The sequence below is a fragment of the Mus musculus genome, chromosome 8, assembly GCF_000001635.26.
Source record: "Mus musculus strain C57BL/6J chromosome 8, GRCm38.p6 C57BL/6J".
In the NCBI taxonomy this organism is placed as follows: Eukaryota; Metazoa; Chordata; class Mammalia; order Rodentia; family Muridae; genus Mus; species Mus musculus.
This window is the reverse complement of record NC_000074.6, coordinates 58,978,270-59,050,358: the sequence shown is the minus strand read 5'-3', so window position 1 is coordinate 59,050,358 and position 72,089 is coordinate 58,978,270.

The window sequence follows — 72,089 nt, the reverse complement described above, 5'->3', positions numbered from 1 at the left end:
ATTCGGTTAGCGAGAATTTTATTGAGGATTTTTGCATCGATATTCATAAGAGAAATTGGTCTGAAGTTCTCTATCTTTGTTGGATCTTTCTGTGGTTTAGGTATCAGAGTAATAGTGGCTTCATAAAATGAGTTGGGTAGAGTACCTTCTACTTCTATTTTGTGAAATAGTTTGTGCAGAATTGGAATTAGATCTTCTTTGAAGGTCTGATAGAACTCTGCACTAAACCCATCTGGTCCTGGGCTTTTTTTGGTTGGGAGACTATTAATAACTGCTTCTATTTCTTTAGGTGATATGGGACTGTTTAGATGGTCAACTTGATCCTGATTCAACTTTGGTACCTGGTATCTGTCCAGAAATTTGTCCATTTCGTCCAGGTTTTCCAGTTTTGTTGAGTATAGCCTTTTGTAGAAGGATCTGATGGTGTTTTGGATTTCTTCAGGATCTGTTGTTATGTCTCCCTTTTCATTTCTGATTTTGTTAATTAGGATTTTGTCCCTGTGCCCTTTAGTGAGTCTAGCTAAGGGTTTATCTATCTTGTTGATTTTCTCAAAGAACCAACTCCTCGTTTGGTTAATTCTTTGAATAGTTCTTCTTGTTTCCACTTGGTTGATTTCACCCCTGAGTTTGATTATTTCCTGCCGTCTACTCCTCTTGGGTGAATTTGCTTCCTTTTTTTCTAGGGCTTTTAGATGTGTTGTCAAGCTGCTAGTATGTGCTGTCTCCCGTTTCTTCTTGGAGGCACTCAGAGCTATGAGTTTCCCTCTTAGAAATGCTTTCATTGTGTCCCATAGGTTTGGGTACGTTGTGGCTTCATTTTCATTAAACTCTAAAAAGTCTTTAATTTCTTTCTTTATTCCTTCCTTGACCAAGGTATCATTGAGAAGAGTGTTATTCAGTTTCCACGTGAATGTTGGCTTTCCATTATTTATGTTGTTATTGAAGATCAGTCTTAGGCCATGGTGGTCTGATAGGATACATGGGACAATTTCAATATTTTTGTATCTATTGAGGCCTGTTTTGTGACCAATTATATGGTCAATTTTGGAGAAGGTCCCGTGAGGTGCTGAGAAGAAGGTATATCCTTTTGTTTTAGGATAAAATGTTCTGTAGATATCTGTCAGGTCCATTTGTTTCATAACTTCTGTTAGTTTCATTGTGTCCCTGTTTAGTTTCTGTTTCCACGATCTGTCCTTTGAAGAAAGTGGTGTGTTGAAGTCTCCCACTATTATTGTGTGAGGTGCAATGTATGCTTTGAGCTTTACTAAAGTGTCTCTAATGAATGTGGCTGCCCTTGCATTTGGTGCGTAGATATTCAGAATTGAGAGTTCCTCTTGGAGGATTTTACCTTTGATGAGTATGAAGTGTCCCTCCTTGTCTTTTTTGATAACTTTGGGTTGGAAGTCGATTTTATCCGATATTAAAATGGCTACTCCAGCTTGTTTCTTCAGTCCATTTGCTTGGAAAATTGTTTTCCAGCCTTTCACTCTGAGGTATTGTCTGTCTTTTTCCCTGAGATGGGTTTCCTGTAAGCAGCAGAATGTTGGGTCCTGTTTGTGTAGCCAGTCTGTTAGTCTATGTCTTTTTATTGGGGAATTGAGTCCATTGATATTAAGAGATATTAAGGAAAAGTAATTGTTGCTCCCTTTTATTTTTGTTGTTAGAGTTGGCATTCTGTTCTTGTGGCTGTCTTCTTTTTGGTTTGTTGAATGATTACTTTCTTGGTTGTTCTAGGGCGTGATTTCCGTCCTTGTATTGCTTCTTTTCTGTTATTATCCTTTGAAGGGCTTGATTCGTGGAAAGATATTGTGTGAATTTGGTTTTGTCATGGAATACTTTGATTTCTCCATCTATGGTAATTGAGAGTTTGGCCGGGTATAGTAGCCTGGGCTGGCATTTGTGTTCTCTTTGTGTCTGTATAACATCTGTCCAGGCTCTTCTGGCTTTCATAGTCTCTGGTGAAAAGTCTGGTGTAATTCTGATAGGCCTTCCTTTATATGTTACTTGACCTTTCTCCCTTACTGCTTTTAATATTCTATCTTTATTTAGTGCATTTGTTGTTCTGATTATTATGTGTCGGGAGGAATTTCTTTTCTGGTCCAGTCTATTTGGAGTTCTGTAGGCTTCTTGTATGATCATGGGCATCTCTTTTTTTATGTTTGGGAAGTTTTCTTCTATTATTTTGTTGAAGATATTAGCTGGCCCTTTAAGTTGAAAATCTTCATTCTCATCAATTCCTATTATCCGTAGGTTTGGTCTTCTCATTGTGTCCTGGATTATCTGGATGTTTTGAGTTAGGATCCTTTTGCATTTTGTATTTTCTTTGACTGTTGTGTCGATGTTCTCTATGGAATCTTCTGCACCTGAGATTCTCTCTTCCATTTCTTGTATTCTGTTGCTGATGCTCGCATCTATGGTTCCAGATCTCTTTCCTAGGGTTTCTATCTCCAGCGTTGCCTCGCTTTGGGTTTTCTTTATTGTGTCTACTTCCCCTTTTAGTTCTAGTATGGTTTTGTTCATTTCCATCACCTGTTTGGATGTGTTTTCCTGTTTTTCTTTAATGATTTCTACCTGTTTGGCTGTGTTTTCCTGCTTTTCTTTAAGGGCCTGTAACTCTTTAGCAGTGCTCTCCTGTAATTCTTTAAGTGACTTATGAAAGTCCTTCTTGATGTCCTCTATCATCATCATGAGAAATGTTTTTAAATCTGGGTCTAGATTTTCGGTTGTGTTGGGGTGCCCAGGACTAGGTGGGGTGGGAGTGCTGCGTTCTGATGATGGTGAGTGGTCTTGATTTCTGTTAGTAGGATTCTTACGTTTGCCTTTCGCCATCTGGTAATCTCTGAAGCTAGCTGTTATAGTTGTCACTGTTAAGAGCTTGTTCTTCAGGTGACTCTGTTAGCCTCTATAAGCAGACCTGGAGGGTAGCACTCTCCTTAGTTTCAGTGGGCAGAGTATTCTCTGCAGGCAAGCTCTCTTCTTGCAAGGCAGGTACCCAGATATCTGGTGTTCGAACCAGACTCCTGGCAGAAGTTGTGTTCCACTCACTAGAGGTCTTAGGATCTCCTGTGGAATCCTGTGTGGGCCCTTGTGGGTGTCAGGCGACTCAGCTGGCAAGGTAGCCCGGGGCTCGAGTGGAGTGGAAGGGGTTTGTGCCCCAGATCAAGCCCGGGTAGCCTGCTTCCCTATGTACCGCAGTCTCAAGTTCCACGCATTGGATTGGGGCAGGTGCTGTGTTCCACTCACCAGAGGTCTTAGGGTCCCGTGGGGAAGACACGATCTCTTATCTCAAAAAATATATAATCCAGTTAAAGACAAGATTTAACTTACTGTGATGGCTGTTCCTGGTTGTCAACTTGTCTACACCTGGAATGAGCTACAATGCAGAAATGGAGGCCACATCTCTCATCCAGATCTTGACATGGAGTTCTTGAGGCGTATGACAATCTTAAGTTTTTTTCTTAAACATGATTATGAGAATTATAAGGACTCTTAATAATGTGAGTAAGAAATGATGGTCTGTTATCTCAGTACTTGAGAGCCAAAACAGGATGATCAGGCATGCAAGGCCCTCACCTACCTCAAGAATTTAAGGCTAGAGGCTAGAGAGGGCTCAGTGTTTAAGACAGCTTGTTATTCATCTAGGAGACTCAAGTTCTGTTTTTTCGAGTGAATGTTGAGCAGTTCACAACATTCTGGAACTTAGTTCCAAGAGATCTGGTTCTCTTTTCTGAACTCTGGGTGCCAAATTATATTTGCTATGTGCTCCGATACATACATACACACACACACACACACACACACACACACACACACACACACACACAAAGAGAGAGAGAGAGAGAGAGAGAGAGAGAGAGAGAGAGAGAGAGAGAGAAGGGGATACAGATACAGATACCTAAAAATTAGTTTAAATCCAGATTACATGTGGCTCTGTCACAAAGCTAGTAAAGCAAATAAATGAAAATGATTATAAATGCTCATTTTGCTAATATGAGTAATTTTGTCCTCCTTCATAGTATATGGTATGCTCGTGCATCTACTAATTTCAGTTTTGAGTATTAATCTATAGAAAGAGTGAATATTGATTTATACTCGGCAGTTGTACACATCAATATATGTTTTACACAGAACACATATGTGAACATACTATTTAGGTAAAATTTGTGTATATATGTATAGCTAAAGCACATACATACTAAAAAATAAATACATGTATGTATAGCTATAGCATCAAACTATGTTCCAGGCATGATAGTGTGCTTATAATCCCAGCATTTGTGAGACAGGGACAAAAAGTTTTGAAATTCAAGTCTGATCTGGCCCTACTAACATACTTCCAAACTTGCTTTAACTCTTTAGCAAAAGCCTCTCAATGCGAAGCAATGAGGAGCAAAAAAATGTTAACACAATGTACGGAACATGTAGCTCAGAGACAGAGTGTATGCCTTCTATACATGAGCCCTAGCTTTGATCTTCAGAATTGCAAATAAATTTTAATTAATTAAATAAAATAAAGCAAAGAAAATCTATAAAGAAGCATCTCAACTCTAATGAACTTTTCACAATTTAGCTATTTATTCTGTGCTATCTCATCAGTTATTTATCATTTTCAAATGCATTTTAAGTATGCTTTAAGAAAGTTCCTTTGTGCATTTCCAATGTTTATGTCCTATCCTAGGCATAATTATAATGTGCAATTATGTATTTTCTTTCTCTTTCATAAAGTGTTTAAATCACAAACAGTAGCATACTAAGTAGATTCATCTCTGTTTATCCTATTAAATATTCATTCTAGTGTTTCCCAGTGTTAGCCTGGAGAACCAGAGAGAGGCACAGAAAACTGACTACTGCTACCTTGCTTGAAATGAGAAAAAAAATCATGCCACACAATTCTCTGCATTCTACCGAAAGAATAGCTTGCATGAGACATAGAAGTACATTGCTGGAGGAGGAAATAAGCTGGAGGAAGATGAAGACGATCCAGATTCCGCATGGCTTTAAATAGCTACAGGTAACCATGAATATCATAAAAGGATAGAATAATTGGGGAAACTTGTCTAATCTAGCAGGGCAGGTTGTATCATTATCAATTGGCTCTGAAATTATTGTGTGGGCATATTGTGAATTGAGAACTTATTGATATAAATATGACTGATTAATTGTAAGCATCTAGAGTTTTAATTTACTGGGTTAAGAAGATTTGTGACAACTGACTGTAAGGGGTAGATGTCTGAGAAGGTAGAGATGGCTCTGAGGCAGGCAAACTGGAGCTGGGAAGACCGCACAACTGGGGCTAGTCTACAGGCCGGGAGACATGGGCAGAGAGTAGCTGAGTTTAGCATGGAATGGTGCCAATTTTTTAATATGTCTCACAACAGGTGGCAAACCAGCCTGTTGGGCAAGAATTCACTAGAAATTTATGATTATTAGCCTCAGAGCTAGAGTTTTATTTTCTAGGTGAGAGAAGGTGGCACTGGGAGAGGGCTCTGAGGTACCCTGCTCTGGAAAGAGACAAGATGGCTGCTCTGAGTCAGAGAGCAGGTTAATGGAAGCTGCTACATCTTGGGGCAGATATTGATTTAACTGTGAATTTATAAAAATGGCATCATTTACTTTTAGGATGAATTTATATAGCAATTTTGGCTAAATCAAGTAGGAAATTTTGCCTGTGGTTCTGAACTAAAATAGGGAAAATTAGTAACTGATTTCAAGTAGAGAGGGCAGTGAGAATTATCTGCTATGAACAGGCATTAATTAATAAATGTCTGTGGCTCCAGGTAGAGAGCTCAACAGATAGATGGGATATCAAGATGGCTGCTCTATATAGAGAGCTTAACAAGTAAAAACTACCTATTCCTATAGGCATACATTAGTGAAAGTTTGAATGAATTGGTTTAAATATGATATAAAGATACATTGCTCTACTAAGTTTTATAGGATACTCAAATTCTGTCTGTGGGCTCCACAGGAGTCTTGTGTTTAAATCGTGGTTTAACTAACTGCCTCCTTATAAGCAGGTATAGATAGAAGTGTGAATCAATTGTTTATAAAGGTGGTATAATAAGGTCTGCAAGATAACTAACTCATATTCTCTAAAGTGGGCTTCATGGAAATTTTGGTTATTATCCTACATGGCAAATAGAAAAACCCTAAGAATATGCACAATCAGTACTTTAGTTTACTTCATTTGTTTTAATTTTTAAAATGGGTGTGATTTTGAATTCTGTGGTTATATTACTCCTCTGGGAGAGAGGTCAAAATAAAGTTTTCTCCAGTTACTAGCTCAGGGATATGCTGATTTGGGAGAAAGTTTTTGTCTTTGTGCTTTTTTAGAAAAGGTGATTAATGCCTTTACACTTCCAGAGTAATATGGGTTGGATATGACGAAGGGAGAGCCCCTGAAGAATGAGATTACAGTGAATCAAACAAAAATGATTATTTTGGTGATAATAAAGTTTTGTTTTGAGATTTGTAAATTACAGAATATGCAGTCTTGGTGAGTCTCATCGTCAGACATGCTGAACTAACCTGCTTGAACTGATGTCTTGGACTTTCAGCAGGATCCAGTCAAGACATAGACATCAGAGACTATAACAATCATTGGTGTGGCCTTCTTAAGATCAAACAACTCCCATATTTTTCCTACTCCCCTCTTGAAGTTACCTCAATGGCCATATTCAGCTTGAAGTTATGAAGAGTCATTGTCTCAGTTCCCTGAGTTTCTTTTCCTTTTTTCTTTTTCTTTTTTACAATTTTTCTATTAGATATTTTTTATTTACATTTCAAATGTTATCCCCTTTCCTAGTTTCTCCTCTGAAAACCTTCTATCCCTTCCCCTCTATCCCTGCTTACCAACCCACCCACTCCCAATTCCTGCCCCTGGCAGTCCCCTATACTAGGGCATATAACCTTCACAGCAAGGTTGCCTTTCTGGGGAATTTGGAAATGGTCATAATTGGAACAGGAAGGAAATAGCTAGAATTGAGTGTATAGCCATAATCTCATTTGGTAGAAATCTTTATAATTGTTACTATGTTAAAGTCATAATTTCTTATTTTTATACAGAATTTATTTTGATGCAAAATCAAGGTTTTCATTGGTATAAATTTCTTCTATTGATACAAAAATTTTAAAAGTACAAGGTTTAGACCCAGTCCTTCTTTAATTGTTCTTATAAACTGACCTGAGATGTTTAAGCCTGTGAGTTGAGGGTCAAATAGCAAATTCTTGGCTCTAAGCTTTAGGGTATTTTCAGATAATTTAATTATAAATAGCTGAGAGTAGATAACGGTCAACAACAAACAGTCCAGATTATATAGATAATTGATTTTCAAAAACCATCAGAAACCCACAGAACGTGACATTTAATGTTATTTATTTACTAGTTGAGACAAATCTGCTCCTAACAGCTTCCCATCCATGGATTTAAAGAAGCAGCTGAACATCTATACCTCCAGGTGAGGAGCTACATTGTGGCTGAGTAGCCACTGAGCAGAAATTGCCTATCTTTCCTGCAGACCTTACAGTCCTTGAAAGGACACAAGTTACAGGCTAGGACAGCTTAGTTCTGTCAAGATAGAATAAGCTAGTCCTTAATAATTCCTGTTTTTCAAGGTCTGTCAGATTATCCTGGGCCAGAAGGCTGAAGATTGATGCTCCAACTTCCTGACTCACTATGGCTGTATAGGTAGGCAGTTGTCTCTACAATTTGTCTCCCTTCTAGAAGCTGTGTTAGGCTTCCTGTATTTTCAGATAATGTTGGTCCTTCTTGGATTTCTGATGGGGTTGAAAGACTACTTATAGTCTCAGCAGCCAACCCAGGCTATTTAACATTGAGAAAATATATTTGAGAACACAGTTTTCAGATAGCATGCAAGCTAAACCAGAACATAACATATGGATTTATAAGTCTTTTAAGTTAGGGTAGTTGACAGAGTGTTCTATTTAATTGACAAAATGATGGACTGGGTATTAGGTCTATCTTGTATTTTGTAAATTGCAGAAAGGTAATAGTTGTGCTCAATTTATATTTGAGAGTTAAGGGTTTTTTTTTTTTTTTTTTTTTTTGAACAGAAAGGGTGAAATGTAGCAGAATCTCCCCCCAATTAATTTAAATATTAATACAACAAGAAGTCTATGATTGGACATGGAAAAGGGAAGCAGAGCTGAGACTTTCAGAGATAGAACAGGGAGAGGAGAGAGGAGGAAGGAAGATGGAGAAAGAGGAAGACAATCCAGATTCTGCATGGCTTTAAATAGCCACAGGAAGCTATGAATACCATAAAAGGATAGAGTAATTAGGATAACTTGTCTAATCTACGTGAGCAGCTTGTGTCATTATCAATTGGCTCTGAAATTATTGTGTGGGCATCTTGTGAATTGAGAATTTGCTGATATATAAATCTGACTGATTAATAATAATTTAAAAAAATCCAAGAAGTACATTGCTGGTTGAAATAGAGAGGCCTTGCTTTCAAGGTTAACTCAGAAGACCTCCATAGTAATTAGATCACCCTGTAAACAATCCTGAGGAATGTCTGTGAATGAGTCTCTAGACTGACTTAACTGCGATGACAATATATACAAGCAAGGTGAAAACACTGTTCCTTAAGTTTGGGTCCTGGACTTATAAAATGAACAATAGCATCCGTCTCTCAGTTTCCTGATTGCAGGTGCAATGTGCCTACTCAGTCAGACTTCTGCCAGCGGTATTTAGCCTATGTGATGGACTCTACATTCAAACAGTGAGTCAAAATAGGTTCCTACCAGTCTTCAGTTGATTTGGTTGGATATTTTTTGCAACTATTGAAAATACATAATATAACTACCAAAGATAATAGTGCTCAAGGAATAAAATCTTTTGGGAAACTGTGCAAGCAAGAGTGTGGGCTAATGTGTGACTTTAAATGCATATTTTACTATAGTTGATTTTTGCTTTAAATAGATATATTTATTGCAATATGTGAAGTGAGCATGTGTATTTTGTTAGAAATCTAAATATATACTCAAATGTGGGTGTAGCAATTATCTACGTAACAGATTGCAAATATTTGCAAGCAAGCTTTATGTGACTTCTCAGTTTGAGTTGCAGTTTACAAACACAAGTATAAGGTGACACCCTTGTAACCATGGATAGGTGCTTTACAACCTGTTGTCATTATCCTAATGTAGCTTTGTGATAAACAAACCAGGGAGTTAATGGAAAGGACATTCGCAGGATGTAATGATTCACTAAACTTCAGAGTTTTGAGAAGTCACCAAATGACACAAGCAGGCTTCCTTGGAGTTTAATGAAGGATGTATTTTGTTAAGCTGTTCTGCATAGTCCAAAACAATGAGTTTTTATGAAATAAAAATATAATACTACAAAATATGAATACTTTGGAAGAATGTGATCAATCTGATTTTAGACTTTTTTAATTTAAATAACAAAATTGCATAGTGAAAGTCTGCCAGCTCAGAGAGGCAGAGAAAGCACCCAGCTGACCTCCCTCCTCAACCAAAGTACAAGAATAATAGAGCTCCTTCTCCTCCACACTGTCTTAAACAAAACAAAACAAAACTCTTCTAACTGAATGTTCTTCCGTTCAACTTCCTGTGCGGCTCCCTATCCATCCTCCTGATTTCTTCTCTCTCTCTCTCTCTCTCTCTCTCTCTCTCTCTCTCTCTCTCTCTCTCTCTCTCTCTCTCTCTCTCTCTCATGTCCACTTTCTGTCAACTGCTGTCTTGCTCCACTTCTTGACCTATGGTTGACTTTATTCAGTCTTGTTTAAAATATATAGAAAGCTCTAGGATTATAGGCATGTGCTATGGCTAAGCCACACCACCAATAGAGACAGGTTTTTCCACTATACAATCTTGGGGTTTACAGTGTTATCCAATATACTACCACACTGGACTCCACAATAGGTCCACTTCTCGACTGCACACTTGCATTTCCTAGCACATTCAATTTAATAAGGCTGTTACATATTGTTTCTTATATACCCTATTAAATTTATTTCTTAACCATATACAGTTTTAGGATAAATGTCATTAGTTATATAAAAAAAGATATCTGAGGAAACAAATGCCTTCTATTAAATTCTTTCCTTTATAATTTATTATTATTATTAGTATTACTATTATTACATACACACACATAAGTTTTTAAAATTTTTTTATTTTTATTTATTTTTTTATTTTTTTGGTTTTTTGAGACAGGGTTTCTATGTGTAGCCTTGGCTGTCCTGGAACTCACTCTGTAGACCAGGCTGGCCTCGAACTCAGAAATCTAACTGCCTCTACCTCCCAAGTGCTGGGATTAAGGGCATGTGCCACCACTGCCTGGCACACACCAGTTTTTCCTCCTTTCTCTCTGCCCAGTTCCTCCCTGACATCTCCCCTCTGACCAACCCCCAATTCACTCTTTCTCCATTTCCATTCAGAAAAGAACAGGCCTCCTATCTGGTATCTGATTTAATAGCAGCCAGACATGGCATATCAAATTTTAGTAAGACTAGGTACCACCCCTCTTATTAAGGCTGGACAAGGCCAAAAAAACTAACCATCTCTATAACTGGTCAGGACTTTCAGTAGAGGGATTGTGACATCAATCCACCCATATAACCTTCAGCCTGCAATCTTTCTTGTTTACAATATGTCCTGGGGTACAGGTGGCACAGACCTGTGGAAGTGGTTAATCAATGACTGGTCCTGCCTGAGACCCATGCCAAGAGAGGGAAACCATCCCTGACATTGCCTGAAGTATCAGGGCTTCTAGTCAGTCTTAATGAGTTTGGATAATACTGCTTCAGATCCCTCATGCTACTCCACGAATTCAAACTTTACGTATATTTTTTCATCTCTTGACCCATAGGCCTTATTTTAGTCCTTTCTGGACTACAAATAACTTTCTGTCATTAGCTCATTTCAAGAGTCTTTACCTCTCAGCTTATAGGGCAGGACTTAGACTGACTTTGAGACCATTGAGTTCACTAACTACTCAACCTCTTTTATTGTCTTCCCACTCTTGAAAACTTATCTGTCTTCCTAGAAAGAATACCCACACCCATGTCTTCATGCTTCATTTTATAGTCCTGTGAGTTTAGCCAGAACTTTCTATGTGACCACAGCTTTGCAACAATGCACTGGAGACTGAAGAACTCTTTAGTGAATATCCAATCTAAGAAAACCACTCCTTGAAGTGGAAGTTTTGCGTCACATGATGAGGATTCACAGGATGTTGTGCTGATGCAGACTCGTGTATTTTGCTGAGGCAAGACCCATGAGAGGACACATAGTGTGTGAAGAGAATAGAAATAGGACTCAATGGACAATGACAGGGTACTTGAATAGCTAGCCTTGTGACTTTTTGTTGGTTTCATGTCTTTGTTGATCTTCAATTCATTGAGAGAGGCAGGAGGTACAAATTTCTCCTGGCTTTCCAACTACATCTATTTGATCCCCCTTGCTCTTGCCAATTTGACAGAGACCTGGCTGTTTCTTCTGGATTGTGCCACTGCTGCTGATTTGTGTTTAGTATCTTGACAACGGAGATTTTAATCTTCCCAAAGAAATACTTCTAGATAGGTACACATCCTGTCGTCCTATTGACCATCTGTTCTCCCCTACCTTTGGATGGTGGGCTAGAAGGAGACTTGAAGTGTCTGAAAACCCTTATTATAGGTTTTAAAACAATGAAGACTCTCACAGAACTCCTCCTCTCACAGAATTTATCAATATGGATACCTGTGTTTACAGCTCCTAAGTCCTGTGCATGGCCAGAGGAGATAACTATCATAGTTGTGAGTTCATTATTTCAATTATCATGTCCTGCCCAGAAGATGGCAATTTCAAGTGTTCCTGTCTCCTACCTCACATTTCCTTTCCACTCCTTTTCTCCATGATGATTCATGAGCCTGGAGCTGAGCACAGATAAATATTTTTATTTAGTATGGAGCATTCTAGCATCCTTTATTCTCAATAAATTGAGAAGTGTTCTGTCTTTATATTCACTGCTGTTCACTACTAAAGGAAACTGATCTGATTAAGGTGAGATACAATTTACCTAAGGATATAAATAAAGATTTGTGTAATACTGTATGACACTTTTGTAAATTAGATAAATGACAGTAGTAATTTTCCCTATGGGGCCCATGACTTCTCCAGCCATGAGATTTTAATCGGGTTTATAGTACCACATAATTCCCTTTTGAAGAATAGGTATCAAGTCCAAGGAGAGTAATTGCTTACCCTCAAAACCAAAATGCTACTGTTACACACCTGTGCTCATCTTTCCTGTTAGGTTAGTATTGTGATTCTTAGGGTTTGCAACAGGAAACCCCAATGGCAAGTGAAAAATACCTCCTTTTTAGTACATAGGTCAGAGAGTTTAAAGGCAACCCCAACACAGTTTAGGCTCTTATACCAAGAACAAACTAAGAATACCCCTTTTTTGTTTGTTTGTTTTGAAATTGCCACCTTTATTTATTGCAAAATACAGAGAAATCATGTATCAACTGAGCTGGAAATTTCCTCCCTGCTGAGTAGCTTTTATAGTTCCAGAGGTGATAGGAAACTTCTGAAGGAGAAAAGGGGTCACCAGTCTGTTGCAGCAATAAATGCAGTGGACTAAAATACAAACCTTCAAGGCAAGAATAGCCAAGTTGTTCAATGATTAGCTGAATGTTACAGCTGCAACTCCTGCTGAGGATCTCACACATTCAATTATTCATCACAGATTCTTATTAAGTGATTCTACTGGTGCTAAGTCATGTGTTTTCATTATTATTTTGCTTGACTCTTCACACACCTCTGGAGATAGCCCTCTTCATTAACTTCTTTTATTTACTTCATAAAATGATGTTTTTATTATACCCAAATTCTTAACAACCAGCATTTGTCACAAGAGGATCCCTCAGTAAGCCTTCTATTATATTCATCTTCTGTTAATAAATTAGCCATATATGTGTCTAGGGTACCTCTAGCCTTTAAATAAGGAGGAGGTAGGTCATGGTGGTCTATAACATTCAACAACAAAACTATCTCAGTGGTAGTACAGGTCTGAGTATAATCTGTCAAGTGACTCATTGAATTCTTCAATTTCATTCACTAAGAGCTAAGCCTAAATATTTCAATGCTCTGGTTATAACTTTCAAATGTGCAAAAAGTTTAATATTATAAATTTTCAAACTGAAATTTCGGGGAAAAAAACAATTGTGAACTTAAAAGACTTTTTGTTTTTTTCTGAGATATTGCTCATTGACTGTCTTAAGGTTTTCATTAAGTTCTTGATAAGTAATCCACACTCAAGCAGGTGGCCTTACACCCACACACATGCTTGTAGCACTAATGCACTCTTGGGTTTCAAACTTTCATTGTCAATTTGGCAGAAATCTAGAAACATTTGTGGAACAGATACTCTCAACTGAAAATTGTCTCAATCAACTTCACCTGTGGCCATCTGAGTCATTTTATTTTTAATTCCTAATTGATATTTGATTGTCCAGCCTTCTGTGGGTGATACTGTCTGTAGACACTATCTGATGACACTATATAAGGAAGGTAACTTAAAATGCTTGGGGAAACAAGACAATAAGCAGCATTTCTTCAAGGTCTCTGCTTAATTTTGACTCTAATTTCCTGCCTTGAGCTTCTGTCATCTCATTCATCAATACAGACTATAAACTGTAATTAAAATAAAACACTTCCACTCTACGGTATTTCTAGTTATTGTGTCTATCAAAAAATAAAATTGTAAATGTGGGAAGTGAGTTAAAACAAGAATACTTGATATTGGGAGTGAAAGGTAATTTGGGATGTGAAAGAGAGGACCCACTCTATAAATAGAATTCCTATACATGCCTCAAAATAAGAATTTCACAAACACTGGCTCAAGTAACCATATCATCTCAGCATACCTATTTTGAAAAGAAAGGGAATTTGAGAAATGGACAGGGCGCATTAAAGTAGAGTAAAGTAGTTTTAAGCGTTCCAGTCCTCCAGAAACTTCATTGGCATAATAATATCAGCATATCCCCCCTTCTTCCTCCCAATTTCTTTTTTCACAAAAATTGCTAGAGCTATCATTTGGAGTTAGTGACTCTGATGGGAGATTTCCTGGTACTCCTGAGAATATCCCATTACAATCATTTTTTATTTTGTGTGTGTGTGTTTTTGTTTGCTTGCTTGATTGCTTGTTTTGTTTTGTTTTTACAAATATGTAGTAATAGTTGGATTTACCCTGAGAAAAACGAAGTTTTATCTTGGAGAAAACAACTTTGTCTTAAAGGCATGGTAATCCTTTATCACAAATTATATCACAGGAAATAGAACAAACATGGCTGAATTTTTCAGTGTTAGCTCATGACTGATGTTTAAACACAGGTATTGGATCAGGAAGAATTTATTCAACTCTGTTCTTTATCTAAGATGATTACATTCAACAATGTGTTCAGATAATGTAGAAATGACATTATCAGCCTCCTAGGTTGGTTAATTAAAGCCTGAGCTCACTCATGACTTATGCTTAATGAAGTAGAAATTTTCTTACTTGATTACTAGTATACTTAGAGAAAATATTCAATGGACAGCTAAAAGGCCTAGCGAATAGCTCTACTATATCCAAAGTTGTCATACATTTAGTATAATAATTGGAGACATTGAAAAGACCCTCACTTTACTATGATATAAGGAGACAATGAGATTGTAGCAATGGTAGCAAGCATAAATGAGTTGAAAGTAGTGTTGTTATGTTCAACATCTAGAAAAAGCCAATAAAATTGTCTCAACATGAATAATCAGATTCCTAGTGAATTTCTAGAAACATAGCAAATAACACGGTATCCAATAAGTTCTTTTAGAGGTATGTTTAGAGGTGTGTGTGTGTGTGTGTATGTGTGTATGGTATGGTTGTATATATATCATATATGTGTATATATACACACATATGTATATTTATACATTCTTAAGAATAATATACATTCTTAAGAATAAGAATGTATAGAGTAAATGGTTTTAAGAATAAGAATATATATTTTAGATTATATATTTGATATATATTATATAACAGATATTCATATATATATAATTATATATAATCTAAAATATATATTCTTATTCTTAAGTATGTGTACCCTATTTATATATAATTGGTGTGCTTAGCTGCATCAGAACCCAGTTAGAATGGCAATGCAGATTATAAGATTATAACCCATTTTTCTGAGGAACCGCCAGACTGATTTCCAGAGTGGTTGTACAAGCTTGCAATCCCACCAACAATGGGGGAGTGTTCCTCTTCTCCACATCCTTGCCAACATCTGCTGTCACCTGAATTTGTGACTTAGATGATGGTGTCACTTGACCTTCACATAAAAGAAATTGCTACCCTAGAGTATACAAGTTTATGCAAACACAAACTCCAGTAGATCTACTGACTTAGAAAAGTAGACATAAGTAACTGTATTATATCCTTTATAGCTTATGGTAGATGACAAGAAAAGGTACAAAGCATGCTGAGCTTATGATTATTCTATGCAAGCAACTTTGAGAGCTCCTGGTACTTCTCTTATGTCTTTGTTAGTTCTTTAGTTCCCATATATTGGAACATAGGCTTTTCTGAGACCTCTTTAAAGAAGAAAAAGAATTATCCCTGGTTTGTCTAATACCTGTTCAGTACAGTGCTATTATCTGAAATGAAATTGTCGCATTGCAACTTGATTCAGAATGACACAAGTAAAGAAAATAATTATCTCGAAAAATATAGCTTCAAGAAAGACATCTGAGTAAATAAATTTAATGCAAAAGACGTCTGAGATCTACATTCACAGTTATTAATGAGCTATATTTACTAGATTGTTTGGATTATAAAGCACATTAAAAGAAAGAGATTAAAAGATTGATAACAGAAAATGGCTTACTGTAAAAGGCAAAATGAACGTATTTGCCTTTTGCATGAATGTTCAAAATTGATCTAAGAAGTAATTTTCAATAACTGTACCATTACATGGTTCACTGTGTTCACATATGGACTACAGTATACTGTGTATTATTCTACATCTTTCTTAAAATGATGGCTTCTTAATAATAAACACACATATAAAGTGGCTGCATATGAATTAGAATTATTTACTTGGGTATTTAATCCCCAGCTATCGATAACAAATATTACAGTCTAGTTTTTAACAGGATAAAATTCCATAGAAAGATCAGCCTTCAACCTAATAACAGATGTATTGTATTATGTAATTGTGGTGGTTTGAATATGCTTGGCCCATGGGAAGTGTCACTATTAGGAGGTGAGACCTTGTTAGAGGAAGTGCACCTGTGTAAGGGTGGGTTTTGAAGTTCTCCCCATTGTGGAAGAGTAAGTCTTCTCCTGTTTGCCTTTGGAACAATATGGAGAACTCTCAGCTTCTCCAGCACTATACCTGCCTGAACACTGCCATGTTTCCCACCATTATAATGTACTGAACTTCAAAGCCAGTAATCCAGACCCAGTTAAATGCTGTCTTTTGTAAGAGTTGCTTTGGTCATGGTATCTCTTTACAGCATTGGAAACCATATCCAAGACAATAATATTCACAACTGAAAATATATTCACCTAAGCATGTAAACTAATTTTCCTAAAATCCATTTCCCAAAACTTCTGCAATGCCACCATAGTTTGATACACATTTGGCTTTGTGTATGGTCATTATAATTTATGAAAAATTTTCCTTAAAAAGTGACTCCTATTTACAATAGAAGAGAAATGACAATGAGACTATTAAGTATGTACTCAATATTATTTTATACTATATTAAAAGATACAAGCTAGATAGAGCATAAGATGAGCTAAAAATATCAGTTACAAGATTTGTGGGAAATAATATCTGAGAGAAAGAATATCAACCTTCAGATGTATCAATCTTACATTGGTAGAAATGTAGAAAACAAGCTACTTATAATTCTAGGTATAAAGAGAAGGTTTTTTTAAATTTCTATAATCAATTAAGTATATTTAGTATACAGAATCACCAAAAGGTGGATATAACTGTGATTCAGTGTGATTGAAAGATAAACATGATTCCTTGCTATCAGTCTTTCTGTTGATACTTGAAAAAAATTACAAAAAGAATGACTAGGATGCTTTGTTAACTCTTGTCTAACTGTGCATTATTTCCGTGCTGGTCCTGGGATCTAAGACCTGAAAGAATTGGGCAAATCATATTCTAATGCTGTAGAAAAACTTTAATTCAGTTTCAGTGTACTTTTAAGCCCATCATAAATGTAATTATCCAAGGAAAGTTGTGTTTTAGAAATACTTGATCATAAAAACATGTAAATAAAGGTCAGTAAGCACATATGAAATATTAATAAAGCATGCTTTTCCAAGAACCTTCTCAGGACTATTAGTTTAAACACAATTGCCTGGCACATAGTATAAATTATATCAGGGAAAGCATGAGAGGAAGGCAGAGAGCCATATCCAGACTCAGAGTACACTGACCAGATTGGGATATAGCCATGTTCTGACATTCAACGAGAATAAACATATCTTTCCTATAAACATTTACCACAAAAAAGGGAAAGGGGCTAACTGCTTCAACTGAGTTAAAATGAATTGTGTATGGACTTTGACTTCAATGGATGTTTTCCTTCTTTTCAGTGTTTTCTGCTAGATCAGACAATGTGAGAATCATTGGTAGATATTTCTCAGCTCTTGCCACATCAGAAACTGCACCAGTGATGAAGACCAAATTCACTCACTCTAGTGATCCTTCAAAGTGCACTTGACATGAAATGAGTTTTCATAAACCCCCCCCAACGTGTGCAAACACAAATACACACACACACACACACATGCACGTGCGTGTGTGTGTGTGATTACTCATATCCAAATATATATGAATATATATGTATATGTATGTATATATATATAAAATTTCAGCTATATATTTATCCATATATATATATATATATATATATAATTTCAGCCATATATTTGGATATGAGTAATCAAGCCTACATGGCTAATGATTTAGTTATTTGTGATAAACACATATCTATCTGGAAGATGCTATTTATTTGTCCATGTGCAAGTTAAATATAAAATAACTAAATCACTAGTCACTAGGGCATGATTATTCTTTTCCCATATTTTCTGTAGATAGCATAGGGGAAAAGAAGAATGTGGGTCACTGAGATTGGTCAGACATTTAGGAAAGTTGCTCTCAAAATCTTCCAGTTTGAGATATAAAGCTAGATTACCTTTGCACCTACTCACACCTGCCATATGTGAGAAACATATTCATTATTTAATGCCTTTCAGTTATTCATCTTAAAACTACACTATCTCTTCTCTTAGGACATAATGCTACTAAAAATGCATAGTTATTAGCACATTGAAGAAATAAGTGATCTCTCATTGGTGTCTAAAGTAAATGAACTTCAGTAAATTCATAGAGCACCTTCAACCTTTATATTTTCATAGAACTAGTATAAATTTATCCATGAAACTCATGTCAATATCAATAGCCAACAGTCAATACAAGCAGAATAAACTCTTAAAGCTTAAAATTTTTAAAAACTCTTCTCCCTGTTTCCAATCTGCACAGCACTTATTTTTGCCCCCAAATAATCTAAAAGGAAATCCATGCATTTCCTCTATAAACCTTCCCTAAAATGTTCCCTTAGATGGTAGAATTAGAAGTTCCAAAATAGAAAACAGGAGCAGAGCTTATCACATCACAAACTTTGCATTTGTTCCTCCACAAATGGTTCTTGCACTTTCCATAAGCCAACAATCTGCAAAAGAAGGCCAGTGGGAAAGAAGCAATTATGGACAAAGTTATTCTTAACTCCCAAATTGAGCTGAGCTGAGGCAGAAAATTTAGTTTCCCTTGTGCGAAATCATGACTCCTTTCAGAACTTCAAGAAGTGAGGAAGATTGTTTGTAGGCAGCTCTCACTCTGCATCACTTATCCAAAGTTCGCATAAATCCGAATTCCTTCATGGATTCTATTGAAATATACCTTAAAGTAAAGATCTAAGAGAAGACACCTACCGTTAGCCTATAAAGTACACACACACACACACACACACACACACACACACACACACACACACACACACATACACGTTACCACTTACAAAAATGAATTGTTCATATTCCTTTATATAATTCTCATAATACGGTGTACACAAGCAAGATCAATTTGAACTCAAAGAAGGAACTTTTCATTGTAGATTTTTATTTTCTACTGTGAATATCTGTCATTCAGGATATGCTGATCGTGATTCCTCTCACCATACTCCTTTCAGATCAAGCCTTCCTCCCCTCCGCTGGAAATTACACCTGTAAAGGATTATGTTTTAATACAACTTATCAGTTGATGAACACAGACTCCAAATTTTATTCCTTGACCAACACTAAGTAAATTTTAGCAAGTAGTAATAAAACCATTTTGCATATGAGATTTGTTAGAAATTTGATCATTTATCTCATTCTTCAATTTCTCCTTTACTCAGGATGAATACTTCTGTCTATGTCTATTTGCATGTAGGCTGAGGCTCTGGACCAAAGTATTGCAAGTGAAGGATTGCCTTTAGCTCTCTCCGTGGAACCTTTTGTAAATCTCTCAACAATCCACTATAAATTTGTAAATGTTTTGGTGTTAAGTACTTTTCATGAATAAAGCAATGCTAGTCAATAGTTGTTATGTTATTTGTAATAAAAAAAAAATATTTCCATCATCGTACCAAGCACTGCAGCTAATAATAGGATGTACTGAAGGTAGAAACTCTTTCACCATACAATCTACTTGAACACTGTATTGTTTTCCATGAACATTTCACAATAAAGCTTTGAAAAAGATTACGAATAGTAGTTTGAAGTAAAGCTGTATTCTTGAAAGAGAAACATGGTAGAGACATAATTTTCAACAGATAACAGTAAATGGCAAAATAACAAACTAAGAAGAGTATCTCTTTTCAATATATTATTAAGCATATCAAATTACATAAACAAATTTTGTGGACGTTCATCCTACGTAGTATGCTGCAACTTCCCCAAAACATACTTATACCTTATTTTTCTAATAAGAGATGGAACAGAGATCAGCAGAGCATTTGTCTCAAATGGAAATATCCCATTGCGCACTTGACTTTCCTCCAGGAATCAAAATTATGCTGTAGTAGAAAAAGTCATTAATGTTTGGAAAACTAGCTATTGTAGGAAATTAGTATTTCTAGGTGTTAAAAAATCAAATATTAAATCAGACCTCTGCTGCCCACTTTAACTGAACATTACTTTTACTAGATATTGGCATGAATCATGTAAACAGTGGAGTTGAGTAATAAGATAATTGCCTAAATTTATTTATCATTAAATGTGAATGTGTACCACTTTGATGATCTACACATCTGCTTTTGCTTTGCTTAGAATGTGGCACTTTTCCCAGGCTTATATTTGGCCACTGCTCACCTACCCATCTCTGCCATTTAATCACTGCATTTAACACACTGCATTTATTCGTCAAATTCTTGAATCTGTGTGTTTTAATGCTGGGTACCTTTAGGTAGGCAGTATGAACAAGTAAAGATTCTCAAGGATGTAGTTTTTGTAAAATGTATAGTAAACACATGCTGACAGAAATCTTTCTATCTCTGGCTCTTATATCTTTCTATCCCTTTTTCCACAAGGACCACTGTGATTTAAGTACAAGAGTTATGTTGTTGATGAATCAGTTGGAAATTAGCTCCATAATTCTACATTTTAATCAGTTTTGTTTTTTTCATAATGGTCTCTAATAATTATGTCTGAAAATGTCATAATAAATTATACAATTAATCACCTACTAGAAATACATATAACTTGTGTAACTCTGTCTATCCATATACATATAGTTTAAAAGAAACTATCCAATATAGGCTGAAGATGATCACCCAAAGAGCCATAAGTGGCTCCTAAAGTAACTTCAGTATGTGTAGTACTCTTTTGAGGATTTTTTTTTTCAGGGCTGTTTAAGAAATTCCCAACATACTATAGCGAATTGCTACTTTGCTCTTCCAAATTTGAAAGGTTAAGCCTATATTGCTGAAGTCACCATGATGTCCACACCCAAAATCCAAAGGACCCCAGATAGACCCTCCTCTGTGAGGGCTAGATTTCATGGTATGAGAGAGTGTCATATAAGCTCCCTAAGAAGGGAAATGATCTATAGTCCTACCTAGCTATGACTCATATAAATCACAATAATAGCCAGCCTAGCTTCATATCCTTAAATTTACAAGAGCAGGGCACATGCCTTTGTGATATCTAACAACTCTATAAGTGAGTCTCAACCTGTGGGTCATGATCCCTTTTCTGGGAAAATGACCCTTTTGTAGGAGTCACCTAAGACCATTTGAAAACAGGGTTACCTACGTTATGATTCATAAAAGTAGCAGCATTACAGTAATGAAATAACAACAAAAATGAATTTACATTTGGGTCACAACATGAGGAACTGTATTAAAGGGTCATAGCATTGAGAAGGTTGAGCACCACTGTTCTAACTGGAATTAAGGCCTACTCAACAAGAACAAAATCATTCACAATACTAGAAACCTTGCCAATTCTCCATTAATGAAGTTATGGATCTTGGAGGAGATCCTACAACTATCACATGATGAAATCAGTATAATTCCCTAAGTAAGTTCTAAATATTTATTTTTATGTTGACAGATTAGTGTAGTTCTCATACTTTATGAAGGAAACTTCCCTAATGGATTTTAATAATAAATAATTATTTTTGATATTGAAGTAATGGTAAGAAATATAATAATAATCATGGTTATGATTATATATTTATATAAGTTAATAACTAAATATAATAAAATTATGATAAATATGTTATTTATATAATTATAGCAAAGTTTTGACATTTAATTCAGAATCAGGAATATGCTATAAACCAATAAGTATTACTAGATTCCTTGAAATCTTTGTCTCAATTTTGTCCTCTCATTTCTCCTATACAATTGCTCAGTAAAAATACTGAGGCCTTGGTATATAAATATGCAAGAAAAATTAAAATTTTTTGAATGAGAACACTAAAATTACTGTTTTCCTTCTTCAAGTTCTGAATTAATAATTTTGCACCAATAATAATCAAAGCAAACCTACATTATTTATGATTTTAATCATTTTACATGATTAAAATGAGATTATGTATGAATTTATTAATAAATATGAAAAGGATCCTCATTTTAGCATGCCTTTTACAAATGTCTTCATTCAAAATTAAAATCTTGTGATTTGAAATTAGTATAATAAGGCACATTAAGTGTTTTCAAAAGCTAGTATTTTACTTTACAAATGATATTGATACTTTAGAGTCTTAGCTATAAAAGAGGCTCATTTTAGCTTCAGAACTATTACTCATGATTTTCTTCATCTGTTAGTTACGAGCCATCTAAAAGCATACATCACATTGAACCGGATTCTAATGTGGGGAAAGGATCATACTCTCTACTTATAGACTTCATGCTTCCTTCCTTCCTCCCTTCCTTCCTTCCCTCCTTCCTTCCTTTATTTCTTCCTGTTTCTGTTTTGTTGTTTTGTTTTGTTTTTAAACTTTAGTTGAGTTTATGGCTCCAGAAGGAATACCTGCATCCTGATAAAGACCTGACAGCTGGTGACTGAGCAGGGCAAGAAGCTGACAGGGAATGTTTCTAATTTAAACCACCAAATTCCAATTCCTGATTCCAGTAGCCCCATGGCCACATCATAATGCAAAATGAACTCAATAGAACTGTAAAAGTCTCCATCATCTTTTACAATGCCAACGTTAATTAAAAGTCCAAAGTTGTTTTCTAAATGGAATACTTAAAAACTTTATACTCAAGAGCTAATTTGAGCTTTTAAAAAATATTTCATGCCTTGATTTTGGTTTCTATTCCTTTCCTGAGTTTCATGTCTTGCTTAACTAAGCAGGCATTCAGGACACTGTATGCCCTTCCCTTAAATGATAGCTCTTAAAGAAATCTACCTTTGTGTAATAATTTTAGCCTCTCTTCTGGATCTTCTTGGAAGTGGGCATACTTTCTAAGTTGATTCTCCTTTTATCCCAAGGAAAATATTTTTGAAGTTAAAATAAAATTTCAAATATGTTTTAAGGACCTAAATGATAGGAAGAACTAACAAGAAGAACTGGAGAAAAGGTGGGCAGACAATTACAATATTACAAAATGAAGCTGAAAGAATAATCAACTTTCTTGACACTGAAGACAATAACTTCAAAGATGCTAATTTTTCCTATAATCATTCTATATGGCTCATATAAGTCACATAAAAAAGGTTCTCACAGAGATAAAATAGCTTACATCTTATTCAATATAACCCAGGTCTTTTAGATATTTTGATAGTAATATGTTAATTATATTTGTAATTACTAAATATTTCTATGTTTTAGAAAGAAAAAGGAAAACATCTTACACTGAAGAGAAAAATTATCAAAATCAGTCTCAAGTCAAAATTAATTGCAAAAACCTGAGAGAGATATGAAGGAACAGTTATCAAAGTTTGAAACGGTTTAATATATTCCTTTAGTACTTTCAAAGCTTGCTGTGGTGGTGGTTGTGGTTGTTGTTGTCATTGTTGTTATTTACTATTTGAATTCTCTCTACACTTCCTGAAAAACTTTAGTAACTATCATTTTATCTGTACACAATATATTCTGGATGTACTGGATTCAAGTAACTTGTAAACAAGTCCTTTCATTTTGAGGATGGATGCTACAACCACAAACTTTAGGAATTGTATGTTGATGGGAGATTACAACACTAATATCCACAATTAAGTGTACTTTGAATTAAAACCAACAAACTAATGTTTCAGGGAGTGCTCTTCAATATCTCTTTAAACACTTTTAAGAAACTAGAGTTATTTACTTGTTTCCCTCAAGATGGATTTTCTTGTTTCTCTCAAGTTGGTAATCTTATAAAATCATCAAACTTCACTCTGCACTCAGTATAATAGATAGGCTTAGAGATTTTGGATTCCTCTAGTCTGCTTTACCCTTTGCCTCATAATGGCTGAATCTATTGATTTATACTTCAATAAAATCAGTTAGACTAGTTTTATGTGCTAGATCACTGTTAAAAGTAAATTAAATCCAAGTACAATTTGAAGAGAAGAAATTTGAAAAGGATAAAGTCAACTTCAAAGAGAGAATGAAAGAGCATATAAAAGAAATTGCAGGAACTTTTCTAAGAAGCCTTAAGAAATAACTTTGCAAGGAAAAAAAATCCTTAAACAAGGCCTACTTAAATATTATCTTCACAGCAATTTGTTCCAAGACCATAACTTCACCAAAACTCAGACATCATTTCAGGAAGAATTTGACTTTAAAACTGCATTCTATTTAAATAAAAACACTTTAGATTTTTAAGTAAAAATATTTTACTTTGTAGCTCCACTTTGTAGATTTAAACTTATATTTGAACCCTGATCTTGAATCTATCTTCTTCATTCCCCTTTCATTTCTGAACATTTAGGGACTATATCTCTGGGTTAAAATGGTGTCCCACATCTGGTCCACCACAGGGGCTGTGAGAAGCCACAGAACCCTGATCCAGGGGTGGGAGAGGTGCAGTCTGAGTTCCTCCGGGATCTGCCAGGAGTCAGCTCAGGGGTCCTTGCCTGCAGGGATGCCAGGAATGGCAGGTTCTCATTCTTGGGCTGCCACTGAAGAGCTGAGAAAGGGCCTCAGCAGGCTGTAGCCTGGGGCCAAGGGGAAAAGAGGGAGAAGAGAGTCTTTGGCTTGCTCTGGTGGGCAGTTTGGCTTGGCTTGGTGGAAGCAGTGGCTGAGAATGCAGAGAGGCCTCCTGCATGAGATTAGAAGCTGCTCTTAGAGGAAGATCTGCTCCATTGTTCCCCACAGTAGGTTCCAATAGTCCATGGTTTTAAAGCATTTATTGCCATGGTGGAGAGCTGTGATGAGTGGAAACCTTACCCTAATTTCTCAGGGTGGGCCTGCGGTTAAATACCTTTTGCAGGGAGGACTGTCTGGGAAGGGGAGCTAAGAGGCAGAGAAAGGCAGAGAATGGGGAAAAGTAGAGAAGTAAATGTCAGCCATGGCCACATGGAGAGAGGGGAGAAGGGAATGTGGAGTAAGAGGGTAAGAGAGGGAGGAGGGGGCAAGCAGTCCCTTTTATAGTGGGCCAGGCCTCCATGGCTGTTGCCAGGTAACTGTGGGTTAGGAGCATACCTGGCTGTTGCCAGGTAACTCTGGGGGTGGAGTCCAAGCAGAATACCAAGAGCTTGGCACATTGCCCTACATGACTGATGGTCACAGAATTATGGAGCTGATGCCTCTGGTCAGGAGCCTGGTGTCTGCAAACACCTTTTTTCTCTTGCAAGAACACCAGCTGGGTCTGGGGGGGCATGGGGGGGGAGGCGAGGTTTAAACCTATCTCAACCAGAAAACAGTCTGCCTTTCAAGTCATGCCTATCTCATGATATCCGGTAAGGTGAAAGTAAAGATAGACTCCATTCTAAAGCTCCTTAAGTGACACTGTGGTACTTAAAAATTATGAGCATCAAGGCAAGTAGAAAGAAGCTACTATGGAGGGTTGGTGTCCTTGGTGCTGAGAACTGAGGTAAAGTGTGTATGTCTATGCAAAGATGTGCATTTATTATGTGGAATCCCTAATGTTTTAATTTTTAACAACTTTTAATATTAACTTTGTTGAACTAGATCACAATTTTTTCTGTTTTCTCAATGTTTTAGAAAGATGAGTTATTCTTCATTAATGTCAATATAAATTTATTTTCAAAAATTACAGTCAACTCCAGGAACACATCAAAGACATCATCCTTGAAGATCAAGTAGGTTTTATCCCAGGGATTCAGGGATGCTTGAATATATGAAAATGCATCAGTGCAAACCACCATAGAAACAAAATGAAAGAAAAAAATCACACAAGTATATAATTACTCATGTGAAAAGCCTTTGATAAAGTTCAACACACCTTCATGTTATTAGAGAAGTCAGGAATACAGTACATATACCTAGACATAACCAAGGCAATATACAGCAAGGAAATAGGCAATATCAAACTAAATAGAGAGAAACTAAAACATTTCCACTATAATCAAGGACAAGACAAGGTTGCCAACTCTCTCCCTACATGTTCAATATATTACTTGAAGTTCCAGCCAGAGTAGTAAGACAACTAAATGAGATCAAAGAGAGGAAAGGAAGAAGTTAAAGGTGGATGATATGACAGTATACATAAATAACCCAAAAATTATAAGCAGAAATTCTTACAGCTGATAAATACCTTCAGCAATGTGGCTGGATACAATGCTAAGTCAAAGAAATCAGTAGCCCTCCTTTTTACAAATGATAAATGGGCTGATAAAGAAATTAGGGAGATAACACCCTTTACAATAGCCACAAATAATATAAAATATCTTGTTGTAACTCAAACCAAGCAAGTGAAAAATTTGTTTCACAAGAACTTCAAGTGTCTAAAGAAAGATTTTAGAAGATATCAGAAGATGGAAAAATCCCCATCCTCATGAAGAGGTAAGAGTAAAATAGTGAGAATGGCCATCCTACCAAAAGCAATCTACAGATTCAATGCAATCCCCAACAAAATTCCAACATGTTTTTATTATAGACCTTGAAAGAACAATTATCAACTTCATATGGAAAAACAAAAAAACCAGGAGACCCAAAACAATCCTGAAAAAGAAAAAATTTTCAGGAGGAATCATGATCCCTGACTGAAAGCTGTACTACAGAGCAACAGTGATAAGAATGCATGTTATTAGTACAGAAACAGGCATGTTGATCAATAGAATCAAATTGAAGACACAGCAATAAACCCACACACCTACGGTCACTAGATCTTTGACAAAGAATCCAAATCCATACAAAAGAAAAATGAAAACAACTTCATCAAATGATGGTGGACTAATTGGATGTCTGAATATAGAAGACTGAAAATAGATCCATACTTATCACCCTGATTGAATTCATGTCCAAGTGGATCAAGGACATCAACATAAAACTGAATACAATAAATATTACAGAAGAGAAGGTGGTAAATACCCTTGAACACAATGGTACAGGACACAATTTCCTGAACAGAATACCAATGCCTCAGGCTCTATGACCAACAATTGATAAATGGGACTTCATTAAACTGCAAATCTTCTATAAGGCAAAGGATATCATCAATCGGACAAATTATCAACATACAGATTGAAAATGAATCTTCATCAACCCTGCATATGACAGAGGACTAATATCCAAAATTTACAGTAAACTCAAGAAAATAGACACCAACAACCAAAACAACCCAATTACAAATAGGTTCAGAACTAAACAGAGAATTCTCAATAGAGGAATCCATGATGGCCAAGAATCACTTAAATGTTCTAAGTCACTACTAATCAGAGAAATGCATATCAAAACATCTCTGAGATTCCATCTTACACTCATCAGAATTGCTGAGATCAAAAACTCAAGAGATAGCACATGCTGGTGAGGATGTGGAACAGGGGTAACCCTTCTTCATTGCTCATGGGAATACAAACATACAACCACTTTGGAAATCAATTTGGCACTTTCACAGAAAACTGGGAATAGTTATACCTCAAGATCCAACTATATGACCCCTGGGCATATACCAAAAAAAATGCTCTAACATTACACAAAGATACTGCAACTTTATAAATAATAGCTGGAAACTGGAACCAACTCTCAAGTGAAGAATGGACAAATAAAATGTTGCACATCAAACAATGAATTACTATTCAGCTTTTAAAAACAAAGACATGATTTTTTTCAGGCAAATGGATGGAACTTGAGAATATTCCTGTGATGTAACACATTCCCAAAAGAAAATTCATGGTATGCACTCACTTATAAGTAGATGTTAGTCACAAAACTCAGGTACCATGTTATACTTCCCAGACCAAAAGAAGCTAAACAAGAAAGCAGACCCAAGGGAGGAAGCTCAAATCTCATTTAGAAAGGGGAAATTATATAGTCATAACAAGCAGATGGAGCTAGGGAACTGAGGGAAACGGGAAAGTAAATGTGGGTTCAGGATCAGCTATAGGAAAGGACAGGAAAGATGGCTAGATTGCCATGAAAATTAATAGAAATATGTAACAGATGGAGATGTGGAGGTAGAGAGCATCTCCAGGAGGAGACAGAGATGTGGGATAAGGGAGATACCGAAGACTCAATGGGGATAACCTTAGCTGTGATTCTCTACATTGGGGCTATGTAACCTGAAGATTCTACCTCCTATAGCAAGGCAGGAACCGAGGGAATGTTCAACCAATACTGGCCCACCCCTGCACAAGTGCCAATCCCTAAAACTATTAATGATACTCTCTTATTCTTGTATAGCAACTTGTCTTCTGAGTGGCTCCACCTAGCAGCTGACTCGGAAAAATAGATAACCACAGCCAAACAGTGGATACAGATTTGGGATCGTTATGGAAGAATAGGAGGAAGAACTGCAGCCTCAAAGAGGATAGGAATTTCGCAGGAAGACTAGCAGAGTCAATTGACTTCAACCCTTGGTGCTCTCAGAATCTGAACCACCAACCAAGGAACATACATGGCTGGATCTAGGCCTCTCTACACATATATAGCACATGTGCTGCTTGATCTTCATGTGGGTCCTGAACAACTGGAATGGGGGCTATCTGAAAAGCTGTTGCCTGAATGTGGGATGTTATTCTAGCTAGGTTGCCTTGTATGGCCTCAGTGAGAGAGGAAGCATATAACTTTGAGAAGACTTGAAATTCCAAAGTTGGGCAGTAGCCAGGGAAGTCCCAGCCTTTCAGAGAAGAAAGGGAGGAGAGATAGAGAAAGGATTGTGTGAGGGAGTGCCTGGGAAGGTGGCAGTGAGCTGGATGTAAAATGAATAAGTAAAAACAATTAAATTTAATTAAAATATTACATATAGGAACACATTTGTGTAAATTGCTATCAAATATGTCTGCTTTGTCTTATTATGTTATTTCCTTTCTTGAGACACTTTCCTAGGATCTCATAAGCTCCCTATATTCCAACATAGTTACAAACTGGTGATTCTTCTGAAGTGCCCTGATCCTTGCTCCTATAGTCATGTGCTGTGAATCCACATATTTAATGTGTTCCTTTTAACAGTTTTTTTGTTTTCTTTTACGTGTAAAACTTAACATCTTTTAAGTGGACTTAACTTGTTTCTGCTTTTCAAAATCCCATGTGAAGTCTAGATTAGCAGCAACTCCATCATGTCTCCATTTTCAGTTCTCCTTGGTTTCCAAACTTTTCCTTGACTATGTTCCAGAAGCAGAGGCTTGGCTCCTTATAATCTTAGTATTTTTAAATCAGGTTTAGAAGCAATTTTTAAACATAGGACAATGGTGGTCTTTTAAAGAACAAGAGTAGTTTTGTTTACCATTTATGGGAAAAGCAGTAGCTATCCAGGTAAGTCCATATGCATCAATCTAAGTCTCAAAGACAGCTTAGATGGCTGGAGAACTGTTGGCATCTGCTGTATACCCCTGGGCTATGGTTTCAAAAATGTATCTGTTGCCTTTAATGCCATTTATTTTCCCAGATTTCACAAAACGTTACCAGACAACCTTCTTATATTGTTATTACTATAAATAAAACTTTAAAACCAACCGTTAATGGTTGTAATGGGGGTTTAAAAATATGTCTTGTTCCTGTATGGGATTTGTGGGTGACAAGAGAGAATCCCAGCGGGCCAAGAGAATGAATCAAAATATGCAGCTTCTGGGGATAGGAGATGAGGGGCCCTCTAGAAAGCACCAAAAATCTGGGACATGGGAGACTCCCAGTGGGAGTAACATAAGTTGAAATACTCAATAGTGGGAAGAGGGAACCTAAAGAGACATTTACACAATATAGTGAGTGAGATTATAAGTCAAGATGATAAAATTGTGTCTGAAAGGATAACAGGAGCTTGAAATATGTTTGGTGTTACTGCCAATGCTAGTTGTCCATTCAGAAATTTTCATTAAAAAGAAATATCAGACATCTTTGGAACAAATTAATTTTTTAAAAGTAACTTGTGGAGATCACCATGACACCTAAGATTTTATGCTCTTAAGCAATTATTCCTATGAAAGGAAATTGTAGTTTCTAAAGTCAGAGTACATAAGATCCCAGATTATTATATTAAAGCTAAGACTGGAATAGCAGCCACTATAGCCTACACTCAGGTTTTTAAAAAGGTCATTTCTTCATGCCACAGATATACTTGAACCCACTTTTTAACTCCAACCCAGTTTCTACTCTCAGGCTCTCTGTTATTTTGTACAACTCAAATGATGTATCAAGTTCCTCATTTATTGTTTCAACCCCACAAGTACTTGGAAACTCACACTCCCATAACACACACTGTGTATTTGAAACTCGGGTTCTCACTAACGAATCACTCTTTCTAAAGTGTTTATTTCTTTGCCTCCTCTGACAATCCTTTTTTTTTTTTTAAATAGAAATACAATTGTAATGTGCCATTATCTACAGTAGAAGAGAGCAGAGAGGAGGATGTAGCCCCTGGCACATATTAGAAATGCAGAGTGTTATTAAAGTAGATATACTTGTTAGAGTAAAAAGGTACTAAGATACTAACATAATTTAAAACATTTCTTAGCATGTTACTAAATCCAAAATTAATGTATAGGAACAAACCTGGAATGAAGTGATTCCAGGCATGTTTAGCAGCAATAGCCTGAGCAACTCAGAGAGCTAGAGCTACTACTGACAAGGGAGTTCCAACACCTTAGTATGGTTGTTTTTCAGATCCAAATAATTCGTAAGTTAGTTTAAAGAATAACCTGTTTTTGCTAAAGCGCTGAAGCTGACAATCCCAGTTGTACTATGTGTTAATGATTCTAAAGCCAAAGGCCAAATGAAGCTTTAGGATGTAGAGGTAGTTTGAGTAAGAATTACAGAAAATGTAGCTGGTTTCAAGTAGTTGATTGACATATTTGAAGAGAAAAATCTCAAAAGAAACTCCAGAGATTAACCAAAGAAATGATTCACAAAGGCTGGGATTTTAATGTCAAACCTATATGGAATGGGCCCTCAGTCTCACTGAAAATCAAAGTTAGCCATTACAATGACCAAGGTAAGGTTTTCTTTTCAACCAGTCAAACGTTTAACAATTAAAAATAATTAATATCGCCACATGAATATATGACATACTGATTCATGTCCTATAGGGAGAAAGTAACTGGCCAAAGGTTTCATAGAGTCCAAGGTGTTATTCTTAATGACCTGATCATTTCAGTATATGTTTTTTCCTTGATATCATACTGTAACCTGTTAGAAACATAAAGGTAAAGAAATTTGTCATGATAAAAGGAAGTATATGCTACAAAAGTATACCATGATAAAAGGAAGTATATCTCCACAAGGCTGGAAATGTCCAATGCTCTTCCTTGTTTTTTTCCCTTCCCCAATTGTAAGCTGAGAATAGAATTTGTGTGTGTTTACTAGGGAGAGCAGAGCCCCAAAGCTTTCAGTTTGTTTCTCTTGCTGCTTATGTTACTTTAGTTACTTCTAATATAATGTTATTTGATTTTTTTTTAGGGAAAAAAAAAGACTTCTTATGGTCCAGTAATATAGCTCAGCAGGTAAAGGTGCTGGCTGACCTAAGTACAATATTGAGGACCAACATCTCCCGCAAATTGTCCTCTGACCTCCACAGATGCAACATGGCACAGGTGAAGCTCTATCCCTCAAAGCTATGCAATGGAAAAATTAATGTGTTATTTTAATGCAAACAGATGCACTCTCATGCATTTTTTGCTCATTTAAATCAATATTATAAATCAAGGAAACTGGAATATAAAGATATAAAAACACAAATGATTCATTTGTATCTATGAAGAGCCAAGTTAAAATTTGACATTTTTCTTTTGTGTTTTTGCTTTCTATTGTCTCACATAGAGTCTTGTCTGGTACCCATGGTAAGCTGGCCTCAGGACCCCTGATGATACCAGATGTCTTGAATGCTCATACCCTTATGCAAGAGGTGTTTACATGTAGCTTATTAAGCACAACCACTTGTGCATTTCAAATCTTCTGACAATTACTTATATGCATGCAATGTAAATAGTAGTGGTAATGTATTGAGAATAACCATGACAAAAGGGAGCATATTCAATGTGGATAAAAAAGTTTCTAATGTTTCTGATTGGAGTTTAATTGCACGAACATATATAAATCGCACAAGTAAATAATAGAGATAGGTAGGGCCAATTATAAACTGTAAATTTGTCTTTAAAAGCAACTACTATATAATAAGCATTTCCTACACAGTTATAGATTCTTTCAAAACTCTTATTCAGTGAGAGTATACGTATCACATCACATGGTTTATTTTAGCATGATGGAGAACTTTTTTGTGTTTTCTAGCATATGTTTCCTATGACATCTTATGACTCAATCTTTTAAGATGTTCGTGCACTAGGTCTTTTTTATGCCAGAGAAATAATGGGAAGGATTGCTTTATACTGTGGTTCTTCAAGACTACAGGGTCTTTTAAAAACCTGACAACTTTTATCATGCCTTCATACTATATGATTTCAATCATACCCCTCTCTATTGCAGCCATAGATGCTCAGTCATTATTCTCCTGAGTTGATAGTATTCATTTTGATATTTGAACTTATCCTTTGAACATTCCTCCAATCATAATCTTGTCATATTTCCATAAATTCTTTAAGTTTCTGGATTACCTGAACATTTTTTTCTCACTGAACCTTACTAATTCCTTCTGGATTATTCTTGGGGTAGTCAAGTTACCTCTCTGTGTTTATTGCTATAATCTTTTAAGCACATTTTCAAATCGCATCTATTCTAAAATCCAAATTTAAAAAAAAATGTCCTGCAAAAATTATTTATCTCATCCCCTATAATCTCATTTTACCTTCTGTCCTTAAATTTATTTTGTGTAATTGGTTTTTTATTACTCCTTTGCATTCAACATTAATGACATGGCTCCTCTTTTTATTTTTAGCATTAGATGAGAATCACTTCACCTTGGCCAAGACCAGCTTTTTACCTGTTCTATAGCCCTATGGTACTTCTTGATATCTCTGGAGAGAAAAATAGGAAAAAAAAAAAAAAAAAAAACAAAACCCTGTGATCAGGTTCAGAAATGCTCACTTTTATTGCTTCCCATGGTAAGACTGCCATCATATTTCTATTTCTCCCAACTTTTCAGTTTCTTAGGTAATCTTTTCACACTTTGTCTTTCCAGGAATACTTAACACCTTACATATCCAGCTGGACCAGTTTCTGACACTACTAAAAAAAGAAATACATTTAAGAAAAAAGAAAGAAGAGAGAGAGAGAGAGAGAGAGAGAGAGAGAGAGAGAGAGAGAGAGAGAGAGAGAGAGAGGAAGAAAGAAAGAAACTTCTACTACATATGAACTCACTCATTTCCTCCTATGAGGACCTGTCCTGCCCCTGTCTATTTGCTGTTTGGCAGGAATCTCTGCAAAATTTCATAGGTAGATACTGCCTTCCAATTAATTTGTGACCTGTATGCTATTCATGCCCGTGTCCTCAGTCTGCTGCTTAGGTATATATGCATTCTCATTTCTCTTGTCTGATTTTATGAAAATACAGTAGAATAGTTCCATTGATTTTTTTCAGTAATCTTGTGACTAAATGTGCCTTCAATATACATTTTAGTCTGTCCTCAGCTCTTTAACTCCTTAATGTACTCAAAAGAAGCTTGGGTTTGCTTCCCAATAGTTTGTATAAACTTGATCAAAGAGCATTTTGTTCATATCCATCCTTCCTTTACTCAAACTCTTACTATATAATATACTATGTAGTGTGTGTTATGAATATATTATATACTTACTAGTATACTTATATATGAAGCAAATAATTAGAAAATGAACAGAAAATGCAAACACAAAATCCAATTACTTTTCTCCTTATGTTTTTGTGTATAGGGCTTACCACTTGGCCTTGGTCATCCTTCTAAGGAACTAGTTGAAGCAACCTGACTCTCATCAACCTTGGACTGCCATTGAAGGTGGGGTCTTATGAATCCGTGATGAATTGTTGGCTCTTGTGGCATTGTGCAAGGATTTTCTAGGTAACCTTAGATGTTGAGAGTTTTCTGTTAGCACAGTCCTTACATGGCCAGAACAAACTATTTTAAGCAGGCCTCTTCACCCTGTCCCAAACAGTATTTCCAGAAGTACCCTGAGCCTCATGTAGAGCAATTATGTTATATATGTCTGATTTGGGGATAGGAATGGTACAGTCACTTATTCTTTGTCCAATGATCAATTGTGTTTTGTTTTAGGATTTTTAAATAGATCTCATCTGACCCAAAAGGAAACAACTTTTATTAGGAACAAGAGCTAATAATATCTATGGTTAAAATGTAAGTAGTTAGAAGACAGTTGATAGAAAATCTCTTTTTAATGAAATAGTACTAATAGGTTTTACTCTATGGTATATGAGCTCTCCCGCAAGAATTCTTGCTCAGGTTACATTACTCTTCTGAGTCTCTTCCTGCTGAGTCCATTCTGGCAACTCTCAATTTTCCCAATAATATTAGTGCTATTGAGTTTCACCATTGGAAATATTTTGCCAGACTGGTCCCTATTGTTGTTCACAGGATTTATAGGAATATAGTGCTATTAATAAATTTGCCCCCAATCAGCCTTCACAACACTGTCCAGTACTATAAGAATGAGGCACTAAAAGGGAGTCTTCCTAGCCCCCCTCCCCCCCGAGCTTGGTTTCTCTAACTCTTTAAACACCTTGAACTAAAATGTGTGGTGGTGCTTTCAACAACAATATCTTACACATAGGTAGGGAAATCAGCTCAGAACCATGACAATAAAATGTATTCTTTGTTTCGGAGGTTCTCTTTGCAAAGGGTGATATCCCACATATAAGTTTCTCTCTCTCTCTCTCTCTCTCTCTCTCTCTTTCAACTTTCAATTTCTGGGAAGTAAAAAAGGTCAACATCAATACAATAGACTCTATTATGATTTTAATTTATTATTTACTTTTTTAATTTCTTAATTTTATTTAAAAATATATTACATATCAAAATTAACAACAGTCAATATCTAAAAATCTCCATGAACTTCTATGCTGCCTATAAGGCTATTCATTTATGTTGGCTTTTATACATTCACTGTTTACGATATTTTTATGGAATTCTCCAACACATAATAAAACTCTATGACAAAGTTATAACTAGAAGAATAATTAACTCTATATCCTCTTTCATAAATCCCATGCATTACCTGTCATCAGTCTTTCCTTTTCCCCTAATATTTAGCTTTTCTTGTATTGTTTTCCACATACCTTATTGCATTCACACAAGTGTATGCGCGCGCGCGTGTGTGTGTGTGTGTGTGAGAGAGAGAGAGAGAGAGAGAGAGAGAGAGAGAGAGAGACACAGACAGACAGACAGACAGACAGAGATTGTGTATGTACATACATATATGGGGAGGGCTTATATCTCTATCTATCTATCTATCTATCTATCTATCTATCTATCTATCTATCTATCTATGTATCTATCTATCTATGTATGTATGTATGTATGTATCTATCTATCTATCTATCTATCTATCTATCTATCTATCTATCTATCTATCTCTTAGTTTTGTTACTCTAGGGAACATTTACTAACCTAACAGGGAAATCTATTGTGAGATTATATAGTGTAGATATTATAGGTAGCCTACACCTATGAAATCTCAACAAATGGGCTGCTTAAACAAGACTAAACAAGTAATATAACAATTGATGTGACACTGTCTATGGGAGTAGTCTCTTAGAGCCCTATCCCTAGATGAAGTGTTACAAGCAATTAAATACCACTGGGAGGGGAGAAATTGTCTTCTTCACATGTCTGGTCCAAGATGGTTGTCAACATGAAGTAGTGAACCCTAAAACATATACATACAAAAGACATGGAACAGAATTATCAGGTTTCATTACTATGTCCTTTCACATAAGTGGACACAAAAAGAACAATTTTAAAAGGGGACAAAAATTTGTAGGTCATTGAATAAAAGAAAAGGGTTGAAGTTTTGAGGTGATATTATGTAATTGTATTTTAATTAAATAATTTAGCAAGTAATCTAATGATTTTGATCAATATACAGACAACTTATAGACTATTAGAAAAATGTTGTTTGAAAAATTCAATTTATTTTTCAAAGAAGCTAGTATTCTGTGAAATTAATAATTTTGGATGTGAAAGTATACACAAAATATAAAATTTTATTTGATATGGCTTATTTCAACATAAAATAGACCAACCTTGCTTTCAATAAGTAAAACATAAACTTATCTAGTCATAGAAGAACTAAAAACCTTTATCAATTTTAGGCACATTTAGGAGAAGCTAGGTAAATGAAAATAAAGAGATCTAACACAGAGTGAAGATATGTGAGGATCAGAAAGTTCTTCTTGTCTAATAAACAAATAAATGAAAGAATAAGGTATTTTTATAGGTAAAAATATTATGAAGGGATCGATCTTAATTTCAAAGGATATCATGTAATTACAAGAATCCATAATATCAGATTTTAAACCTTAGTATCATATATTGATATATGTATGATATATCAATTTATATCATACATATATCAATATACATGAATTTATATCATATATAAATTTATATCTATATCTATCTACCTATCATCTATCTATCTATATGCTTATATAGAGAAACCCAGTGAAAGTGGGCAGAAATGAATATCTATATCTTTTATAGACAAGCATTTCCATTTCTTTTCTAATAATAGAATCTAGAAACAATGAATTTCAGGAAACTGATAGTAAACACTTTTGAAATAACATAGCTATGAAGCAATATGATGTTCACCAGTGCATTGCGTTTGACAAAATGTTTTCCCCAATGTTCTGCCACATTCACTTGCCTTGCAAGAGGATATTTCAGACACCTCAGACAATTGTTTCATATTTGCGTTTCTCGTGCTTTTCACCATGCATGGGTTGCAGTGCCCCTGGAATAAATAAGCTCTCTAATAGGATTTGCTGTCAGAATTCATTGCCTGTACCTTTGGGAGGGGGGAGACTTTAAAGCTCCATGTCATTTACCAAACAAAAAGTATTGAAAATGACCTTTGACTACACATAGTAGCATTTAGATTTTTATATTACTATTATAATGAACTCTAATTTCAGATGTGTTATAAGACCTTGACCTTTTTGGATATTACTAGAATATTGCTTTCTGAAAAAGAAAAAATAACTGTTTTAAGATTGTGAGAGACTATCAAATATAAGATGTCAATTGCTAACTCATTTGCTTTTCAATTGGGAGTAAAATTTTGACTGGCATCTTTACTGATCTAATAGAAAGTCAGTAGATAGAACTACATCAAATAGCTTCTCCTGGTTTTACATAGCAAAGAAAAGTGCAAATACAGGGTATCTACCAAAGGATGCCTAATAATCAGAGTACATCCCTCTACACAGGCCATGCAAGGTTTTATTTAAAAATGTGTATTTGTTTAAACCCACTCACATAATATTAATATTACCATTTTTATAGCTGTGGAAATCTAATACCATGTTCACTTAGAGAGAGAGAAGAGAGAGAGAAGAGAGAAAAAGAGAAGAGAGAAGAGAGAAGAGAGAGAGGAAAGCTAGTTTCTTCTAAGGAGACCTGCAGTTGAATAGTAAGTTCTGAAACGTGACTCGTTTCATGGTGGTACAATCTTCACAAGACAGTGTGTCCATGGTTGACAAATTTAGTAAAGAAGTGGTAGATGTTGCTACTATAAATGCTCTTATATACATTACATATTCCCTACTTATATACTCAAGACCGTGGCATGTACGTCTAAGACAAAATAATACATTTTCTCTTCAAGTTTATCCTCACCAAAAAGGAAGAGACACTTGAGCATGATAGTAAAAGTATATATTATTATCTGTCCTTTAAAATTTTGCAGTCTAGGCACAGGAATTTTGAAAAACTACAAATAGGTAGGAGGCTTAAATCACATCCATTTTCTTTCTATGGGGAAAGAAATATCAAGAATTAAGTCAATTCTTTCCTCTTGCTCCCAAACAATTTATCACTAAGCTTTCAATTCACATTTTTTATTTCCCTCCATACTACAAATCTAAAATAAACAGTTTTTCTGTGACAGTGTCTTCCTTCATCATTGTCCAATGGTTTTTGTTATTTAATGATTACATCTTATTTCAGTTTCCATCATGAATTTCTGATTGATCTGCTAAGTCATATAATAATGTGACTCATATATATTTTTATGAATAAAGGAAATATAGGTGGGTAGAATACCTACCCTTACATATCCAAGAAACCTTTAGTGTTCCTTTAGTGTAAATATACATCAATTTTGCATTGTCTCTTTCCATACAATTTAAATAATGTGCTACTGAGCTTTGTCTCAGCTGTTGCTCATTATTTGCTCCATTTCTTCTGACCAGGTAAGTGGTTTCTACTAAACTTTGAGGTTCAGTGAAAAGTTTTGGAATCATAGACAATGAAGAGGGACTCAGTTCTTCTCAGAAACGTATCAGAATAATTATAGCAGTGACACAATAGAAACATATTCTAGTTTCTGATGAATATGCCTTACTGCTAACACATATGTGAAGCTGAGAATAGATTGATTTAACCAATTTACCTGCAAAAATAAAAGTTCTAGAATCAAGACACTCTGTGGTGACATGTTTTATAAACTCCCTTTTGCATCTGGTGAAGTCTCCTTTATAATCTGACATATAGGAAAAGACATAGTGGTTGCTAGATTTGGGAAGTCTTATTTTAGGTCTATTTGGTGAGAATTGGGAGCCCAGAAAGAGAGATGTCCTAAGAATACAAACTGTTTATTGAATGAGATAAGTGCTCTAGTGTGCTAATTAGGTATTTGTTGGTTGGTTTGGCTTGTGTTTGTTTCCTTTTTCGTTATTTGTCAACTACCAGCTTCTGTTATCTGGGAAGAGACATTATTCAGTTGAGGAAATCCAGTCCTCACTCTGTCTACAGGCAATTCTCTGTGGCATTTCTTTTAATGATTGAAGTAGAAAATCCAGCCCACACTAGCTGGTACCACACCTGAGCAGGTGGCCCTGCATGGTTGAGAAAGCAATAATGAGCAAGCAAATGAGTAAGTACAACTTATCAGTGACCTCTTATTCAGTTTGAGCCTCCAGATTTCTGCTTGAGCACCAACCCCGACTTCCTGATACGGAGGAATGTAATACATATGATGTAAGGAGTCTTTCCTCCCTACCTGCTTTACTTCAGTATTTTACCACAGCAATACAAGTAAATTAAGATTTGGCTACAGGAGAACAGTTTTCTTTTACAACCTGTTTAAAGATCAGAACTAAGTTGTACCTCAGTACAACTTCTGGTGGCCTCCTTGCCCTAACTGACTGTGTAGCCATAGAGACTGGATTAGGTGGCTTAATTCTAGTTCACACTGTTGATTGACCTAAGCAATAAAACTAAATTTTCTAATCAATTTCATGGGGGTTCTCAAAAGTGAATATATTGAATAAACTCTACATGTTCTTCTTGTTTTAAAGTTTAAAAAGTGTCTGTAGGTAATCAGCTATGGAAGCATGCAAAGTGGAATCTTGAACAAAAACCTGACCAAATTAATTCAGTAACCAAGAGAACATGTTTTCTCCCTTCCTTAACTTTGAAGGGAATTTTAGAAACTTTCCTAGCATGAGTATTGACACTGCTGTTTGAATTCTTTCTACAATACTCCTGACAGCAGATCAACCACTGAGTAAATTCCCAAATGAAATTTAAAAGGAATCTCAAGCCAGTTGAAATATGAGCTCCCGATCTTTCCAAGACTTTTATCATGAATGGGTGTTGGATTTTTGTTAAATGCTTTCTCCACATCTAACAAGATGATCATGTGGTTTTTTTGTCTTTGACTTTATTTATATACTGGATTACATTGATGGATTTCGGGATATTGAACCATCCCTGCATCCCTGGAATGAATCCTGCTTGGTCAGGATGGATGATTGTTTTGATGTGTTCTTGTATTCGGTTAGCTAGAACTTTATTGACGATTTTTGCATCGATATTCATAAGGGAAATTGGTCTGTTGGGAACAAAACACAATGGAAGGAGTTACAGAGACAAAGTTTGGAGCTGAGACGAAAGGATGGACCATCTAGAAACTGCCATATCCGGGGATCCACCCCATAATCAGCTTCCAAACGCTGACACCATTGCATACACTAGCAAGATTTTGCTGAAAGGACCCAGATATAGCTTTCTTTTGTGAGACTATGCAGGGGCCTAGAAGTGGATGCTCACAGTCAGCTAATGGGTGGATCACAGGGCCCCCAATGGAGGAGCTAGAGAAAGTACCCAAGGAGCTAAAAGGATCTGCAATCCTATAAGTGGAACAACAATATGAACTAACCAGTACCTCCCGGAGCTGGTGTCTCTAGCTGCATATGTACCATAAGATGGCCTAGTCAGCCATCAGTGGAAAGAGAGGCCCGCCCATTGGCCATGCAAACTTTATATGCCTCAGTACAGGGGAACGCCAGGGCCAAGAAGTGGGAGTGGGTGGGTAGGGGAGTGGGTGAGGAAGTGTGGGTGGGACTTTTGGGATAGCATTGGAAATGTAAATGAAATAAATACCTAATTAAAAAAATATGAGCTCCCTATAAATTCAGTAGAGAACAATGTTTGTATGGTGTTTCCCATAGTATTGAAACACGATCATCTTTATATTTATTAATAATGAATAGAAATCTGTAAACCATACAATGTTTTGCACAGAGTAATTTTATTGCTTCCAGGCTACATACATCATATTATTTATAAGAGATATGCTTTGGAATGTATGGTAGAAAATTTTTTGCTACTGTGCTCAATGTATTCCCAACCAAGCAAAGCTCTAAAAAGGTGATTTGTTTAACAATGCCATGGTGGTTTCAATGATAATGGCACCCATAGGCTTATACATTCAAATACTGGTTCTCAGTTGGTGCAATAACTTGTGAGTAATTAGGATATGTAGGATTATTAGAGGAGGTCTGACACTGGGAGTCAGCTTTGGGGATTTAATGGACTTGCATCATTCCAAGTGTGCTTTCTTTCTCCTGCTTGTGAATCAAAACATGAGTTCTTATCTTCTGCTCCAGCCACCTGTCACCATTCATTAACTCAGCCATCACAGACTCTAAACCTCTGGAATCCTAAGCCCAATTACACTCTCTTTCTTTTAGGAGTTACCTTGGTCATGTATCGGATCTGGCATGGTTGCATAAGGGAAGGTGTGATGTAGTTCCTGCCCCTGGAGTATTGCAACACCATTGATCCCTGTGTGGGTTGATAGATGTTATTGCCCTGATGCTGATCTGCTGTCTCTTCTACCCTATTTTCAATCTCTATTTTGGGGGAATATAGTTCCCCCATTACTCAGAGCTAATCACTCTGTAATAAATAAAACAGATGTGGTTCTCAGCAATGAAGAATGGAGGTGGTCATGAGGCTGTGGAGGACAAGGAACATTATTTAGATAACATAAACACAGAAGCCATAAAGCCTGCATGTTCAGTCATAGAAATAACTCACTGCCAGATTTAGCATTGAATTTGGAATTATGAGGAGATACAAGTACCCTCTGTTTCTATGACTGCTGCATTAATTAGCCAGAGTGAAATTGGAGACAGCAAAGATAGTTAAGGTGATCTCAAGAAGAAAATGTATGGATAGGAAAAGTAGGAATCTATGAAAAACAGGCAAATTATAGATGGTTTTATTTTATAGGAGAAAGACTTGTATGTGATCTAGAAACAAATAGCATTAGAAGGAAAGAATGTGAGTCTATGAATTGCTAGGATGAGGAAACCAAGATTAGAGAATTAAAAGGTAATATATAAGCATAGAAAAAGTTAATACTTCATTCTCCTTGTTACTTGAAGGAGTAAAAATGGGCAATGCCTACTTACTTATATAAATTTTAAAACTTTGTAGGAAACCATTTTAATCTTCATAATTTGTCACCTTTCTGTTCCTGCATGAAAATAGTTACAATATACTGTTGTCTGCTATACTAGGAAATCACAGTAGTTGTGCCCAGTAAACTGTGAGGAATAGGCTAGGTAAAACTATAAGGAAATGAGGTTTTGCTTTGTGCTTAGTTTTTGGTTTAAGGAAGCAGAGATTAGAATTAATAATCCAGGCCTCATAGAGTTTATGTAAATTTAAGGACTTCTAAAATATTATTAATAATGACCAAAGCCTTGATGATGTAGCATTAGTAAATAAAAGACTGGGTTCAGGCAATCTGGCCTAGAGAAGGCAAAGGAATGATGAGAGGGGGAAGGGAGAAGGCTAAAGAATGAGTAGAAGAAGGAAGAAAGAATGATAAGAATCTCTGGGCAAAGAGAAATCACTTGAACTGACAGTTTACAAACAGTACTTACTCTGAGTCATTATTGAATTAGTGTTGCTCCTACTCCTGCCTTTCTCAGGACCCTACACATGCAGAGGCTGAACCTCAGTGGTCATGATGTCTTATTAGAGCAATAGAAAGGGCATGAATACAGAAGTATAAGTGTTTAATAATTAAAATAGTTTGTAATTTAGTAAACATTATTAAATTACTGAATCATTGGGTAGATTACCCATGAAAGAGGATAAACAGGTATAACCTAGCATGGTGTCTTTCCCTAGCATCAGAATTTGTTCCTGTCCTTCATTGGATCTTCCATATCCATCCACTGTCCTATAGGAAGTTAGTTTTGTCTTCCAGGAATATGCATGGATTGCTGGTTCCCAGACTGCTCATTCAAAGTCTATTTAATCAGTCTTAAATTAATTTAAGTTACTTACAGTCCTGGTGCAGTGTTCTTTTCTTTTTCCCTAAATCTTAGTTTAAAATACCATTGTGAGTTTGGTTCAGTTGACATCTTTATAGGTAGCTTAGTAAGGAGACTAAAAAAGCTGCCAAGAAGATGTCATCTTCAAAGTGCACAATCCTAATTTAATATTAAGATGCTTCACAGCAGCCAAAGTACCAAATTTTGCTAGATTATACATATGGCAGCATATTTTGATGGATAGATGTATGATGCATGTAAAAAGTTTTAACTATAATAGTAATATTTTAGATATATTATCTAAATATATAATATATACTATATAAGAATAATAATATTAAATTTAGATATATATTACAAAAATTTTCCTAAAAATATAGAGATAAAATCCTAGCCTTATAGTCGAAAAGAACAGCAGAAATATTGGAAGGGTTTTCACAGTGGAACAGGAAGCCTTTGTTTCTGTGATTAGGCTAATATTTTCCCAAACTGGAGTTTTCAAAATAATAAACCAAAATTTAATTTTTAATGCAGAATTAGGAAGCTCATGGATTAAAACTGGCAGGCAGCTAGCTTTTCACATGCCCTCTGGGATATTACACTCTTCCATGACAAATTCCTGCTTTTCAACATATTGAGTATTTCATGAAGAGAGGTTGCCGTGACAGCACAGAGCAGCAGGTGCCCCGTTGTTCTCTCTCCACAGAGGTTTCATAGGAGTTTCTCATCTCTCCCTGAAGAGCCACTGTCCAGGCTTCTGCCATGAACAAGTGCTAATTTTTTATTTACTGTGTTAGTATCAAAATTTAGAGAGATAATGGCTTGCCAACTGGATCCACAAGCACCATTGACATTCCTCCAAATAACATCAACAAACCTCAAGCACACACTGTATGGAGAGTGGCCAGAAGTGCTACTTAGCTACCTTGATCTAAACATACTGGAAACACTTTTCTCTCTCACACACACAGAGCCTCAAATATGAAAGATTTCATTTGAAATATATGGAAATGGATAGGCAAATTTACATTACAAACAATCTTAGGACCATGTAGTGCCTCATATCCAAAATCAGTCAGTGGGAAGAATAAGGCATGATGATCAGGAGTTCCAGGCCAGCCTGTGCTATGTAGTGAGATTTTGTATTATATTTTTTAAAAAAGGTATTTTAAGTTATTTTCAATTCAAACTTATGCTTAAATATGCTTAAACTTGAAAACATGTGTCCTTTTCTTAATATTTACAACCTCGTGTAATTTATGCATTTTGTATTTATTCTCAAGTTACCTATTTATTTAGAAATATGTTGTAAAGACAGAAGGAAAAGATGGTTAAAACGATAAAATAATCTAGGGCTTTTCATCAGTGTTACAATGCATACCCTAGAGCTACTACCGAAACTGCATTAGTGGTGTGAACAATCCTCTAGTTTCCTTTATATATAGGGTAAAGACTGTTTGAAAGAATGTGGCTTAAAGCAGAATTGAATTTTTAATGACACTAAGCACATATATCAAAATTGTAAATTTATTAATTCTTTCCCCATGATTTAACAAATTTGTTATTTTTAAATTGTGTTATGAGATAATGAATCTGCAAGAGTGAAGTTGAAATTTATAGAGGAAGAGAGCCTTGATTTAGAACTGTGGATCTTCACTTTTAAACGTAAAAGCAATAAGCTATAATTAATTAACAAACAATATATCCATAAAAGTCTTATGAAATATAATATTTCTCTTTTGGTAGCACCCATAGTACCTTCCTGTAACAAAATCTCTAGCCAGTCAATGTGATGGCTTCAGGTAAACATGAGGTTGCTTTTTCTTTTTCTTTTTTTTATTAGGTATTTTCCTCGTTTACATTTCCAATGCTATCCCAAAAGTTCCCATACCCACCCCCCCAACCCCCTACCCACCCCTTTTTGGCCCTGTCGTTCCCCTGTACTGGGGCATATAATGAGGTTTTGTAGGTGTAATGTTTGGCAGTGGGGCCTTGCTTTCACGTTGTTGAAAACAATCTACAGCCTTTGTTCCAGAAATTTTGGAGGTTTCCAAGGGATAATTTTGACCAACAACTTGATTAGATGTAATTCATTCTTAGTATTGAAGCTTCACATAAACACATATATGCATACACATTCAATATTCCAAATAAAACTAAGGTAAATGTAAGAAAAAATGTAATGTTTAAAGTGGATCAAAGAACTCCACATAAAACCAGAGACATTGAAATTAATAGAGGAGAAAGTGGGGAAAAGCCTCGAATATATGGGCACAGGGGAAAATTTCCTGAACACAATAGCAATGGCTTGTGGTCTAAGATCAAGAATGGACAAATGGGACCTCATAAAATTACAAAGCTTCTGTAAGGCAAAAGATACTGTCAGTAAGACCAAAAGGCCAACAACAGAGTGGGAAAGGATTTTTACCAATCCTAAATCTGATAGGGGAATAATATCTATATATACAAAGAGCTCAAGAAGTTGAAGTTCAGAAATTCAAATAACCCCATTAAAAATGGGGTACAGAGCTAAACAAAGAATTCAAATCTTTCAGAAGTCATCAACCTCTATTATTAAAAATGAAGCTTAATTTGAATGCAAAATAAGTCTTTTTATTGGTTATTTTATTTATTTACATTTTAAATGTAGTTCCCTTCATGGTATCCCCTCTACAAATGTTTATCCCATCCTCTCTTCCATTTGCCCCTAAGAGGGTGCTCCCTCACCCACCTAGCCACTCCTCCCTAAACCCTCTAGCAACCCCCTACATAAGGGCATCAAGCTTTCACAAGATCAAGGACCTCCCCTCCCACTGATGCCAGATAAGACTATCCTCTGCAACACATGTAGCTGAAGCCATGGACCCAAAATAAGTCTAAATAAACCTGATTTGTAAAATCTCCTTAAGAAATTTCAAAAAGAGCAGCAAGATGATGCTTTCTACACTGAGTTCCATCCTCTAAATGCCAAATAGAATTCAGAATCTCACTTTAACCTCTCTACAGATTAACTAAAAATTCTACAAGAGATATTTCATAATGATGTAAATAACCTATCTTGAGAATAGAAAATGCAGATTGAACATAGACATCTGGCTTTGAAATGGTTCTGTTAGCAGGTTTGAAGTGTCAGCAGCAATAGATTATAGTTTTTTGTTTTTGGGGTTTTTTTTTTTTTTTGGTAGCTCTCAAAGCAGAAGAAAATCTCAAATGACTCTGTCATGAATGGTGCATTCCTTATATAAATACAGTATAGGAGCATAGAATTCATGAACATAATCAGAGAAAGAAAATAGCGTAGAATACCTCTATTTGATTTATAGTAGCTATAGATCCCAAAGATTCACATGCATGTCAGAAAAACAAAGAAATTACTACCCAAAATAGTGGTAGAGGGGCTGGAGATGTAGCTCACTAGTGAAGGGTTTATTTAGCATGCACAAAGCCCAGGGTTTGGTCCATAGAACCGTTATAAAATATATCTGTAGATGGAAAACCTGCAGTGTTTTAAGCAGAAGAGAGGTTAGATCTGTTTGTAAAGAAAAAAGAAAATGTTGGCATCATTTTGTTGTGTTCTTGAAGTAGTTAGGTTCAAAGGGCAAAAAGTAGTATTTAAATGAAATATATTTTGAATGGGGACCAAAGGAAGTTAAAACATTGGTATATATTGTGTAGAAACCAGAAAATATTTAGAATACCTTTACAAGTCTCTTCACCCCTCTCTACATTAAAAGAATTTAGTGGTCTTACAAAATAGGTTTAGTTCCCAGCACTCAAAATGAGCGCCTTACCACCAACTGTTACTCTAGTACCAGGATATCTGTTGCCCTTTTCTGGATTCTACAGGTATTTATATGCATAATCTCTCTCTCTCTCTCTCTCTGACTCTGTCTCTCTTTATCTGAATTTCTCTGTCTCTGTCTCTCACATCTCTCTCTCACACATACACAAACACATACAAATAAATATAAAAACAAGCAGGGCAGGGGGAGGGTATAGGGGGCTTTGGGGATAGCATGTGAAATGCACATGAAGAAAATATGTAATACAAATAATAAAAAATAATATGTAAAAACTATATTTTCAAGTGTTATTAATAGTGTATAATATCCTAAATGTTGGTGATTTTCAACAGAAGTGTAAATTATGTATCAGAGTTTTAACCTTAAAGTGTCTTTTTCTATAACGCATTTGTACTTTTAATTATAAATTGTATAGTTCTGCAGGATATTTTTGATGAAAGTGACTGAAAATATTTCTTCTTATTTCACATAGATACTATACCTTACACACTGATCAGATTTGAGATTATGTTTATATTGTGCTATTATCTTCTGTGTGGCTGTTTTGTCTCTATCTCGTGCAAGAGCTGCATGTGGGTGTGTCACATGTGTGCCTGGTGATTTAGAAGTCAAAAGTTGACAAATAGAATCCATAGAAGTAGAAGTAAAGTTATAAATGTTTTTGAGCTGACATATGGTTCTGGTTAACTGATCCAGGTACTCTGGAAGAAGAGCTAATACTCCTAGCTATTGCACCATCTCCCCATATCTTCTTGGCCTACACTTCTTACTGTATATTGGAACAATATTTATATTCTTCAATGCACTTAAAAATATCAGGGTCAGAGTTTTTAACTGTGGGATGGCAACCCCATCCCTCCACTTTATGTCCTGTCTTTCTACCGGAGGTGGACTCTACAAGTTCCCTTCACTCACTGTAGTACACTTCATCTAAAGTCCCGCCCTTTGAGTTCTGAGTGTCTCTTCAACTCCCAGGTCTCTGGTATATTCACAAGGGGCCTCCTACCTCCTGCCTCCAAAGGTTGCTGTTTCCTTCTTTCTGCTGGCCCTCAGGGCTTCAGTCCTGGCCCCTAATACCTGATCATGTTCTTCTTTTCCCTTCCCTGTCCCCTTTTTCACCCAGGTCCCTCCCTCACTCCCCCACCTCCTCCCCATTGCTTTCTGCTCTCTTCCAAGTGTGATGAGACATACTTACTTGGGTCCTTCAGTTTCTTAACCTTCTTGAGTCCTGTGGATTGATTTTTGTACTGGGAATTCTGTAACTTTTTGGCTAAAATTCACTTATTAGTGAGTATATACCATGCATGTCCTTTTGGGTCTGAGTTACCTCACTCAGGATATTTTCTTTTCTTTTTTTTTATTAAGTATTTTCTTCATTTACATTTCAAATGCTATCCCAAAAGTCCCCTATATCCTCTCCACACCCTGCTCCCCTACTCACTCACTCCCACTTCTTGGCCCTGGAGCATATAATGTTTGCTAGACCAAGGGGCCTCTCTTCCCAATGATGACTGACTAGGCCATCTTCTGATACATATGCAGCTAGAGACACGAGTTTTGGGGATACTGATTAGTTCATATTGTTGTTCCACCTATATGGTTGCAGACCCCTTCAGCTCTGGGGTACTTTCTCTAGCTCCTACATTGGGGGTCCTGTGTTCCATCCTATGGATTACTATGAGCATCCATTTCTGAATTTGCCAGGCACTGGTAAAGCCTCACAGGAGACAGCTATATTGGGGTTCTTTCAGTAAAATTTTGCTGGCGTATGCAATAGTGTCTGCCTTTGGTGGCTGATTATGGAATGGACCTCCTGGTGAGGCAGTCTCTGGATGGTCCACCCTTTCATCTTAGCTCCAAACTTTGTCTCTGCAACTCCTTCCATGGATATTTTATTCCCTATTCTAGGGAGGAATGAAGTATTCATGCATTGGTCTTCATTCTTGATTTTCTTTTATTTTGGAAGTTGTATCTTGGGTGTTCTAGGTTTCTGGATTAATATACACTTATCAGTGAATAGATATCAAGTGACTTCTTTTGTGATTGGGTTACCTCACTCAGGATGAAATCCTCCAGATACTTCCATTTGCCTAAGAATTTCATAAATTCATTGTTTTTAATAGCTGAGTAGTACCCCATTGTGTAAATGTAGCACATTTTCTATATCCATTCCTCTCTTGAGGAACATCTGGGTTCTTTCCAGTTTCTGGCTATTATAAATAGGGCTGCTATGAACATAGTGGAGCATGTGTCCTTATTACAAGTTGGAACATCTTCTGGGTATATGTCCAGGAGACGTATTGCTGGATCTTCCAGTAGTACTATGTGCAGTTTTCTGAGAAACCGCCAGTCTGATTTCCAGAGTGATTGTAAAACCTTGCAATCCCACGAGCCATGGAGGAGTGTTTCTCTTTCTCCACATCCTTGCCAGCATCTGCTGTCACCTGAATTTTTGATCCTAGCTATTCTGACTGGTATGAGGTAGAATCTCAGGGTTGTTTTTTATTTGCATTTCCCTGATGATTAAGGATGTTGAACATTTTTGCAAGTGTTTCTCAGCCCTTCGATATTCCTTGGTTGAGAATTCTTTTTTTAGCTCTGTACTCCATTTTTTAACGAGGTTATTTGAATTTCTGGAGTTCAGCTTTTGAGCTCTTTGTATATACTGGATATTAGTCCCCTATCAGATTTAGGATTGGTAAAAATTCTTTACCAATGTGTTGGTGGCCTTTTTTCTTATTGACAGTATCTTTTGCCCTACATCAGCTTTGCAATTTTATGAGGTCCGATTTGTCGATTCTTGATCTTACAGCACAGGCCATTGCTGTTTTGTTTAGGATTTTTTTCCCTGTGCCCATATATTTGAGGGTTTTCCCCATTTTCTCCTCTATAATTTTCAGTGTATCTGGTTTTATGTGGAATTTTTTGATATGCTTAGACTGGCACTTTGTTCAAAGAGATAAGGATGGATCCATTCTCATTCTTCTACATGATAACCGCCAGTCGTACCAGCTATATGTTGAAAATGCTGTCTTTTTTCCATTGGATGGTTTTAGCTCCCTTGTCAATGATCAGTTGACCATAGGTGTGTGGATTCATTTCTGGGTCTTCAATTCTATTCCACTGATCTACCTGTTTATCGCTGTACCAGTACCATGCAGTTTTTATCACAATTGCTTTGTTGAAAAACTTGAGGTCAGGCATGGTGATTCCCCCAGAGGTTCTTTTATTGTTGACAATAGTTTTTGCTATCCTAGGTTTTTTTGTTACTCTGTGAAGAATAGAGTTGGAATGTTGATGGGGATTGCATTGAATCTGTAGATTGCTTTCGGCAAGATGGCCATTTTTACTATATTAATCCTGCCAATCCATGAGCATGGGAGATATTTCCATGTTCTTAGATCTTCTTCAATTTCTTTTTTCAGAGACTTGAAGTTCTTATCATACAGATCTTTTACTTCCTTAGTTAGAGTCACACCAAGGTATTTTATATTATCTGTCACTATTGTGAAGGGTGTTGTTTCCTTAATTTCTTTCTCATCCTGTTTATCCTTTGTGTAGAGAAAGGCCACTGATCTGTTTGAGTTAATTTTATATACTCAGGATATTTTCTAGTTCCTTCCATTTGCCTGCAAATTTCAAGATGTCCTCATTCTTAATAGCTGAATGCTATTCCATTGGGCTAAATGTGCTATTCTTTTGTTGTGGGACATATGTGCTTTTTCCAGCTTCTGGCTATCACAAAGAAAGCTGCTATGAACATAGTGAAACACTTGTTCCTGAGGCATGGTGGGGCATCTTTTGGGAATATTCCCAAGAGTGGCATCGCTGGGTCTTCAGGTACATCTATGTCTATTTTTCTAAGGAAACCCTGGATTGATTTCCAAAGTGGTTGTCCCTCTAGCAATTGAGGAGTGTTCCTCTTTCTTCACATCCTCTACAGCATGTTCAGATCAGATCCAGAATTGTTCCTTTCTGAAAGAACTAAATGGGGACAAATGGGACAAAAATAATGGAGAACAGACTGAGGGAAAGAAGGTTTAGTGACAGGCCCAAATTGGGATCCACCTCAAGGGGAGGTTCCAAGTCTTGACACTATGGTGTGCTTAGAAACAGAAGCCAGCATAACTGTCCTCCAAAAGGCCCAACAATCAGTTGAAAGAGTCAGATGCAGATATTTACATCTAACCATTGGACAGAAGCTGGTGACACCTGTGTTTGAATTATGAAAAAGATGGAAGAAGCTGAAAAGGAGGGCAACTCCATAGGAAGACCAATAATCTCAACTAACCTGGACCCCTGGGGTCTCTCTGACAGTGAGCCACCAACCAGGCAGAATACACTGGTAATATGAGGCCCCTAACACATGTACAGCAGAGGACTGCCTAGTCTGGCTTCAGTGAGTGAAGATTCACTTAATCCTTAAGAGACATGAGGCCCCAGGGAGTGGAGATGTCTAGTAGGGTGGGGGTTGGTGGGATGGGGTGGGGACATCCTCTTGGAGATTTGGAGAGAGGAGGAATGGGATGAGGAACACTCTAAGGGCATATTGGGATGGAGATAAAGACTGGACTGTAAAAAATATCAGATTAAAGAATAATTTAAAAAAAGAATATCTGAAGATGTATGCAAACATAATAGAGGACAAAATCATTTTCTACCAGTTAAATATTTAATTAGGTTTTTTCAATAGTGCTATGTTATCATTTAAAGATCAGATTAATGTTGGTGTATTTCATTCAATTCAATTCAGGATTCATTCTATGCCACAAAATGAATAACCATTCAAACAAAGAGCAATAGTGGAAGATCCTTTAATTTACAGTAAAATTCATTGTTGGTTAATCTTAGAATCATACTCTATCATTCTCTGATATACAAAAGGAAATAATTATCATTATGTTGACCAGAGTCATTATAGTAGGAACTACATAGTTTATAGAACTAAAACTCTTGATTTGAATAAATAATAGGAAACTGAGGCTTCTCTCTAAAATTACTTAGACTGTATGTGTGTGCATGTGTGTGTGTGTGTGTGTGTGTGTGTGTGTGTGTGTGTGTGTGTGATTTCCCTTACTGGGAACATAGTTTAATTGCTCTATAAACTTTAGACAGTTTTAAGAAATGCCATAAAAGTAAATGAGATAAAAATGAATGCTAAGTAAAATGTCATTTTGTTGTGCTTTTTTTTTCTTCATTTTGTGTTGTTTTTTAGAAGGGATGTAATGGGTCAGCATCATTAACATTTTATAGCAACTCAACATCAAGTTGACACAGTACTTTTCTAGTAGTTTTAAGATTCCTAAACTCAGTAAATTTTTATTCAAATTTAAGAGAACCACATTGAGAATTTTCAAAGACAGACTGGGCTGAATTCCAGGCCCCACAAAAGTAGTTGTTGCCAAGTTTCTCTTCATATGTTGTTCTCAGCCTCGTTCATCCTTGTAAAACAGGACATAATGTGTCAGCCTTTGCAAGCCTCTTTTCATAGAAGTAATTGCATTTTGATAAAAATAACACATGGTGTAGTACAATAACAAATTCTCACCTCTGGGAAATAAAAGTTAATTCTGAAGCAAAATATGAATGGCTCTGGTTAGGGAACAGTTTCAGGTTCCCCTTAAATACCATGTTCTCATATAGTAACAATTTCTGAAAGACAGTAATGGAACATAGAAAATAATAATTCAAGATACTTTGTAAATAGAGTGATGGAACCACAAGTTAGGTGTATCACAGCCCTCTTCTATGGGCATCTAAGTTGTTTGAGGATATTTCCAGCTTATGCGAGTGGAAGACAGTGTGTGCTATTAAATAAATGCATCTTCAAGGTTTATGTGCAAGTTTTGAGCATGTTATTTCATAGACAGAGGACTTCAACTGCCATTCAAGGAACCAAATGATGTGCAATTAGATTTTGATATTCATAGTTTCAATCTTTTCTTGTTATTTGTGTTCTAACCATTTCAGGGTCAATCAGATGAATCATATTAGGAATTTTATCCATAATTTATACACATTTTAGGTGAGAATTAACTATAACAGGCATTTTAAGTAATATTAGTAGTAAGCAAAGGCAGGAACTGATCATTCATAACCTACCTTCCACATTAAAACAATTGATCACTTGCATTGTCTGAATCCAGTGATACCTGTAGGTTCAGTCTAATATATAAATGTCATATAAACTTTTCAACTTACCTATAGTGTGGCACGTATTCCTGCACACTAGACTCAATGCTCAGCTCTCATAATTGGCCAATGTGAGTATAAGAAGACCACATTTTAAAGAACAAGATATGTTTGATTTAAAAGAAATTAATATGCAAAGGTTAGGAAGAGTAGAAACCAAATAAACTTTCATGACTCAATACATGCCTTCCCTTTCGTCTGCATCTCATCAAATACTAACCATTCTCCGTCCTCTTCTCTGCAGTAAGCTAATTCCTTGAACATAACTGCAAATGAGTGTCTACAGGAAATAACAATGGAACGTCTTACAGGAGAATTGAAACTGTTTCCCATAAGACTGCACAATAAATCCACTGAGGCCATCTATATAGTTGACTCTTTCCAGTACTCTTTAAAGAAAGTTTTCAGTCACAGTAATGATCCCATTGAGGAATATGTTGCTTTTATCTTTGAGATTTTCCTTGTGTCTTGATAGTCTCTTGTCTGAATTTCTATCTAAAACTACTTTAGCTACAGTTTTTGGTGAGTAAGTCTAATGTTTGGTGGAGAGGAGACTCCACACAGAAAGACAAACCAGAAATATTTTAAAAATCTTCTACTACTCAACTACTCTACTACTCAGATATCTAAATTTATGCCTGCAATGCTAATGAGAATGCTATTGGCTATGATAGAAACTCTATGCTCAAGTAGATTGACTAATGTATGGTATTAGTTCTTAAGATATTTCCTCATTTGGAATTGCAGATCACAAGTGAGACAGAAGGATAAAAATATAATCAATTAAAATAATACATTCTCATTTACTTATTATGATAGTAATGGAAGGTAACTTGCATGTGACATGTTTCTTTAGGCAAATTAAGAAATGCACATATATGAATGTACACACACATATATACACATACTCAAGTGTTTAGGCATATTAATGTTAAATAAGGTATAGTGGAAAGAAATGACAGGCATATTACCATCTTTTACTTTAGTACATTTGACTTCATTGACTATCTTTCAATATTTTTTTAACTGGTTTGAGATTTTCAATCAGTCATAATTAACTCTTCTTCTCAAAATGATAATCAATAAATAGCATACTAGAAATTAAAAGAAAAAATAAATCTCTTTTAAAAAGTTCATTTTAAGACCGATCCATTGTATTGGAAACTAATTACATGGAAATTGTCAGACTCACTATATATTTGTAAGTCCATTAATTGTGAATCAAGTGTACAAGTTAAAAATGAATAATATAAAGAGTATAAATAGATGTTTTGTTTAAGAAAATTTATGATAGTCACATGAGAGAATGTAAAGTTACTCAGCTTTATCTTCAAAATTTTAGATATATTGCTAAAAGAAAAAAAAATAAGGATACAGAAAAGGAAGCTGTATTTTGAAAAATGTGATAAAATTATGGGAAATATTTTTTACTTTTGTATATTTTTGTCTTCAACACATTTTATTTAAAAAGTTTATGATCAGAAACATTTTTGTTAAAAGAATAACTTTACTATTTCAGAATGTGGCTTAGTGTCTAAATGAACTTAACAGTCTTCATTTCAATACCTACACTCAGAAAAAGAGCTCAATAGAAGCAAACCACAAATTTTCCTGTAGCCATTAGAGACTTGAGTTCACTGGATGACCCATCACTCTGAAATTAGAGAGATGAGAAAATACAGAAAATCACAGCTTCCTCGGAGCAGACGCCTGCATCTGGAGCCAACATCAGTCGGAGATTACAAGCTGTGATTGAAAAATTGCTGGAGGCTTAGTGCAGAAGAGCTTCAGAGTTAAAAACTCCAGGGGAGGGTGTACTGCCTTAAGGGGGGATCCCATGCTTTTGAGACTTTTACTCACCAAGATCTATGAGGTTCTCAAAATAAAAAAAAAAAAATCAAAGAAAAATTCTATCAAGGAATAAAAGTATTCATTTTGAAATAAGCAGAGAGCAGTGTTTCCCTCAATAAAAGCTTATGTTTCAGTGAAACTATTTTCCCAGATTCTAACCCACTTAGGATTTACCAGACTTAAAATCCTAACTGGTCTGTCCTTGATAACCAGGAGAAGAAAGTGACTCATTTTCGGTAACTTCTGCTCCTGTCTATGGAGAAGAGAATGATATGAAACATCATGATGACATGGTGCTAGGACAATGGCTCACTAATGGACTAAACAAAAATCACTTCCCTCCACTCTCCACTGCACATCTAATTCAGAAGGGATTGTGCTTATCTGTGGCTTATCAAAGACAGAACTCAAACCTCCTACACCAGTAAGCAGTGTTATCTAGCATAAACAAAATTAGGAAGAAAGACAAAATTAAGAACACAAGAAGTTTTAGCCTCAGATATACATTCCAAAGAATAACCATGGCAGAAATAAAAGAGAAACCTGGCCCTTCTCACCACAGCTCTGTACCAACAAATGTTTATTATTTGAATACTGTGGTTAGCATCCATAAAAATGGCAGGACTGTAAAAAGACAAAAACAACAACCAAACAAAAAGAGGCAAAGCTCCCAACAGAAATGGGTTCAGATGAGTAGAAATGTTTGAGTCAGAAGGTCAGTGTTTTAAAAACTGTACTCTTTAGTACACTAAGATGTATATTGGATATCATATAAGACTCAATGTGTAATAGATTCAGAAAATGGAAAACTTCAGACGTATATTAAAAGGAAATGTTAGAATAAAAAATATACTCTAATATGGACAATAACTTAATAGCATTGTAAGATTATCAGAAGAGGGACCCAGAGTGAGTGAAGACATGTTAATAAACTTCCCAAACTGAAACACAATCACAAGAATGTAACAAACAAATCTGAATAGAATGTGTAAACACAACTAGAGAACACAGGATGCAATGTATATAAGTTGAAAAAAATTCTAGAAATGAGAAAACAAAAGGATCACAAATGGTCTACAATGGTAACCACTGAACTCCCAAAACACATTAGCACACATTAAATAACAGGTGAAGGAAGTTTATATAATAATGAAAATGATAAATGTCCAACAACGTGCCTTGTCATACACTGTGTGAATTGCAAAAATTCAAAGATAAAGGCAACATTGGAAGAAGCCAAAAGGTGGAGCATGTTTTCCTGAAACAAGATTGAGAGTTGCATCAAACTTACTTTACAAATAGTAAAGAAAGCAAGAATAGAAAATGATTAAGAAATAATAAAAGAGTAAAATTTGGACTCAAATCAATGAAAATGAAAGATAATGAATCAAGACATTGCATTAATAAACACTAAAAAGCTGAAGAGAAGGTTTAGCAAGTTAAAAACAATTGCTGCCCTTGGAGAGAATCAAAGGTCTATTCTCGGCCATATGTAACATCAGTTCTCAAGGATCCAACACTCTCCTCTGCCTTCTTCAACATTAGCCATGTTGTGTCCATAAATAAATCCAGGTAAAACAATCACACAGATCAAAATAAGTGAATATGATATATATTTTTAAGTAAATGAGTAAATTCACATGCAATAATTCTGACAAAGTACATACATGACATCTCTATCCTGAAAACTTGCACAAGGGAGTTGCAATAAATCAAAACCTAAATTAATTAAGAATCATACACTGCCTTCCTAAGTCGAAAAACTCAAAACTGCCGAAAAGATTAATTCTCTTAAAGTTGTTATTGTCTGTTGCATTCCCATCCAGTATTTGAGCCTGACAAATACAGAAGTGGATGTTTGTAGCCAACCATTGGACTGATCATGGGGTCCCCAATGGAGGATTTAGAGAAAGGACCCAAGACGCTGAAGGGATTTGCAGCTCCATAGGAGGAACAATAATATGAACCAGCCAGTACACCCAGAGCTTCCAGGGACAAAACCACCAGCCAAAGAGTACACATGGAGGGACTCATGACTGCAGCCGCATATGTAGCAGAGGATGGCCTTGTGGGACACCAATGAGAAGAGAGGCTCTTGGTCTTGTGAAGGGCCCCAGTGTAGGGGATTGGCAGGACAGGGAAGGGAGAGTGGGTGGGTTAGTGAGCAGGGGGAGGTGAATGGGATAGGGGGGCTTCAGAGGGGAAATGAGGAAACGGGATAAAATTTGAAATGTAAATAAAATATCTAATAATAATTGATTCATTAATTAATTCATTAATTAAAAAAGCTAACATTGAGGCTGGACAAGACAATCTAATAGGAGTAAAAGAGTCTCAATAACAGGCAAAAGAGTCAGAGATGCACCTGCTCCATCTGTTAGGAGTCCCACAACAACACCAAGCTAACATCTGAAACATATACAGAGGACCTGATGGAGGCCCATGCAAGCCTACGGATTGCTATATTATGCTCTGTGAACCTAAATGAGCCCTATTTAATTGATTCCATGGGCCATGTCCTCCTGGTTCCCTCCATCCCCTCTGACTCCTACAACCCTCCCCCAGTCTCCCAGGGGAAGGCCCTATTGAAGACATCCAATTTACACCCCCTCTCTCTGAATTATGTGTGGCTGTCTGTCTTTGCAGTCACTTCCATCTCCTCTGGGGGAAAAAAAAGCTTCTCTGAAAACTACTAGAAAAGTCACCAATCTGAGGAGAGCAGATGCTTTTAGGAGATATTTTGTTGTTTTGGGTTTGGGCATAGCTGGAGTTTGGATTCGGGGGTTGGAGTTGGGGTTGATTTGGGTTTTTGCTTTATCTTAGGCCTCTGGATTATCCAGTCTCTAACTCATATCATTCAGATAGTGTAGTACATGGATTCCCCCTTGTGGAACGGGCATAAACTTAAACCAAGCTTGGGTTAGACATTCCCACAAGTTCTGTGTCAGCATTGCCCCAGCACATCTTGCAGGCAGGAAAAAAAATAGTCATAATGATATTTCATTATGAATGAAAAACATATAAGTCGATGGTGTGCATATAAAACTAAGGATGTGTAAATCCATAAATGAGATGTAAATGCTAGTGCATGTATGTCTTCTTAGTGACAATTGTAAGTCAATAAATGGACATATTCAGGAAATTATGTCAATGACTATTTGCAATATTCATAAGTAGACTAAAATATACTGGTATGTTAATACAATTTTATATTTTTATAGACTAATAGGTAATATGAAGGAATATTTCCACAATAGTCTATGTCATTTGAGGAATTCTAATAAAAGAAAAGTAAACATTAAAACAACTGTTAAGAGTAGTTTCCTAAGAAATAATCTATCTATCTATCTATCTATCTATCTATCTATCTATCTATCTATCTATCTATCTATCTATCTATCTACCTATCTATCTACCTATCTATGTATCTATCTACTGAACTAAGTACACCAAATATATTCCTAGATAGAACACCCCCTTTTTTTCCTATTTCTTGTTTCCCAGTTGTTTCAAATACTAACAATTATGAGCTTTCATTCAAGTGATACATCAACTATGCTTTGGCAAAATATAGTATATAAAATTGCTCAAAATGAGTTTTGTAGATTACCCTCTACTTATATATGTTCAATTTCCTTCAAGTAAATTTAATTATGTAGTAATTTCAAGCTTTTATTTACATTAATAAATGCCATGCTGTTGAAGTATTTATTGATTCCCCTTAGCATGTATTTCATTTAAAAACTGCATTTTTACATTTTAATTGAAAACAATTTGATTTAAAATGCAGTATTATAAAATTTATTTACTTCATATTATCTTCCTAAAATGTTGAATGGCTATAAGAGTGACTTATATTAGAGTGGAAAATGTGTTTGATTTATCTCCTATTTTAAAAAATCTTTTTGCTTTTGTATTGTGCCAGCTTTTTTTTTTGTTTGTTTGTTGTTTTCATGGGGTTTCACGACGCATAATCAACACGAGCCAGTTGTGAAATAAAATTTAAATTCAAATGAATTCTCTGATTAATTGCTACAAAACTTGTCACTCAAATGCTTCAAATTTCACTGAAATATTATGCAAAAATGTAGACCTGTATTTTGAATTGATATCTGGTGATGTCAGTCCCATTGGACGTGTATCTACTCTTTTATGGATTTTTTTCATTTTTTGTGGAGAACTTTAAACTTTTAACAGTACACTCCTGTATCTTAAAATGAGCACGTTACCTATCTTAATAATTTATATTACATTTTCCTATATAATGGTAAACACTGTTTTGAAAACATAATTTTCTTTCAGATTGTCTCAAAAATATCCTAAATTTAGGGATAAAATAAGAAGATAAAATTAAAAAATATATCCCTCTCTGTCACAGAAAGAGAAGACATAAAGAAGAGAAAGAAGAAAATTCAACTAAGAAGAGATAAGAAGTAAAGATGGCACAGATTTTACTCAAAGCAAATTTATATGATACAGATAATAAATAAATTCACAGGCAATATTGTATAGTAATAACCATTGTGAGAAAGATAAGAAGGTATTTTACATAGATAATATGATTCTATGCCATTAATAAAAATTGACAAATGTCAAAAATAATCTTAAGGCTTTCCAGATAAATGTCTTGAGATGGGAACAATCACTGGTAGTTCAGCAAACAAAACAACTTGTACAATTCAGCCATGGTTCAGACCACATACACAAAAATAGAGAATATGCATTATCATTTTTTTGTAAATACTTTCCCAAAAACTGCACAATCAGGATTCTCTTATCATCTTGTCTTTATGTTAAATATTATCGTCTATTATATTGCAGAGTAAAAGAATAGCTCATAATGAAGGCAGAAGAAAAGCAGTTAGAAAATAACGGTAACCGTCTAAGCATAAAGAGGAGTATTATGCATAGAAGCAACAAGGGAAATTGTGTAGTATCATAATTTGTCATGATAAACCAGAAAATGAAAGCATACATCTAAACTGAGTTTCAGAGACTGAAATTCTAAAATGCCATGCACATTTTGGTATAACCTTCATGATATATCTCAAGTTTGTGAAGCTCCTGCATATAAAAAATAAAATCAGTATTATTTCTACTCTTATGCAAGAAATCACCCAATGTTCCTGACTTATTGTACACATTACAAAAGTGAACAAATGCATCCAAGTTTTGTTCTAAGGATGCTTTTTATAAGACAAATGATTAGATGGTAATATTGTAGCTAAAGGTAAAATAATATCAATAGGGCATTACTACTGGAAAGATAGTTAATTGGGGGAGTGCATGGTATATTATGATGAATTTTGAAGCTTTCTTGAAGTTTTACTTACTCACCTACACTTTTTAAACATTTCGTATTTAAATACATGGGATTGTGTTATCTGTTTCTCAACTGTATTTGGCTTCAATGAAATTAACATTGGCTTTCAGATTGGTGCATTCCTAACTACGAAATTTTTTGTCATTTTTTGCAAAGCCAAAGTAATTTTCTCTTATTGAAAAGATGAAATTAGAACAAAACAAGGATGCAATTTTGTATAGGTCACATCCCAAGCTAATTAGATGTCTGGTAACAGGGCCATAGCAAGCGACCCTTGAAAGCAATCATCAGAAGACCATGTTCTCTTTTTTAGAATCAGACTAATAATTCTTAAAATGACACAGATTATTAGCTCTTACAAATTTGCCTTTGTGTTTAGTCAAGGTGGGATTTACTTACAAGCAAATACATGTACTTTGCTAATGAAGACTAGTTTCTAGAAATATATTTTATCATTACAATTAAATATGGGTGTTATTTTGAAGAACAAAATGTTTTGTGTTGTCAGTTTACTCTTTGTTCTTCCTCATCAGTACCCTGAAACTATTCCAGACTATGTATTATGAATATACATTATGTTTTTCATTTTATTCATTGTCTTCTAACCCTCTTGGTTTGGATTTTTCACTCAAAATATTTATTTTGATATGATTTATTATTATTATGCAGAGGTAATACACTGATTTTATTGATGAACATATTTTTCACACATAATGATAGTTTTCTTTGTATGAAATTCTTTCTGACCACTAAAAATTTTCCATTTTCCAAGTTTTGTAAGTAATTGTCTTCCTTTGCAAAGTTCACTTAAATTCATTTATTGGCTCACTGTTGAATATTTAGGAATACATTACAAAAAGGAAACAATTACTAATATTTCTCTCCAAAGTGTTGGATTGTAAATTCTTATGTACATTATTATAAAACTCCATTTTGTATTTACATTTTGAATATTTCCTTCTGAAATGTAACTTGCCTTCCAACCTTTGAAAAGTAGCTTTTAAGCAGGAGAAAATTATGACAAAAACCAGAAGGACAATTTGAATTTCGTAGTTCATTCTATTATATATTTCTTATATATGTATATTGCTTTAATGATTTACTCCAATAACTTATTTTGGAAAGATAACTTTTTTAATTTAATAATTTCTGTGATGTTATTTTTCATGATAATCTTGCATAATATTTGAGAGAAGCGTAAATATCATTTTTAAAATATGTAGATGCCTTTATGTCTCCTTTTGAACTATTGTCTTTTAACCACTATATTTTCAAGATGCATTTGTTGAAAAATCAATCAAGGATGTATTCAATTTTAAATGTTCAATTCTTTTAACTTCTTATTTGAGCCAAATTTCAGACTTGATTCTAATTTTCTTATATACTTGAATTGTGCATTATAAACTTTTTATCTTTGCTTAATCTCAAATTAATCTGTTAGTTGAGTTTTATTGTATGTTTCTGAGAAAGTTTAAGTCAATTCACTTAATTATTCATACCATTCTATGATTGTAATTCAATTACCCTGAATATATAAGGGAATATATAGGAGAACTTAAAGATATCCAACCATTGGAATGAGCATGGGATCCCCAATAGAGGAGTTAGAGAAAGGACTGTAGGAGTTGAAGGGGTTTGCAACCTTATAGGAAGAACAACAATATCAACCAACCAGTCCTCCATAGCTCCCAGGGACTAAGTCACCCAACAGTACACATGGAAAGACTCATGGCTCCAGCCACATATGCAGAAAAAGATGGCTTTGTTGTGAAGGCTCAATAGATGCCCCAGTGTAGGGGAATGCCAGGAGCAGAAGACAGGAGTGGGTGGGTGGGTGGGGGAGCACCCTCATAGAAGCAGGGAGGAGGGAGATTTGATAGGAGGTTTCTGGAGGGGAAACAGGGAACGCAGATAACACTTGAAAAGTAAATAAATAAAATATCAAATAAAAAATTGTCTAGGGGGACAGAGGATTCTGGGAAGAAGAAAGGGTGAGAGAAAAAAAAATATATCAATATTTCTAGATTTTCTTCAACTTTTCAAAGCAAAGCATTTTCAATATATAGAAATTATGGGTATTTTACTAAAACTGGCTTTCATACTTAACTGTTATTGAAGCCAATACATTTTTAAATTTTTACTGTATGTCAGTATGATATGCAAAAAATTTTTACACAGTCTGTATTTTACAATTTGTGTCTTGTTAAAGTTCCTTCATAATACTGCTTGATTTTTTTGCCCTTTATATTATTATGAACATATTGACCTCTGCTTTTTAATTTTTACACATTTATTTCTCTGTGACTTTTGTTATTTCACTTTCAGAAGATTGCTGGAAAGTGTGGAAAGCTTATGACCTTGCAGTATTCACAATTTCATAGTGAAATCATTACCTACTTACTCAGTGTTAAATTTGTTTACCAGAGAGATGATGTGCATATCATTGTTAAGGTTGAATTCATACTTCTTCACAGAAATTGTCACTGAGAAGTGGCATTTTTAATGTCTATGATTATAGTCTGTGTTTATTCAGACTAACATCCTTTTTTACACATATTTTAGTAATACACTGTGGGGTGGTATGCTGTGCACAGAAAGCCTGGTCCCCAGTGGAGCAAAGGTCTGGAACCCCCGAGGCTTGGTAGGCAGTGATTTCCACTTGCATGGAAAGGAAGGAGTTTGGCCATGTCTCCTGGGCACCTGGGTCCTACCATGTAACTATAGCCGCCCACAACCCCCCCCCCTCCCCCGCCTCCCCGGCAGAGAGGTATAAGGCATCAATCACATAGTAGCTGCACCAAGCCCTCCCACATGCAAATAAGGTTTCTCCAAGTTCTCAGTCCAAGCCAGTGAGAAATACCTGCTGTCAAACCCTGAATCACCCCCAAAATTGTATATAAATCCTATCCAGGGAATAAAAGATGTGCAGGAACTGTTCCTTCGACAGAGCCTTCGGTCCAAAGAGCTGCAACACTTGGGAAGAGGTCTGCTCTCCCAAAGATCCTCTTGAAGCACTGCAGTGCTCCTCACTGGCTAGTGGGGCTCTAGTTGTGCTTGGCTCAGCGCACAGGACAATGCATGGAGTAACTGAGTAGCCTGGAAGGCACTGCAGAGATGGAGGTGGAGCTAACTGCAGCAGCAAAAGCAGCAGAAGTGACCTCCTCTCCTTGTCAGCACTCGCTTCCCTTCCCTGGAACTCTCAAACCAGACAGGGACAGAGATCTCCATGGAAAGCCTCTGGTACTCAGGTCCACATCATATTAAAGGTTAAATAAGATTTGATCCTTATGACAAAATATAAAGATAATTTTTTCAAGTTATTATTATCTGTTATTTTCTGAAATAATATGCTTTCCAAGTCATAAGAAATACGGTCATACAATTTAATTTTCCCTTAATAAACTCATTTGTTTATAATAAATTAACCCTGGATTAAAAACTTAATCATCTTTAGGATTTTTACGTCATCTAATATTCTCAAAGAGTCTCAGACTAAAAGCCTTCACCATATAACTCATTTGGACTTAAAAATAACTTTGTTGTATTTAATTTCGAGTTTAGCTTCTTCAGTTGACAAAGGTCTGTTTAAGTTTTCCCTGCCGTTTAAAGTCTTTTTGTAATATATTTTACCCAAGTAATTGTTTATTTTAGCTGAAGTGGGGATTTTATTTGGCAGAAGTTCCTAATATTTCTTATGCTTTTGTGGTACCTCCAATACCTTTAGTAATGCTTTCCATGACATTGTTGGCATGTATGCAGTATGACTTCTCTCACCACATTGTTGGCATGTATGCAACTATCTTACTTATCACATAAGAATAGTTTAGATAAGACGAGGGTAAAGAAGATATGACAGAGACTTGATTAAAAAGTACTTAAGTTTCCACTTCTCTCACCTAGAATCTGTCTAGCCAGTAAAAATAACCATATGAGATGGTAAAGAAAGGAGAATATTTAAGTCACTTATTGTTATTAAGGAATATTAAACTTCAAGACAACATTAATGTAAGAATCTGGAAGTAAATGTCTAATATACTATTTATTATTGTTTATATCATTATTATTATTATTATTATTATTATTATTATTATTACATGGTTGTTCTCTCTATGTGTCTCTCTGTGTTTTGTGGTGAAAATAGAAAAAATAATGATAAAGAATAAGGAAGAGAAGGAAGAGAGTGAGGAGGATAAAAATTTATCTAAGATGAGGTCAAGAAATGAAGTCAAGAAGAGAATAAAATATATTAAACCTGAAAGCAGGGCATTCTTTTGTGGGAAGGGAGAGGACCAATAAAAGATGGAAAAAAATAGATCTGGGAGGACAGAATGTGTCAAAAAAAAAAAAAAAACTGTGTCCCATAATTAATAGAACAAAAAAAATGTAACAATGAAACCCAATACCTTGTGTACTAAAAACAACAACAATGATGATGATTATGAAGTTAGCTTTATATCACAACTTAAGGACAAATTTCACAAATGATGGAAATGGAGGATTTGTTGAACATGCACAAGATCCCAAGACTTTGTAATTTTGATTCTGTCCCCATCACAAAAAGTGAATTGATTTAGAACTGCAGTAATCAAAACAAATATATCTAGCATTTTTTCTTTAGGAAAGGATTGTAATAGCGTGGGATGCATATGAGAGAGCAGCAGATTTCCAATAGAGCACAAAGAATCATTTTACAAAAAAAAAAAAAAAAAGCAGAAATAAGGAAAACTTGAAGTCTGAAAATTTCTGAAAATATCTGAGTTATATAATAGACCAAGAATATTCAGTCAATTCTTGTTTTAGAATCAATAAACATTAAATTCTAGACAAGTCATTGAAAAATGAACACTGGTGTCCTAGAAGTGAGGACGTATGACTCTTCAGTCATTACCCCCTAGGTTCACCTAAGAATCAGAATGGAGGCATGAAGCAAATTGAAAGTCAGCTGTGTCCAGAGGTGTTTTCTAGCATTGCTTTTAAAATGTTAATTTGGGTAATTGCTCATTAATTATAAAATCACTGGGAATGTAAATTCATAATGAAAGGGTCAGGTAAAATTATAAGCTTGGACTGTACAAAATGTCAATGGTTTAGTGATAAAATATGAAAGGATTTTGGCTTTAAATATGAGTAATGTTTCAGAGGTGCTGATTTATGTTTGAGGGAACAGGTGAAGAAGGAAGACAAAGTTGGGTACTCTTCCATGCATATGTGGTCATCTTTGAAAGTACTATGAAGAATCAGGTCCTCTAATATTGAACTTTGTCCAAAATTGTTATTCAGTACTTGATTGTATTTCCAGAAAGCTTCTCATCCTTTGAGTTGCTCATGCTTGCCCTTGATCCTGTCTGTTATATATAGTTTGAGATGTGTAGAAATGATATATTTGATATTCATGGCTTGTCTTATGAATCATTCTAAACATAAGATTAATATAATCATTGCTTTCTATTTTTGGCCTTTCTCCAGACCTCAGAGGATCTAATTCATTTAATTAATAGAATAGTTGATATTCATAGGAGGTCTCCTTTTAAAGTCAAAATAAATGATCCTTCACGGACAAGTTATTTGTACTGAACCTGGCTGCCCAATATTATTGTGATGCACTAAACATGTCTTAGAAATAAAAGGATTCAAATAAAATTATTTGAATCAAGGCAGTAAGCACTAAATGTTATATTAACCATATAAAATGTATAACATGCAATTTTCTTAATGATATAAGCAATAAATATATTCTCATGATAATTAAGAAGAATTCTACATAAATAATTCTAGTGCCATGGTTAACTACCTACTCTCACCCATATAGAGACACTGCTTTCATATGTTTCTACCAGAAACTGTCTCTACCTTGCAAAATTATTTTATTATAAAACATACTAAGTTTTAGTGAGTAAAATGTAGCGTACAGATAGCTTTAAAGAGAAAAGTTAAAAGCATCTGTTTGTATCAATCAACTATTATATATACGATGTTGTATATACACTTGACTTCTAGTTTTTACCTACTAACCCTTCCCTGAATTATTATTGATTACTGTTTAATATTCCATTTTCCATATCACAAAACTTATTAAAATTTGCTTTATTTGTACATGTCTAAATTTTAAAGTCGTGCCTTAAAGAATATCCTATGATCATTTTCATCTTCATTTTATATGATTATTTTAATAATAAGCCCTAGAAGAGATAGTTTTATGTAAAAGTAGTAATCAACTATTTTAAAAAATTGAGAAATTTGCAGGCAAATGGATGGTATGAGAAAAGATTATCCTGAGTGAGGTAACCGAGACACCGAAGGACAAATATGATCTCTGCTTTGTGAATCAGAGAGGCTTCCTCCAGAAACAGATGGCAACAGGTGTAGACACCACAATCAACTATTATGTGTAGAGAGAAAGAAGAGAGAGAGAAGAGAAGAGAAGAGAAGAGAAGAGGAGAGGAGAGGAGAGGAAGGGAGGGGAGGGGAGGGGAGGGGAGGGGAGGGGAGGGGAGGGGAGGGGAGGGGAGAAGAGAAGAGAAGAGAGAGAGAGAGAGAGAGAGAGAGAGAGAGAGAGAGAGAGAGAGAGAGAGAGAATATAACTAGCAGGTCTGAACAATTCTCACCCCTTCAGAGTTCATGTAATCTCACAGAGAAAGGAGCAGAAAGATTTCAGGAGTCAGAAGGGATGGAGGGATGGACAGATGGAGAACACTAGGAGAACATGGTTCAAGTCAATCAACTAAGTAGGGCTCACATGGGCTCAGTAAGACTGAAGCAGCAAGCATAAAAAACACAGAGGTCTACAATCGGTCCTGTGTTTACATGGTGTGCCCCTTAGCTTGGTGGTTTTGTGGGTGTTTCTGTGGAACTCCTAAATATGGAAGCACTTGTGCCTTTAACTCTTCTGTCTGTTCTTAAAACTTGGATCCTCCTGTTGTGGTTTCTTATTCATCCTCACTGTGAGAGTTTCTATTATTGTCTCTTGTTTCATCTTGTTTGGACATTGTCTCTTAGAATCCTATTCTTATCTGAAGAGAGAAGGAGGAAGATAGGCAGGGAGAGGAGATGGGGATAGATGAGAAAATGTAGGGAAGGAAAACTGGTCAGGATGTATTATAAGAGAGAAGACTCAACTTTAAATAATTTAAATGATGGGAAGAAAAATTACTTTTAAGGTGGGACAAATAGTAGCAAATATCTATTGTTGGAATGGCTCCATGGAAAGTAAAATAAATGAATACAAAAGATCATAGGAAGAATTACCCTGAGCCTGCCAGAACAGGAAAGAGCAAACGGGAACTCATGTAGAAGTAGAAATACTAGCATCAGTTAGAAAAGCATAGGTATGTCATACACATGGATTGCGACCTGTGACTGCTTTTACTCATTAGTGATGGAGGAAAAACGTGTGTTCAGCTTCCAGATAGAAGAAAATGTATAAAGTAATCTTCTAGACAAGTGAAAGAGTAAATGAACTAGGGGAATATAATGAAAAAGTAGGTAAAAACTGTACATGATGTTATAATGTGTGATACTGTATGTAGTACACATATAATTTAAAAATATAGGAGGATTTCAATGAATACTGAGTTAAATCACTACTCTTTTAGTTCTTTGAGAATTTCATATATATATATGAAATTCATATATATATTATTATATATTATTCATATATATATATATTATTATTCATATATATATATGAATTTCATATATATTCATATAAGCCCCATTCCCTTCTTCAATTCTTCCTAAATCCCTCCAGAAAGCCACCTCCTAAATTAATTTTCTTCCCTGGTTCCCTGTCCTTTTCTTTTCTTTTGTAATTTACCAAACCCATCCGGTGTCTTCATGCATCCATAAGTAGGGAGCCATGAAGTAGAGCATGGGCAATCCAATTCATTGGACAGGCATCCAAAGAATGATCATCCCTCCCCAAACACCTATCAACTGCCAATTATTCCTCAGTTATGGATAAGGCCTCATGTCTTCCTCCCATCCACAATGCCAGAGTTCTGTCTGTCTTGATCTTTTGCAGGTTGATTTGTTATCTGTGTTCTCAAAGAAGATAATTCATCATCTAGCATTAGCAAGAGGAGTTAACGCGAATAACTAATCTTTAACTTTGTACATATATTATCCTACCTGTCATTTCTGGCAACAAAAGACAACATACCTAAGGCACTGCACAGAAGATATGCATCATTTCTCCTCCCTCTTTCCCGCTCTGCTGTTCCTCCTCCTGCTTTACTCATCTCCCCCTATTCACTGTATTTTTACCTCTTCCTCCTCCTCCTCCTCACTTCACATCTCCATTCCGTTAATCTTTTTTATTCTTTTTAGTATTGTATGTGTTTATTTTTTTACTTTACACATTGGAGAATACAGGCTAGAGAAACAGGAAAGTAAAATCCTAAGGACTGTTTCATGTGGTTATGCTTTCCTTTCTGACTTAGAGAAAACCAAATACACAATTGAAATAAAAATTTTGAAAGCATTGCTTGGTATGGGGCTGTGTGGCAAGACCTTAAATTATAAACTTTCTTAGTGCAACAATGTCACTGTTTTCTGCTTATGTGTTCAATTTAGAGTTGAGGGTGTGTTATTCCTAAATAGGGGTTACGCCTAAGGGCATCTCATTTTGAAATCATTCTCTAAGTTACTAAAAGCTTAAATAAGAGATTATGAAACATTATGAGTTGGTAAAATAATTATTAGTAATAGTTGAATTTGAAAGAAATGTTTGTTTGAAAATAAACATGCTAATTGTTAGAAGTTAAATTTATTAGAAGAATACTAACCTACTTAATAGACAGGAAGAAAGTGAAATATATTGGGTCTTTGAATGGAATGCAAGTAGAAATTAACCAACTATGTTTCAAAATTCTTGTAATGTTCAGGTTTTGAAACACACTATGGAAGATTTTAGAAGACCGTTCGCTCTTTGTCTGTATGGGGTGATCTGAGCACTGGGCTCTCTTCTTTACCCAGCATCTTCAAAATTTGAACAATCACTTGTGGTTTATTCTGTAAAGAAACCAAAATGATCTTCTGTGAACTCAAACATACAAATATCACCGTTGAAAAAATAGTAGGGTCATGATTAAAACGGAGTTGACACAGAGCTGTAAGTATGGGATATGGAAATATAAATTGTCCTTGTCTATTCCTACTACTTGTAATGCAATCTAACAAATTTGCCCTCTACTCCAAATCTGTCAGCCGACATTACTCAGAAACTCCCCTAAAGAGGCTGTGGAACTGGGATGAATTTGAGATGGCAAAGAATATTTCATAGGTTAAAAGGTAGGAATGTGGTCACTAATGATTACAATGAAAATTTACTCTACAATATCAGAACAGCTGAAAGCTTTTAATATGGCCTTCTTAGTTGATCATGAGCAGATAAATAGCAGCAATTCATTAAATAATGATGAAAAGATAAAGACACTGATAATTTCAAGGAAAAGACACATGAAAGGTAAATTGCAGATAATTCAGAAACAGAAGGAAACAAACAAACACAAAAGCTAATGCATATCCTCAAGAATAGAAAAACTTGAATTTCTCAAAGCAAGAATATGATATACGGGTAAAGATTTCTTCAGAAAAATATGAAGATAAAATTAATACAGTAAGATAGAAAAACGTCAAGGGATTTGATAGGTCAACTCTTAAGTCATTATAAAGAGAAGACAGAAGAGAAAACTAATGATGTCACAGAACACAGAGGAGTCAACTTCTATGAGAGGTAAATTCTGATGTGAATTTTTGGCATACCTGCTATGATAACATGAGGGAAGAAATATCTTCTTTAGTAAAGCAAAAACTGCTAATTTTCAGAAATATGTGAGCTTAAAAAGGTAACAAAAAACTAAAATGCCGGATAGATGGCTCAGCAGATAAGCACAAATACTTCCTTATAGAAGACAGAAACCAGTTCCTGTCACCCATGAGTGATGACTCATGACTGGTTGTAATTCTACCTCCAGGGGATTTAGTGCTCTCTGGTCTTTCTGGGCACCTGACATCATGTGCGGACACTGTGAAACTACCCACCTACACACACACACACACACACACACACACACACACACACACACACAGAGAGAGAGAGAGAGAGAGAGAGAGAGAGAGAGAGAGAGAGAGAGAGAGAGGTCAGAAATATCAACTGAATGTTACACTTCACCAATAAGTATAAAGCCATATTTTCTTTTTGGTTTTTTGAGTAAAGCCATATTTTTATAATTAAAAAGAAACCTCCTAGAACTAAGCAGAGGCATGTCCAAACAGGACAAATGTGGCTGCAAAAAAAAGGAAGGAATAAAATACTGAAATATGAACATTCTCAAGGTGTCGGGTCAGGTGTTTCACCCTTCTAAGATTCTAACTTCAACTGTTCAATAAAGTAAATAATACAGATTAAAGTAAGGTGACAGAGTACCCCAGGTGATACAGACTTGCTAGAAACCAACTCACAGAAGAAATGAAATATAAATGTCCAATGGAAAATGTAATAAAAATTTAAAAAAATATTCGGAGTAACTTTTTCTGGGCAGTAACATTGAGCCAGCAAAGTACATATCAAAAAGCTTTTTCACTGGTAAACATTAAATATATAAATAAGTGCTACTATTCAAATATTTGGTAACATGAGAACTTTGTATATATATAATTATATGTGCACATGTTTATGTCAGTGTGCACAAGCATGTTGGAGTGTGCATGCCTGTATACACAGCCTGGAGGCATGAAGAGGACCAAGTATCTTCCTCAAATGTTCTACCTCTTCCTTTTGAGGCAGGATCTCTATATGAATCTTAGGCTTGTTATCAGCTAGAAGCACAAAGTCCCCAGTAATCCTACTGTTGGTGGTTATAGGCATTTGTTGGGGCACTTGGTTGGTTAGGTGGGTGATGGGATCTTAACTGAGCACTTCATGATTTCAGAACAAAGCTTTAAGCCATCTCTGAGGCATCTCTCACACTGAAATTAAAATTAAAGCCAAAATGTTATAGGAAATGAATAAGAACTGATAATAAACAGCCAAATAAAGCAAACAGGTTGATAGAGAATGAGCTTACTGACATAATAAGAATGTCCAATTTAGACTCTTAAAATTTTAAACACAATGTGAAACATTGGCTTAAGAACTAATCCTTCACAGCAGCAGCGGTCGCCATCTTGGTCCGAGACCCGCCGAACTTAGGAAATTAGTCTGAACAGGTGAGAGGGTGCGCCAGAGAACCTGACAGCTTCTGGAACAGGCAGAAGCACAGAGGCGCTGAGGCAGCACCCTGTGTGGGCCGGGGACAGCCGGCCACCTTCCGGACCGGAGGACAGGTGCCCACCCGGCTGGGGAGGCGGCCTAAGCCACAGCAGCAGCGGTCGCCATCTTGGTCCCGGGACTCCAAGGAACTTAGGAATTTAGTCTGCTTAGGTGAGAGTCTGTACCACCTGGGAACTGCCAAAGCAACACACTGTCTGAGAAAGGTCCTGTTTTGGGCCTTCTTCTTCGGCCAGGAGGAGGTCCAAATACAAGATATCTGCGCACCTTCCCTGTAAGAGAGCTTGCCAGCAGAGAGTGCTCTGAGCACTGAAACTCAGAGGAGAGAATCTGTCTCCCAGGTCTGCTGATAGACGGTAACAGAATCACCAGAAGAACAATCTCTAAACAGAGTCAACTATAACTACTAACTCCAGAGATTACCAGATGGCGAAAGGTAAACGGAGGAATCTTACTAACAGGAACCAAGACCACTCACCATCACCAGAACCCAGCACACCCACTTCGCCCAGTCCAGGGAACCCCAACACACCTGAGAACCTAGACCAAGATTTAAAAGCATATCTCATGATGATGGTAGAGGACATCAAGAAGGACTTTAATAAATCACTTAAAGAAATACAGGAGAACACTGCTAAAGAGTTACAAGTCCTTAAAGAAAAACAGGAAAACACAATCAAACAGGTAGAAGTCCTTACAGAAAAAGAGGAAAAAACATACAAACAGGTGATGGAAATGAACAAAACCATACTAGACCTAAAAAGGGAAGTAGACACAATAAAGAAAA